The sequence below is a fragment of the Cupressus sempervirens genome, chromosome 5 (genome assembly GCF_028749045.1).
Source record: "Cupressus sempervirens isolate cs-2001-9-10 chromosome 5, ASM2874904v1, whole genome shotgun sequence".
Lineage (NCBI taxonomy): Eukaryota > Viridiplantae > Streptophyta > Pinopsida > Cupressales > Cupressaceae > Cupressus > Cupressus sempervirens.
The window spans coordinates 663,946,705-664,018,793 of record NC_143122.1 but is presented as its reverse complement, the minus strand read 5'-3'; positions in this window follow the sequence as shown (position 1 = coordinate 664,018,793).

Genomic DNA, 72,089 nt, shown 5'->3' with positions numbered 1-72,089 from the left:
CCAAATGACTATGTATAATCACAGATCAATAAAATGAAATATTTATAGGTTATGCATTTGGATTATAATTGAATGTCTTCCATGTTTTGATATGCATTTATTTTGTGTTTGAAACTGATGTATAACCTAATAAGAAGTGGGCCTCGACCAAGTATGGCATGTATCTTATAATTAAAGAGAATAGAATTGAGTCCCTCCCATGTCATTGTTTTTAGTATTGATATTATGTTCCAAGAACCACAAGTAATTTGGTTAGTAAAAGTTTTACTCCACATTCAACATCTTTGACAAGTAGTTTTCTACGTGTCTTCATATACATCCAAATAGTAAAGTTTTCTATTCAAGATAGTAATTTGAGTATCACCCAAAGAAAAATGATTTTTGTTTGAAGAATTTTTGTTGAGATTCTCACTTGGAAGCAATATTTGTTGGTAGGTAGAATTAATTTCTTGATTTAGAATGTTTCTTTGAGAAGAAAGATGCTTTTGTGAGCCTGCCTAAGTTTGATTTACATCATTATTGTTCAAGATGATGAGAGTGATGAAATGAGTTTAGGTGTGTCAAGTCAGAAAAGCAACATGTCACCAGTTCATGCCAACACCCATGATATCTAGAGAAGACCTTAGCTGTAGACAAGAAGCAAGAAGCAAAAGAAATGATAAAGACACCAGTGTAGATATTCCTGCCAATGGTCAAGAAGGACCAAATATGTCAAAACCTCAATTGAGGTAAATGAGGAGGAAATTAAGTCAGTACCAAGTGCCCCTATTGTTGTCTCCATCACTAATGTATAAACACAACTGAGTGGTGATACCCCATCACTATCTCCCAAATTAATGTCAAGCAGTAGCACCTCTACACCTCACACAAGGAAAGAAATAAAGGACCTCTCTCCAGATATTGAATTTTGTTTGGATGAAGTTAATGAGATGTGATAGTTGGATTTAGAAAATCTCACTCTTGAACAAATAATTTTGTTGCAAGAAATTTTGGCTAAGAAGAAAAAGTAGGCATAGCTAAGAAGGGAACACCAACAGAAGCAGGTAATGCATGATGTTAAAGACATTTTTGTTGAAGCATTTCATATACAAAATTTTGATGGGCAAGCCCCAATAATTTCCCAGCTTCTAAATATTATTGAACAAATAAATGTTGAAGATATAGAATCCAATGAAAAATTGACGGATTGGTTAGCAAGAAAATTTGAAAATAATGTTGTGGACAAAGTTTCTACAACGATTGTCGAGAAAAAAGTTCAATTATAGGAACATGTATAGAACACAACAAAAAAAATTCAAAAAGTATAATATTTGTATAATATTTTATGTGATGTACCAAGATTCACTAGAGTGATCTTTAGGAAAACATCCAACATATTCAGGCTGATATGAGGAAAACAAGCATCACTATTTTGCAATTAGCCAAATCTAGCTCCTTGCACTATAATAAGTTATTTAATGCTCAAGGAAAATTGGCTAAGCTTCAGGCAACTGACAATAACATGAGATCATAGTTGATCTCCATTTAATCAAAGTTGATACCTCATTTGGAGGTTATGCAAAGAGAAATCAAATCAGTATAAGATCTTATCAATGAAGATCATAACCTTTTGGTGGCTAAGAGTTTGATTGATTTTGCAACTAGGTTAGTATTGCAAAATCACATTTTGGAATCAACAATAACCACTTGGGATTACGTACTTGATATGATCAACCAAATTCAAAAAACTTTTATTGAACTTTATGGTTTGATTCCACCCATTCAACCCCAACAACAAACATAACTGACAAAAACAAGGGGGAATTGTAATAATGATTACATATTTTGAATGGAGAACAAAAGAGAAATCAAATGAGAATATAATGATGATTAGAAAAGTTCAAAAGCAATTATAATGCATAAGGCAAATAGGGTATGGCATTGAAACAATTTGACTACTTTGATTCATGTGTATATATTGTTCATTATTTTTTTATTGTAATTCTATATGAATTAAGTCATATTCTTAGGGGGATTACTCATTTTTGTAATGATGTAATCATGAAAAAGTGTTTTTACCACTAATGTCAAAGGGGGAGATTATTGGTCTCTCTAATTAGTGTTGTCTATTAGTGTCAAAAACATAGTCATTTACTAGGTAGAGTTAGATGATCATCACTATGACTGAGCTACTCTACATAGGTCGAGTCATGTAAAGAATTATTAATAAACTTGTATATACTGAGCTCTATAAGATTTGAGTAAGTCTATGGTTGTCAAATATTCTCAATGTAAGCCAAGTCTAATGTTAACTAAGAAGGTCGAGTCTATGCAAGCTGATTTACATAGAAGATGTCGAGCATAGTAGACACTAAGTGTCAACAATATATACAATGGGTGTCAAGTGTCAGAAATTGTAAGTGTTAAGCAATGCAAAATTTACATTCAAGTCATTAATGATACAAACTTTGAGATAAGACATTTTAGGCTAACACAAGCAAGATATTTAATATTTTTAGAGTTTGTTACAAAGAGTTTTATGCATTTTATGATGTGGATCATAGATCCCTATGTTTTCTAATGAATGAATCAGATAGAGAGGTAAAACATGGAAGCATTGAGAAAAATCTTTATGGAATATTTAAATAGGGAAGAACTTAACATAGTTTTATATGGTATGGTGATATGAAGGAGCGAACAAGCCATTTATGTGATTCAAGTGTGAATGTGTGAACACTGTAGAGAAGGCAAAGAGTTTTGTTATACCAAAATAAAGAAAGTGACCTAGATGAGAAGTGAAGGATAGAAGAGCCATATCAAATCAAGAGGTTAGATTAGATTGGAAAGAGGAGATCCAACATCAGCTTATCAGAGTAGACCAAGGATCAAATACTCAATCAATTTTAATAGATTGAGTCAAGGTAAATCTTTAACAGAGTGATCTTAACAAATCTTTGTAAAAATCCTAATAAAGTCCTTATTTTATTGTAAGTGTAAAATCCTCTAATAGGGTGAGAGATCTAACAATTTCAAAATCTTTTAATAGAGCATACCCCTTACAGGGTAGATCATTAGATATGGTCAAACATTGTAACCCTAACAGGTTAACTTTATCACTGCAGTAGTGATGATTTGTGGGTGTCATCCCCACCCTAGTTTTACCTTCACCTTGAAGCATTTTTGGGTAACCAAAATCATTGTGTCATGTGATTACTTTTTATGCATGTGATTGATAGATTAGATCTATATGCTATTACAGTTTGATTTTATAAGTTATGTATACATAATCAATTGGATATGAGATGATAAATGTGGTGAATGCATTATAGTATTTTTGAAAAGGTTAAAGTGTTACAGATTTTGATTCCCCCTAACTCTCAATATCTTGGTTTCCAATTTAGACTTCCAATAGGAAATTGGTGCAAGAGCACCCACTAAATCTATCAAAGACAAAATAAAGGTCTCTTAGGACCTTAAATAGAATAATGAATCACATTCATAGACATTTGAGGGTTTTGGTTAGTTGAAAAGTGAAATAAGCCCAAGTTGTAATGTCATTCCCATGTTGGAATGTTCATAATCCAACTTGGACAAATGACCAAATAAGGGAAATTAATGCAATTTTGGTTTAGATTAGGTTTTTTGAGTTAATTTGTGGGTCTTAGTCAAGTGGGAACTTTATCTTCCCTGTCAAGCTCCAAATATTGTCAATTTTGTTGGAAAGATTTAGGCAGAGTATTGAAAGGGGGGTTGATTTGATACCACATAAACTTCAACCTTAATTACTTTGTAAAACATAAATTGCTAGTCTATTAAATAATTTCACTGATATCTCCTATTGCAACCTATAGTACTACCGATAGTTTGTAATCTTATTATTACTAACTAATATTGAAAGTAATAAAATTGAAATAAACATCACACATAAACTCATAACATAATATTTTGGTCATGCAAAAACCATTGGTTAGAGAAAAAATGTGGCAAGGATGATACCCACAACTCATCATTGCAACAATAAGATGCCTTGTTAGGAGCTTATAATAATGCCATCTTCTAAATTACTACACTATGTTAGAAGTGTCGAATACCCTACTAGGAGTATCAACAATCATGTCAAAGACTACTTTGTTAAGATATTTAATCCCACTTATACAATGTTCACCATGTTAAAGGATTTACAATAAGTTCAAAACTAGAACTCCTAAGTCATGTTAAAGACCACCTTGTTAAGGGATTTAACAATCTTGTTCACAAATTGTTCATTATAAAACAATAATAAATTTGACTTGTACTAGCCTTCCTTCAATGCTTGATAGGTCCTTTTTGTTCTTTCACCTTATTCACACTATTCGCTCCTTCCTTTCGATAACTTTTTGTTCATCCACTCTATCTATTTACTATTTTGCTTTTATATATGTAACTCTCATCTTTTTTATCTCTTTTATAATCTTCCTTAACCTAATTTATTTCTGGCCCCATGACCTAATTAGGGTTTCATCAAAATTCTTCATGAAGCTTCAATAATCTATTTCCTTGGCATCAACAATGATATTCTTCGTACTTCGATAGTATATCATTTATTTTGATAACTCTACTAGACTTTTGATAGCATCTCGCTAATTTTGATAACACTATTCCAATAAGGACTTCACCAAGTCCTTAAATTTATTTTGTCAGAAATGAACGCTGACAAAATCATATAGATAGTGTTCTAGGATTTTGTCAAGCAACAATTTTGACAACTTTTATTGCAAATCATTGCAAAAGTTTTATTTTGCAACTTTGCAACTTTTTGCAATTTGTTGCAACATGGAAGTCCAAGACTAAGATTAATTAGAAAGACAATAGAAGTGAAGGGTCATGTGTTTTTAAGGTCTTAGAGGTAATTTGGAGTCATAGGAGAGTCAATATGTGTGATTTGTAATGGTTGTTATAAATTTGGTGAATAAAGAAGTGTAGTTTACATATAATGTTGTTGTTGCAGTGAGTTTCACATGCTTGTACAAACCTGTTAGAGTTTGAAGCCAATAGGAATAGGTAGATACATTTTTTATCTTTCCTTTGAAACAAGTTTGAAGTTTCTATGTGCCACAAGCTATGAGAAAATTGAGTTTCTATACCAACAAGTCTGGTTTTTCTTCCTTATCTAGGGTTTCATAATTTTTTTAAAAAATATTTTGAATTTCCAGCCATGAGCTATGAGAACATTGAGTTTCTATACCAACAGGTCTAGTTTTGCTTCCTTATCTAGGGTTTCATAAAGAATTGTTAAATAATTTGAATTTCCACATTAGTTTTCAAAGGCCCTTTGGGATTCACAAGAAAATTTAGTGTACTTAAAGATTAAGGTCATTTATTTTGTATCTATGTGGAGTTGATAGAAAACTGATGTCCTAGGGGTATTTATCATGTAGTTTCAATGTGCATAGAATTGGAAAGCCCTATAATTTGTAAAAAAAACTAAGTGGGAACCTAAGACTTTGGATTTATAGTATTTATACCATCATATAAGTGTTCTTAGAGTCTATTTTGGTGAATCTAATCTACATCTAGGATTTTCTTTAGAAATATGAGCTAATTAGGCATATCAGGGCTTTGCAACTTATTAGTTTTAGGATAGTTTTATTGTGAGTCAAGAATTGACATTTGGGGTTTGTGTATAAGTCAAAAAAGGGTACATTTAATTCCTATTTTTATTCAAGTTCTTTGGGAAAATTTGGATTTAAGTTGGACAATAGTGTTGACAAGGCTACTAGGAATTAAGGCACCTAAAGAAGCAAGTATGGGCAATTAAATTTGGGGAATTAAATATAATGATTGTAATATGTCAAGTTTGAGGGTTTAACACTATTTACAAGCTTGTAAGACCTCATGTACAATTGAGAGTGTTTGGAGGATTACACCCAAATAGCCTAGTTAAAGGCACCAAAGGAGCAAGGGGTAAGAATTGATTCAAATCCATGTGTGTGTGTGTGTGTGTGTGTGTGTGTGTGTGTGTTTAAGTCTTATGAGAAGGTGAAATTGATCTTATGCAATGCATTCTCAAGCTGATGTATTGAACTTGTGTTGAAATTCTTTAAGTTGAAGGATCTCTTAAGGAAGGTACCATAAGAGTTTCTACATCACTTTTGGTATAAGAGATAAGGAAATACTCTTTGGAAAATAAACTAGTACATGTCAAAGCATGGTTATGTAGATTAAATTGCCAATATGGTGTTCAATGTTGATCTTGCTAAGAAGATGGGAAAAATGGTGGAAAGACAAGTTGGAACAACTAGAAAAGAAGGTGGAAGAGATAGAGGTGCTCCATAAGAGACCTAACAATGAAAGGAGGGAAGATAGGGATGAAAAATAAATTCTTGAATAAGAGAAAGTAAATATGCATGAGGATTAGAGGGATAAATTTAATGTCTTGAAGTCAATAGGGGGAAGAGCAATAGCATGACATGGAAAATTACTAGTTTTAGTGAAAGATGGATGCAAATACAATCATGGAATGACTTGAAGCTTCAAAGAATTATTTTGAATATGAGGAAATCATTGAGGCCCAAAAATTGAAGGTACTTAAGTCTAGTGGATCTTTATATGAGATGAAAGAGTGAAGGAAGAAAAGAGTAGAACTACCACATGGAAGAGAATGATGGAGATGATGAATGAAGCCTATGTACCTGATGATTATGGAATATATTTGCATAGGAGAAGACAAAACCCTAGACAAAAGGAGATGGATGTTAGTGCATGTACAAAGGAGTTCCAAAAACTATGTCTTAGGTCCAAAAACATGGAGAGTGAAAGTATTAAGGTGGTAAGATATCTAAATGGATTGAGAATGAGTATCCAAGAGGAACTTAACCTGCTAGGACCTAATAATGTGAGGAAGTTCTATAAATTATCCCTAAAAGTTGAAGATAATATAAAGAGGAGGAGAGAGTAGAAAAATAGAGGTAGGGGTAGATAGACTTTTAGAGGAAGAGGACAATCAAGAGGTAGAGGATCAAACTTTGGGTCACAAAAAGAAGTAAGTGAAGATTCAATCAAGGATGACAATAGTAGAGGTAACTTTAGGGGAAGAAGGCCCAAATTTAGAGGTAGATATCTAGGAAGAGGTTTAAGACCTATTAAGTGTTTCAAATGTAATCAAGGGGGGCATATGGCCTACAAATGTCTAGGAAGGGCATGACCAAGTTCTTAGGGAGAATGAAGAACTTATTTAATTCAAGAGTCAGACTGTCAAGATAGTAACAATCATAATTCCTATGGATATCTAGATCAAGGGGAAGTACTAATGATGGGAATGACATTGCTTAAGTTGCCAACAAAAATGGAACCACCTCATCAAAAATCAATTTTCAAGACCAATTGCAAAGCAAGAGGAAAGACATATAATATTCTAAATGACATGGGCTCATCTGAAAATTTATTTTCATTAGAGATGGTAGAGAAGATTAAATTAAGAAGGATACCCAACCCTTATCCATGTAAGGTATCATGGCTCAAAAAGGGACACCAAATGTTAGTGGAGAACAATCACTAGTAGAATTTCAAATACTATCCTATAAGGACAAACTATTGATGTCATAAACATGAATGTGTGCCATCTTCTATTTGGAAGACCATGGAAATATGATTTAAAGGAAAATCAAGATGCAGTTAGATAAACATATTCTATAACCAAGGGTAGTAAGTTCATTGAATTGATACCTCTAATAGAAGAAATTATAAAATATAGTCTAATACTAATATATTAACAAAGATATTATAAATATCAAATGATGAGAAGGTAACAATGAAGGCAAAAATATTAGACAATGCGCCTTTAAAGCTAGATCAATGAGTAGCTAATAGACTTAACAAGTAAAAGGGATAGATTATATATGGGATGCCAAGGATTTTACCACCTTTGAGGGAGATTATTCATTGCATCAATCTCATACCAAGAGCTACATTACCCAAAAAGGCATCTTACAAACTCATCCCATAATAGAATGAAGAGATGGCAAGATAGTTATAATAATTGCTTGATTGGTAAAAGTTTAAGTCCATGTGTAATGTCAGTGACCTATAACTATAAAAGGAGGGTACTTGGAGACTTTTTATAGACTCAAGATCCCTCAACAAGATCACCATAAGGTATCAGTTCCCGATGCCAAGAATATATGTCTTACTTGATTGTTTAGGGGGTGCAAAGTATCTTTGAAAGATTGATTTAAAGAGTGGTACCATCAAATAATAATTAGGCCAATAGACAAGTGGAAAATATCTTTCAAAACAAATTATGGGTTATAAGAGTTGAAGGTAATTCCCTTTGGCTTGTCCAATGCCCCGAGTACATTCATTAAGGCTGATGAATGAAGTCCTTAAGGATTACATAGGAAAGTTTGTGATAGTTTATTTGAATGACATCCTAATATTCAATATAAATAAAGAAGAGAATTTAAAGCATTTAGACATGTTGTTAAGGAAAAAACATGAGGATAATTGGTGCTAAACATGGATTAGTGTACCTTCATGTAGGAAGATCTAACATACCTAGGATTGATTAATTCTAAAGTAACTTTGAAGATGATTCAAGACAAGGTAAATGTTATTATCTCTTCGCCTACTACTAGAACCATTACAGATGTCATATTATTTCATGGGTTAGCCACATCATATAGAAATTTTATAAGGGGTTTTAGTCTAATTTGTGTATCAATATTAGACACCATCAAGTGGGGAGAAAAGTGAAGGTTCATTTTGTCTAAGGAAGCCAATAAAGCCTTTGAATTACTCAGATAAAAAGTAGCACAATAGATTTTTTTGAATTCCTTGATTTTAATAAAGTTTTTCAAATTGTGTGTGATTATAGTCATGTAGCCTTAGGAGGGGTCTTAATAAGGAAGACCCATAACATTATTTAGTTAAAACCTTAATGAAACTATATGATATATTCTTCATATGACATAGAGATGTATGCACTAGTTCAATCTCTCAAGAAATGGAGACACTACCTATTGCCAAGAGAATTCATTGTATATAGTGATAATTAGACCTTGAGTTCCATCAATAGTTAAGACAAGCTAAGTCATAGACATATGAAATTTGTAGAATCCCACAAGACTTTACTTTTTCCATCAAACATAAGAAAAGTAATGCCCCATTAGTAAACCCAAAAGATATTAACCTAAAGTTTCACTAAGTTTTCCATATATATATATATATATATATATATATATATATAAGATAATAAACAATAATGGATGTAATATAGCAGAAGAAATAATTACATACATAAACATAATCCATAAAATAGATTACATCTCTTAAGGATCCCATGATGTTGAATCACATTTAAGTTTAATTAATACTAAATCCAATATATAACAAATCCACATCCAAGAATAACTACAAGTATGAATCTATTTAAATAATATACAATTATGTCAAATGCAACTTGGCAATAATCAAAATGTATAATGATCCACTGTACAAGTCATAGGGTATGAAAAGCTCAAAGAATATATGAAATATATAAAATACATCATCCCATAGTATCTCTGGTAAACAAATACAATACTACAAAATGTAACCATACATTAGAAATACAAGATCAAATATAAAGGAAGGAACTGCACAGGTACATCCAACAACATAATCCAACAAACAGATCCCAATGGTATAAGTAAAGAGCACTATCACCTAACCTTGTGGTAATCTAAATTTCCCACTCCCACCACATTGAGGAGATAACCTCAAGTCCCATACAGATATCAATCCCAAAAGTCAAATCCAACATCTAGGTCAAGGAAAACCTGGAAGCAATCTATCTGAAAGGTACCACGACACAAATGACATCTAAGCCCAGAGGCAACAATGACATAAGAAATCTACTATGTAAGTGGACAAGTGTCATTGTATGAGCCAAATCTAAGGTTACCTTGGCAGCCACTCTGGACTCTGGGCCCCTAGTGTCTCTATGCAACACTAGTACCCTTTCGTACAGACAAGGCATACTAATGAAGCAAGGCCACAACCAAGCATCCTCTCTGCTCCCATCCTAGCATGTACTAGCACTCAAGGCATGAGAGAGGAAAAATAATGGCTCTTAGTAATTCATTTTACTCTCATTTAATGAAATGTTATCACTTATTAAAATAACCTACGATGGGTTACCCATGTAGAATCTTTAGGGCTCTGACCTCCATTACAAGCCACTTCCCAGCAAGACATAAAGATAACCTACCCTAAGCTTAGTAAAAGAAAAATATCTCATAAGATTATAAAATACATATCAATTCTTAAAAAAGAAATTGGAAAGCATTGCAATATCACAGATTGAAATTCATAGATTTCACCAATATAGTCATCCTAAAAGAACTGATCAAAAATCAAGTACACATAACACAACCATAACATCACATGATGTCACCAAAATCAATAACTCCCAGCCTTTAGCAGACATCCTAAAATTGGTAAACCCCAAACCCAACACAAAAGAAAACATACATCATGCAATGTAGTTTCATAGATTCTGTTTGGTTTTGAAAACATACAAGTTTGATTTAACAGTAGGGTTCAAGTGTATGTTTTGTTATAAGTTTTCAACTTAACAAAGTTTATAATTTTTTCCTTATACTTGAACCCACTTTCCCTTTTAAATTAGAAAACATAGTTACCACTAACTTCTAAAACTAATGCCTCTATTAAATATTATAAAATAATTTAAATAATAATAATTATCAAATTATTAATACACTAATTCCGATTTACTAATAACCATAATCATTAATTAATATTATAATAAAAATTAATTTAAACTTATTAAATAACATTTAATATTAATTAATTTAATTAATTAATAATAATTAACAACTATATTAATTAAATTAATTAACCAACTATATAAAAAATTATTAAATTATTTTAAAATTTAATAAATTTAAATTAAATAAAAAACATATTAAAAAAACCTTTATAAAGGCTCGTAGGCTTGCCAATAAAGGTTGTTGCAGTAGTTTGTTACCACAACAATAGAGTATTATTGCGCAATACTTGTTGCTGCCACATTAGTACTATTGTGCAACATTCCTTGAGATCGTCGCCAAGGGGAGTAAAGGAGAGGTGGTTGGGGGGTTGGTGGCTGTGCCCACCATTTGATTAAATTTTCTTTTTTAAATATTAAAACAATACAAACAAAAACTAGGCCCCCCCTCAATATATTTCGATTTTCATTTTACTAATGTGTGATAAAATTATCATGTACAATCATTTACTATGGTAATTTTATTAACATATATATATATATATTTTAAAAGGATTTCCCCAATTAAATTGATAGGAGAAATACGAGAAATCAATCAAATCTTTATAAATCATTATTGATTTCTTTTCTACACCCTACTCATATCAAAATATGGTTCTTTAAAATTTTACAAACATGGGTTTCTAATTATCAATTCATATATAGATATTTCTCAATCAAAGAAAAACAAATTCACATACAAGGGTTTCAACCCAATTCAATTCCAAAAAATAATTTTATTTAGACACGAAGATAGAGAATTCAAAGACTGAAAACTACTATGTGAAATCCTACAAGATCCTACCTAGATCTGATGCTAAAACAATGAACGCACAGAGCTAGCAAGCAATTCCCTTTCTTTTGAAAACCTTCTTCTTAGAAATTGGCTCCTCCAAATCTCAGTATGGAGAAATGAACTCTAATTTCCTAATAAAGAGTTTTTTCCCAAATTAGGGCTTCGATTGTGTAATCACACGAAAACCCTTTTTCCTCAATTATTTTATTATATTTGATTTTTCATGTGCAACCTTTTTGTAATTTAAATTTAAATATCTTTATTAATTCAAATTCTTTCTTTATTTTATTAATTCATGAGACATTTTTAATAAGATATTTATTAACTTAACTAATAATATTATTTAGAGTTTATTATAAAAATGAAACCCCTAAATATATTAGTACTAAATCAAATAAATATGCTTACACCAAAATTAGAACTTTAACTAGATCCTTAAATTTCATTCTTTTATTTAATTAATTTCTCAATTAATTAAATATAATTAAATATTAAATTTTCTTTATAAAATTTCCATTAAATTAAATCATATAAAAACTCTTTTAATTTGATTTAATTATAAATAAAAATCACCATAGACCCACAAGATGAACTACGAGAACCCATAATAAAGTACAAAACACTAGATCAAACTCAAGGGTCAAAATCACAAATTCATGTCACTTGACAAATTCAAAAGAGTAAACAACTCAGATACTTGTCTTATTTTCTAGAATAATTGGTTTAAGGTTAGGATTTGGACTCAAGAATTATCTCCCCTCTTTTACCATTGAGATACTATGATAGGATACACTCATCCTAGCAATTTAGGGAAGTCAATACCCGATGCCTGCAATTTGTATAAGATCCATGCATGTATGTATACTCATATACTCTAAACTAAACATGCAATGGCGGGGAGTGGTGCATCATGTAGATCCCAAATAGCAGGTGACTACAACTCCCTCCCTTAACCACATTAGAAACATCATACATAAAGTGAAACATATAGTACACTATACACATGCAAGTATGGGGTAAGTATCCATAGAAAACACATATAACTAATCCATCTAACTATCATCATGAAATAAATGAAATCATGACATACAATCATCATCATCAAAGAATAATCTTGCATACATGAATAACTAGTACCAAAGTAACTCATCATATAATCAACTGAGTATGAAATAATATCCAATAATTTGGAAAACAAATGTCACTAATCATCAAACATAATCGTAAAACTGGCCTAAAAGAGTTCGGTAATGTAATATGAAAAGTAAGCTAGGGGTAGACACTACAAAAAGAGTTGCAAACAAGATGGTATATGCATTAAGTATGAGGACACTAACCGTATCAGATATTTAACTAAAAAGTGTGGGATTGGATTCTTTGAAGGAGATGTATGTAATAAATGAAGACTTCAAAGAGATATACTAGGTATGCATTGATCTAAGTGATAAGTATAATAATGATTTTTCTAATTTGCTAATTTATGATGGACTCTTATTCAAAGGAGGTAAACTATGTATCCTTAAGTGTTGTATGAGAATAAACATCATTAAAGAAAATCATAATGGAGCTATGTTTGGTCATTTTGAATTGGATAAGACCTTAGAATTTTTAAGGAGACACTAATTTTGGCCTATGCTACAAGTGGATGTTAGGAAATTTGTTGAAGCATGCATCATTTTTCAAAAAGGAAAGGGGAGGGCTACTAATCAAGGCCTTTACCAATCCTCATCTATTCCTTTAAGACCTTGGGAAAGTGTAATTATGCATTTTGTGATGGAGTTGCCTAAAACACAAAGGGATTTGATAGTATTTATGTTTATATGGATAGATTCAATAAAATGGCTCATTTCTTGCCATACAAATCCACTGGTGATGTTTCCTATATAATATACTTATTTTCCAATGAAATATCAAGGATTCATGAATTCCCTATGAGCATAGTGTTAGATAAAGATGTAAAATTTGTTGGTCACTTTTGGAGGACTTTATGGAGGAAATTAGGAACCAATCCATAATTTTTATCATTAAATCACCCATAAATAGATAGAAAGATAGAGTTTTTAATGGGTCCTTGGGAAATTTGTTGAGATGCCTTACAAGAGAACATAGAGATAAATGGGATTCCATACTATCTCAAGTAGAGTTTTCATATAATGATATTCTTAATAGAAGCAAGGGAAGTCTCCTTTCCAAAATATTTATGGAATACATTAGAGAAATCTTGGAATTAACAGAGCAACCTCAAATTGATCCAATCAGTGCAGATGGATAAAAGTTTGTAGAAGCCATCAAATAAGTGCATGATTAGATCAAGTTGTAGCTCCAAAAGTCATCACACAAGTATAAATAATTGGTACATTAGAAATGAAGGAAAATTTAGTTTGAAGTAGGAGATTTAGCGTGGGAATAATTCAAGAAGGAGAGGCTACCAAAATCTAAGCATACTAAACGGATGCAAAGGAAAATAGGTTCATGTTAGATCCTAGAAAAATATAGAAATAATGCATATATGATACAACTACTAGGAGACATAGAAATATCACCAATACTCAATATTTTGGTCTCGACACCTTTCAAAGATGAATTACATGATGACATTTCACAAGAACTACAAGAAAGTTATGAAGATTTGACTAATATCCAAAAACTAGGACCACTAAAGCTGGAAAAGATCCTAGACACCAAGGTGAAGAAGACAAGGAAAAAATATTACAAGAAAAATATGGTAAAATGGAAAGATAAACCAGAATCAAAGGAAATTTGGATGGATGAGGATTAAATAAATAAGCATGACATTTAATTGTAGGAGCTCATCTCAAGTGGACTTGAGAACTATTTCATCCAGGAAGTATGGTGTAAGAGCACCACAACAAAGTTATCAAAGATGAAATAGAGATCACTTAGGACTTTAAATAGAATTATGAATCACATTCATAGACATTAAGGGTTTTTTGGTTAGTTGTAAAGTCAAATATGGCCAAGTTGTAATGATATTCCCATATTGCCTTGTTTATAAGCTAACTAGGCCAAATGACCAAATAAGGGAAATTGGTGCAATTTTGGTTTATATTAGCTATTTTGAGTAAATTTGTGGGTCTTAGTCAAGTGGTAAATTTATCTTCCCCATCAAGTTCCAAATGTGTTCATGTTGACAACTTTTCTTGCAATGTTGCAAAATTTGCATTTTGTGACTCAATTGCAATTTTTTGCAACATGAAAGTCCAAGAGCCATATCGATTGGACAACCATTGGAAGTGAAGTGTCAGGTGATTTTAAGGTCTTATAGGTCATTTAGAGTCAAAGGAGAGTCAATATGTGTGATTTGTAATGGTCATTGTAGATTTGGTGAATAAAGAAGTATAATTTACTATAATTCTATTGTTACAATGGCTTTCACATGCCTATACATACATGTTAGACTATGAAACCAATTATAACATGTAGATATGTTTGTTATCTTTCCTTTGAAACACTCACTACTAGGAAAACTTTATCTCTTACGTTGGTTGTTAAACCCTTTTCTACATATGATGCTTATGCTCCCTTTGCCTATGCTACTAGTCAAATTTGACCTGAGGCATTAAGTGACTCAACTTTGGGAGGTTCAAATTTTATATGTGCTAGGAGTGATGAGAAATTTGAGTTTTTGGACCAACATGTCTGGTTTTGCTTCCTTATCTAGGGCTCATAAATAATTGTTAATAATTTGAATTTACACCATTATCTTTCAATGACCATTTGGGTTTTTCAATCCAAGTTAGTGTTCTTTAATACTAAGGAGGTCATATTTGTGTATCTACTAGGAGTTGATAGAAAACTGTTTCCCTAGGGGTATTTATCATGTAGTTTCAACGTGCACATAACTAGAAAGCTCTATAATTTACAAAGCAAATTGAATGAGAACCTAAGACTACATATTTAGAGTATTTATAACATCCTCTAAGTGTTCCAATACTTTATCTTAGTGAATCTAACCTACATCTAGGATTTTGTTCGCAAATCAGGGCTAATTAGGCGTAGTAGGCCTTTGCAATTTATTAGTTTTAGGATAGTTGTATTGTGAGTCAAGAATTGAAATTTTGGGTGTAACGCCCCGCCAAGGGATCCAAAAGAATTAACCTAAAGTTTCACTAAGTTTGCTAAACATTTTTTTTTTTTAAAGTAAGAATGTATAACATACACATCAAACACATAGTAGCGGAAGCAATAACATGTAATCATCGACAACCATACATTGCAAGTTACATTTCTTAAAGATCCCAAGACGTTGAGTCACGTTAAAATTTAATTAAATCTAAGTCTAACAACTATCACATACATATGAAAGAATAATCAGAAAGTCCCATGTCCATAATATACATTTGATCCGAATGCCTCTCGGCAAACTAATTCGGAATGCTCAATTATCCATTGTACAAGTCGCAGGGTATGAAAGGCTTAAAAGAATATACATATGTAATAATAGAAATACATCAACCTCCATGAATCCATGATACAAAGTATAGTAAATATATATACAAAACTATTCACCATACATGATACATCCATACATCCATAATGATAAAACATCTATCATAAAATCTAACCATCCATCATAATAATCCAAGAACATAGTGAAGGTAAATGCCAATCACAAAAACTCCAGCCACGCTGACCACGGAACGGATCTCAATGGTAAGAGTAAAAAGCACTACCACCCAACCGCGTGGAACCTAAATGGTCCACTCCCACCGCGCTGAGGAGATAGTCTCAAGTCCCAAATAGGATAACAAAACCTATAATCATAAATACTCTCTAAGTCCAGGAAATCCTATAAGTATGCTAACTCAAGGGTTCCTAAAAAGATCGACATCTAAATCCCAGAGGCACCACAAAGACACGTAGGAATCTACTATGCAAGCGGGAAAGTGTCATCGCAAAAGTCACGTAGAAGTTACCCGAGCAATCCCTTAGGAATCCCGGGTCCCTACTGATCCCTGCGGCCATTAGTATCCTCTCGTACTGACGAGGCATACTATGGAATGCAAGGTCGTAACCAAGCGTTCTCTCTACCCCATCCTAGTCTGTACTAGCACTCAAGGCATGGGAGAGAACATACAATTATCTTATTAGGTTCATTTTCCCTTATTTAGTGTAAATGTTTTCACTTATTAAAACAACTTACAATGGGTTACTCCAGGCAGCCTCTTAGGGCCCCGATCCCCATTGTAAGCCACTTCCCGACACTACACATAGATAACCTACCCTAGGCTCATGAAATCATAAATGAAAGAATCATAATAAAACCACCTCAGTCCTATACAAGCAACTGAAAAGACATCATAAAAGATAAGCCACAAAACTTACATCAGTTCTTCATGAGCAACAAATAAGCATCAAATAATAATCATATGATCACAACAGTTCTCTATCAGCAACTGAAGGCATCAATGATGAATCACAAAATACAATGGTTCTCCAATGAGCAACCAGAAAGTAACCCAATAGTAAATTACAATACTGATCGAAGACTCCAAAATGGTCAAGTCAAAACATGACATCATCAAGAACATAACAAACACTTCAGTCCTCTCAAGCGACCGAAAAGCAAACCAAGTATAACTGATCGAGACTCAAAAATGGTTAAGTCAAGTATCTCAAATACATACACCTCAGCTTCACACAAAGAAACTGGAAAGCAATAACAAATAGTAAACACAATCATGTCATAGAGCACTTCATCACATTACCATGGTCGGGTTAAGAAAGATCGAGACCAAATCATCATGACATCACATTCACAACCTCGAGCCTCTGGTAACAACCTAAACTGGTCAACGCTAAACCAACCCCAAAACACTCAAAGCACAAGGACAACATCAAAGTCTTAGAGATTGGATTTGAAAGTATATTATTGAGTTAAGGTAAGGTTTATGTTTCAGTTTAACGTCGAATTCAAGTAACTAGGTTTTCATAACTACCCCTTACGATTAACCCAATTCTATAATAACTTCCATTAAGTCAATATTCCAAATCTACCATTTAATCAATTAATATTCATTATTAATTAACTTTAATTAAACTAATTTTAATAATCATTTGTTCTTATCTTAATCTATTCATTACTTGTTAATTTATTAATATTAAACCAAAATTATTAATAAATTAATATTTACAAACTATGTTAAATGCATTATTATTTAATTATTAAATATGAATAAAAATTAAAATATTTATTAATTTAAAAATATATATTAAAAATTTATTAATTAAAAATTTTAAATAATAATACAATTTGTTTTATAAATAATAAAAATTATATTAAAAAAAAAATATATAAAAAAAAAATAAAACTTTAATACATACGTTTAAAGCCTGTCGGCTTTGCCGCAGGCCTGCGGTCGCAGGGCCTGCGGCGGCAGGTACATTGTACCTGCCATCGCAGTACCTGCGATGCAGGTACTATCGGCCGTTGGCAGTTGGGGGTGGGTACGGGTGATCCCCTCCCCCCCCCACTTAAAACAATAATTTTAGATATATATATATATATATTTTTTGTATAAAAACAATTTGTTTTTAAAACGTTTTCTATAAATAAAGTCATGTATTATATATATCAATTTCAAGTAAATTTACTTTATTAAATTTTATCAATCATAAAATTTAAATAAAATAAATCAATCATATTTATTTTCCAACTTAGAGTTTTCTTCATCCAATTTCACAACCCTAACCTTATTAAATTTCTCAAATTCCATTTAATTCAAACTCAAATCTTGATTTAATTCTTATTTATTTCAATTGTTGACTGAGGTTTGTAAACAGTTTTTCAATCTAGATTTACAAATGAAAACGAGTAGCAAAAGATTCAGAACGAAGAAATGACACATTCGAGAAGGCACGTTCTTACAATCACGGAGTAGACAGGAATATCAATTTGCATAATTCAATCAGTGATCAAAACACAAGACCCTACCTGAACCTGATGCTATTATGCAATCTCCAGGAACTGTAAGAGAATTCGCTCCTCTCAATAACCTTCTTCTCGAAAACTTTCTTGGTATCAGCCTTCTAAAATTCGCTTCCAAAAATTGTCTCCCAAAAATTCTCGTCCAAATACGTCTCTCTCAAAAATGAACCCCCAAAGTTGTGATAAGCAATTTCTCCTCAAATCGGGGCACTAATTGTGCGTTTACCCGAGAAGACTCTTTGCACAACTCAGTTAACTCCAAATTAACCTTTATTATCTTTTCTTTTATTTTGCATTCATCTTTCATGAACATTAAGTTGATTTATTAAATAACTTTATTTAACAATCCACTTGACTTCTATTTTTAATCTTTATTACTTTTAATCTCATGTGCACTTCATGAAATTAAAATAACATTATTAATTATTATTATTTAATCTTTTAATAAGTTTCTTTTATTTAATCTTATGCATAAGTCATGCGAACTAGAATCTTTTATTAAATAATTATATTTTCACTTTTTAAATTATTTTAGAAAATAAATTGATAAAAAAATTTACTAACTCAAATAATAATAATATTTAGCATTTATTTAGAAATGAACTCTAAATATATTATTATTAAATTAACTAAATATTATCACGTTCTAAATTTAGACTTAAAGCTTTTATCTCCAAATTTAATTCCTTTCATTTAATTAATTTCCCAATTTAAATAAAAATAATAATTAAATATTAAAATGTCATAATAATCTTCTATTAAATTAAATCATTAATTAATCATTTTAATTAATTTCTTTTATATTTAAACTCATGCTTAGATCATGCGATCTAGAAACCTTTAATAATTTAATATCTTTTCCACTTTTAATTTATTTAAGAAACTTTAATTGATAAAATATTTATTAATTCAATTAATAATCATATTTAACATTTATTTAAAAATGAACTCTAAATATATATTATTATTAAATTAAATAAATATTATCACATTCTAAAATTATACTTAAAACTTTTATTTCCAAATTTAATACTTTTTATTCAATTAATTTCTCAATTAATTAAATATAATTAAATATTAAAATATCATAATAAATTTCTATTAAATTAAATCATTAATTAATCCTTTTAATTAAACTTAATTAATAGAAAATACATCAAGGACTCATAAAGCAACATATGAAAACCCATCATAGAAGAACACATACTAAATCAAACAAAAAGGGTTATAATCACGAAATAACATCATTTGATGCATTCAGAGGGTACTTAACTCAGATACTTGTCCTAATTGGCTAAAGGGTTTAGGATTTGGACTTAAGAGTTTATCTCCCCTCTCTTACCATTGAGATAATGCGATAGGGTACGCTCATCCTGGCAATTCAGGGAAGTCGATACCCGGTACCTGCAACCTGCATAAAATTCACGCATGTATAGACACAATATTCTAAGCTAAATAGACAATGGCAGGAAGTGGTGCATCGTGTAGATCCCGACTAGCAGGTGACTACGACTCCCTTCCTTAACCACATCAGAAACACCATACATAAAGAAAACAAACACGCACACCATACACATGCAATATGGGGTAAGTATCCATAAGAAAGCACGTGTGATAATAAACCATATAACTAATCATCATTGATAATTGAAAACATTGAATAATCATCATACATGCATGAAATATAGAGTACCAAGTCATCTCATCATATAATAAATTGAGTGTAAAACAACATCTAATAATCTGAAAGTAATGCTACTAAACATCAAGTATAAAAATGGCCTAAAAGAGTTTGGCAATGAAGACTAAAATGCGACTTAGGGGCAGGCACTACATTGGGGTTGAGTATAGGCCCCAAAATGATATTCATAATGCCTATTTTTTTTTCCAAATTCTTTGGGAAAATCTTGAGTTAAGTGGGGAAAATATTGTTGATGGGGCTACTAGGAATTAAGACACCTAAAGGATCAAGTATGGTCTATTCAATTGGGGAATCAAATATAATGATTGAAACATTTTAGTTAGATATTTTAGCACAATCTATAAGCTTTCAAGGCCTCATGTACAGTTGAGAGTATTTTGGAGGATTGGATCCAAATAGCCTAGTTAGAGGCACTAAAAGAGCAAGGGGTAAGTTGATGTTTTGGACTTGGTTTTAGGAATTGATTCAAATCTTTTTATGTGTGCATTTAAGGATGGTGGGAATATATACTTGAGCTTGTGCAATAGCACCTTAAGCTAGTGAAATGGCCTTGTGCTAAAATTCTTAAAGTTGAAGGATCCCTTAAGGAAGGTACCACAAGAGTCTTTACATCAAGAATTTTATTAATGTAAAATGATTTATAATTTTAAAAGGTAAGATGTAAGTTTTCATCTAAATAGTCATAAAAATAGATAAATTATAGTTTGCATATGTAGTTGAATTGGGTTGGGTTGCAGGTTTTCCACCATTTGGTCTCAAGTTCACTCTAAGGCTCGAGTTTACTTGATGCATGCAGTTTGTGGGATATTGTATGAATTATTAGAGGATTAGTCTCACTTTAGCTAATACCTTGCTAAACCTTAACTTGGTGATATGTAAAAGAAGACCAAGGTTGGTTCAACACTAGGCTAATATGTGGGGATACCTTGGCTAAACAAAAAATAATTATTTGTAATGTTTCATATCAATTATTGAGCCTTCATGTCATTCAAGATAAATAAATAATTTTAGAACAATAAAATATTCAATTTTTTTTGTACTAATGTATCATATAATTCTTCCTTCAATTTTTAATACTAGCATACAACACAAAGATTAATGTATGTGTGCATGAAGAAATTTCTTGAGCTTTACATGGGAATATGTGTTGTCCTTAATTTTTGCTTGGCAAGATTCAAGGGACAAATGTAATTCAGAAAAAACGGACCCTTAGAACACAGGGAAAATATTCATGAAAATATGTCTTTTAGATCAATATCATGTCATGTGGATTTTAAAAGGTTACAAAGAGACCAAAGCATAAAAATGAAGATCATCACACAATTGTAAGAAGAATTCTTCACACACTCCCAAAGGTTCCATGACAACCCAACACATGCCACAAGAATGGAATACACATATTTCATGTGTTATCCCACACGGGCTTGGACAATATTTGATAAGACACATGAGACAAAGTTGGATGATATCTTATGGCTAACAATGAAGGATACTAGGTCAATCATCAAAATCAATTAAGAAAAGATTCATCTTAAACACTAGTTGAGCATCATTTGTTCCCAAGACTTATGAATATATCAAAATAATCCAATGAAAAGGCATCCACAAATCTAGTCAATATTTAAACATACCCACAACAACATCATTTTATTATAAATACATAGAAAAAGTAACAAATTTGCAAAAGAAGAGAACAAATGCACAAAAAAAGGGATGCATGGGCAAGGGAAATAGATGGATGCATAAAATAACACAAAAAATGGAAATTTGAATAAAAATCAATTTCAATACTAATGTATGCCAAGATATAATAAGATCAACATTAAGGAATGTCACATATTCATGATTAAAAACATACTTACTTGAACCCATTAATATTATCTGTAAATCCCTTAGCCACGAATAACAAGATACCATAAAAGTATAAAGTATTAAAAGGAAATTCATAATGATAGAGAAAATCACAATATGTTTGATATTGTATCATTGAATCTGGTCCACCACATGCATGATGATCCCTAATAGTGACATTCTGTGCCACTTGATCATGTGGACCCTTTGGCCCACCCCATCATGCTCCAAAGTTAGTCACATGACCCAAAAAATATAATGCACACAAGAAAATAAGGCCAACACTCATTCCAAACAAGTTCATATAATTAGATAGTGGCATGACAAGTCCAATGTAATCTTAGATATTAAAGATTACAAGTCATATATAATTACTATGCCACTACTCAAACCTAAACAATGGTTAATGAAAATACTCAAAAGTGAGAGTGTAATCACATGGTGTGGATTGAGAAACCCTTCTCAAATAAGGAGGCTCTACTAATCATTTTATCAATGTCTTTAGATGACTCAACTAAGTTATATCTTCAGTCAATGTCTACAGATAACTAGATATTGTGCCTTTGATCAATGTTCTAAAGATATCTAGATAGTTTCTATTGTATTCTTGTCATACGTTTTAACACGTTCATTTATTTGGCTATAATTTTATCAAGAAATCTCCAAGGTCTACCTCAGTGACCTCTTTGTGTCCTAATCTACATTAGAAGGTCACTCCACTTCCCTGCTCAAACTCCAAATAATATCATCTTGTTACAACAATTAGGCGTATGAAAACCAATGCAATAAAAGACTCAAAAGTACTAGAACCACAATGAAGCATGGTAAGCTTATTTTTTCATAAACAATGAGCACAAGTCACTGTAGAATTCCACCCATGAATAACCATAACTCTATTATGCCAAGGATGTGTTTTAGAACACCATCTATCTAAATACTAAATGTGATATCATATCAAGCACAAAATAATTCCAATAAATAAAGGTTAAATACAAAGGCAATATAAGAACAATGAAATAGAAGGATTTAAAGGTCAAAACATTCATAATTATACAAGGAGCACCCAATTGGTCTCAAACCTAGAGTGTGAGTCTCTTATGGATCTCAAAAAATAGGCATAACTCAATTATGCTAAAGATATGGTCTCAAACATCAAACAACAATAAATTAGGAATGCAATATCAATAAATGTATGAAAATCCATAAAATAAAAGATTTTTTTTTTTCACATAGAGGTACACTCAATGGACCTTGGTGCCAAGAATACAAATCCCCAAGTGAATAGAAATTGAGTACACAAGGAGTGTTATTATTCAATATATAAAGATCTCAATTAAGTAATCCATAATGAGACATCAATAAAATTGCTACTCCATAATTAAAGATTATTAATACTTCAATGTGTCCCAAAACATTATATCAACCATCTCTTAACATAACACACAACAAGGGTAAACATGCATCACACACACATAATCAACACCATGATCAAGAGTTTGGATCCATAAATAATTTCAAGGTCTTTAGTCTAATACATGGTCATAATTTTACTTACAAAGGTATAATATTACTAATATAAGGCTTGTAGATCAATAATAGACAATCATGCAAAGATAGGTTCAAATGACCATAAAACCTAGATGAAAGTCAAATCCTTGTACAAACAAAATTCCAATAAGGTTCATGATTATGCATTATGAAAATCACAAAAACATCCAAATTCATTTTTTTAAATAAATTTATAATTTGGACAAAAAATCAATCCCAAAGCTAGGCCACCAATGGCAGCCATGAGAAGGCTTCAATTCAAAAATTAATCAAGAAAAATAGGGAAAACTAATTGGTCTTCCAATTCCCAATAACACACTCATCAAATAAAATTCCCATTTTGGACACATAAAAAAAAGTGTAGCATAACATTATCCAGACTCACATTTCAAAATGCCAAAAATACATTAAATGCATAGAAGCCCAAATGGGAATGGAATTGAATCAAACAAATGGGGGATAACTAACATCTCATCTCACAAACTAAATGCAATAAGAAAGATCTAAAAAATTAAATAACAAACTGAGATATGAAGTTTCTTATCTCAAAATGAAGAAAATACAACACAAGGGAGGGATTCACAAACTATGTGAAAATAAATATTTTTCTTGACAAAGTGGAGCAATCTTGATCTAAATCAAACAAGTTGCTACCCACAAAATTCTTGCGAATAATTCAAACCCAAAAAGTAGAAATAATTTTGTCTCAAAGTGGGTTTGAGAGAAAAATAATTCCTTTTTCCACAATATAAGCCAAATTTTCTCCCAAGCCAAAAAGGATAAATTAAAACCACTTAAAATCAATAAATTTAAAACCAATTAAATAACCCAAAACCCATCATGTATTAAAATAATCATTTCCAATTAAATGGAATAAATAAAATTGTTGTTAAATAATAAAATAACCAATAACATTAAAATTAACATAGGAGTTCAAATCTCCTAATTGCACCAATTGTGAATGCAAGACTATGCGTAGATACTCATTGGTCTAATATAGTTATACAAAGTCAATCTAAACTTTACTTACACAATAGCTACCGTTCATGTCCTTATTTTGGCTAGGAATCTTGGCATCTCCAAAATTTGTCTTGTAGGTGATTCTAATAACATCGTTAGATGTTTAAAAGGTTTGAATCCTCCATCATGGACTAGCTCCAATATCATTTCCAATGCCAAGGACATTCTAACTCTTTGGATAAAAATATATTTCATGTGACTATGTGATGTCCCAATTTAGGAGTAAGTTTTAGTAAGGAATAAAGAATTAAATCGTCAAAGTTTTAACAATTTACATAAATAAATATTGATAATAAATAAATAAATATATAATAATAATAATAATAATAAAAAATTATTATGATAATACAAATATTAATTATAACAAACAAGATAAATAATATTAATGTGATATACATATATTGGATATATCTAAAATATGTATAATAATATATATTTATTTAATATAATAATCTAATGGTATGTTTAATATAAGATTACATGATATTATCTAAATTAATAATATAATATTATAATAGTCTTGTTTAATATTAATAATAATTTATATAATTAATATATAATTAATATAATAATATAATATATAATCATTACAATAATATATAATTAATAATGACCTTATTAATATATATTTAATACATGCATCAAAAGAGAGGGGGGATTAAGAGAAAAATATGGCAAAAAGACATACCAATTAAAAAATGGGGAAAATAAAGGAATGACCAGAAGGGGTCATTACAAATGGTATCAGAGCATGATCTTGCCATCCTGTAGGGTTATTTAGAAGACTCCAAAGAATATTTATTGTTAAATTTGTTGAGCTCGTACTTTCTTCCATTTGAAAAGAGACAGTTTAAAGAAGAAAATAGATGTGTCCTAATAAATCATGTGCCAAGTACAAAAGCTACATTAGATTTGGAATGACACGATTACTACATGCATAGTGGTCTCTATCACATAATCTCCAGACATTTTATCTGCTATTGAATGATTGAATCAACCTAAGCTCAAAACATAAATAAATGTTCTAAAATGGTAGGAAAACACGATCAATTAAAGAATCAATAGAATGACATGGGCGATGGATATAATAAATTGCAGAAGAACTTTGTGATTTGCAAAAAGATGTGTCATTATTTTGAGAATTAGAAGTGGTTAACAGTTTCTAACATTCGTGTGTTGTCTTTGGATAGAGTTGAACCTCCCAATCATCTATCTATATTCATTACCTGTTCTCACTTGTGATTCACTGATTGCATTCAATGACACTGCTAAGAATTTTTCAAAGTCTTTAAAAAAAAAATTTTACATTCAAGTCATGATTGAAGATATATATCACATTGCAAGGGATGTAAAACATTGAAGTCATTGTTTACACTATTTCACAGAGGATATAAAGTTATTATCACAGAGGATAAAATTCATTTCATTGTATCTATCTATCATAGAGGACATAAGAGATTATCATAGAAGATAATATCTTTAGATTGCAGTATATATTGGAGACAATATTTCATACACAACAAAAGATAATTATCATAGAGGATAGCAATACAATCAGAATGAAGAGGACAATATGAGTGAAGTCAAGTTTGAAGGCCTTTGCTAGTACATTGTAGTCTTTAATAACGCAAAGAAACTATTTTGCATTATGAAAAACTTAACAAAATGATTGTAGCCATGAGTATGATGACTATGAATATTGCAAAAATTAGAGAAACAATCCTAAATATTGATGCAAGAAATTGAACTGATATTGTGGAAGAATCAATGCCTTTCAGTTAGGATTTGATGGGACAAGATCAAGAAACATAGTTTGATCCAATTTGAGGATGAAGTCAAATATGTATACACTGAGCACAATATGGGTTTGGGGATATATACAAAAGGACATGAACAAAAGGAATACTGGTTGGTAGAATAAAATAAATAAATAAATAAAGACATTATAGATGCCATGATTATGGAGAAATATGCATCAATGTCTAAGAGATACACACAAGACAAAATTACATGAGCGTTGAGCATCAAAGATGGAAGAATAGTGAACCAGTTATAACCGAGTTATAAAAATGTGCAGCGATATATATTGATTAACAAATTTTTTATCACTAAGTAGATATACAGAGAGGAATATGAATTGAAGGGGCATACAAGAAAAGTGAGAGAAGATAGATCGGAGATAGCAAATGCATACATTTTGGCAAGAGTTCTCATCAAACAATGAATTAGAAAGAAAACATAGCCATTCGTGGATAGAAATATATATTATAAGGTACATATTTGACTTTGGATTCTACATAAATGTAGGAAAGATAAGTCATAGTGAACCTTACCAAGTAATTGTCTCCATACAACAAGTACATGTAACATATTTAGATACATTATAAGAGAATGAGTAGCTCTCAACCATAATGAATGTAATCTATTGAAGCATTATGAGTCACTGACAAGTAAGAAACTACCACACTTATGGTTACAGACTAAGAAACATGTGAGATAGATTGATAACAGGGAACTCCTCATGAACTGAGCGTGTAGACTATGTGTTTTCCTCCCATGTGGATCTAATGTTAAAATCATACTTGACTTTGGAAATGATATTTTACTTCACCTTACTTGCAAAACATATTCCACGTAGATCTACAAAATGGATACCAACATATATCAACAAAAAAAAAATAATAATATAAGGGAGAATGAAAGGTGTAAAGCCAAAGCTCATACAAGGAGGTCAAATTGGTAGTGGCATAAAAGGAAATGAAAATTCAAACAAAATGCACAAGGCAATATTTAGATAATTTTCCTTGACTGTCCATTTTGACAAAGTTGTCATTGCAAAGTGGTAATAAAATGAAGTGCTATGTCAAATGAAGGAACTACTAAGGAAGGCTACGTTGCAACCTTTGAGTAAAAGTGTTCCATCACTTCATAAGAGAAGTGAAAGAGGAGAGCAGAAGTAAATATATGCAACAAACAATTTAAAAGAATAAACAGTGAATACTTTTCAGTAAGAAAGGTAAGTATGGCTTATTTAATTGAATAAGCATTAAATCAAAAATAATTTTTATAAAGATATGTTAATGCTCATTGTTATTATTACTATTTTGTTATTCGCAATATTATTTTGAGATTCAAATATGATGATTAATATTGTATTTGTGTAAGATTAGAATAATGAAAACACCACTATTATCATGAATAATAGTATTATTATTATTGGATATTTAAAAGGGGAGTTGGATAGGGAGTGTGCACAGGGGGAGGAGTAAATTGGTCGCATTGGGGCAATAGAATCCTAATATGGATTTTAAAATCTAAGGGAGCACCAAGTTGAGCATGTCCAAACTCAAAACCGCAATAAATCTTCCATCCACATCAAAATTAAATATGTTCCTAGTGGGTAGGGAGTGTGCACAGGGGGAAGAGTAAGTCAGTCGCGTTGGGGTAAAATAAATCCCAATATGGACTAAGGTCTGAGGGAGCCCCAATTTGAGTGTGTCCAAACTTAGAGCCATAGTAAATCTACCATCCAGTATGGAATTATACACCCTATTATAGTAGTAGCTATAGAAAATATGCATCTTCAATCTAACTTTTTATTTCAAGATAGGGGGAAAGAACACGAAATTCACGATCAAAGTGGTGAAACATTTCCTTACCCTTTTCTTATTTCAATTTATAAGCTAGATCCTAACATGTATACTATGTGTCTACCTCGAGTCTTCATGCATCAATGTGTTTGCTTCATGTCTTCTTCATGTCTTCATGCATTTGTATCTACCTCATGTTTGCATCACATTAATGTGTCTACTTTGTTTCTTCATTCATATGTTCTTATACATGCTATTATACACTAACATGTTTACTTTGCAAGGGACTAACACTTGCAGGAAAGAGAATGAATCCACACTATGAATTAATGAGGACAAGCAAATTTGAGAGGGGAGGACTGTGATGTCCCAGTTTAGGAGTAAGTTTTAGTAAGGAATAAAGAATTGAATCATCAAAGTTCTAACAATTTACATAAATAAATATTGATAATAAAAAAATAAAAATAAAAAATAAAATAAAAAATATACATATACTATAATAATAATAATTTTTTTTTTATGATAATACAAATATTAATTATAACAAACAAGATAAATAATATTAATGTGATATACATATATTAGATATATCTAAAATATGTATAATAATATATAATTATTTAATATGATAATCTAATGGTATGTTTAGTATAAGATTACATAATATTATTTAAATTAATAATATAATATTATAATAGTCTTATTAATATTAATAATAATTTATATAATTAATATATAATTAATATAATAATATAATATATAATCATTAAAATAATATATAATTAATAATTACCTTATTAATATATATTTAATACGAAAGGACACAACTCTTTGAGTACACTCATATATATATCAACGCATCAAAAGAGGGGGGATTATCAAAGAAAAATATGGCAAAAAGACATACCAATTAAAAAATGGGGAAAATAAAGGAATGACCAGAAGGGGTCATTACAGACTATAGGGATTCATATACTATAGTTGATTTGTTTGCTACCGTGGCAATTGAATCTAATACTTTCTTGACATGACATCATGACGAAGACCTCTTGGATGATGTCAAATCTTATATTAATTATGAGATAGTTCATGGCAAGGAAGGAGCTTTTGGAGATAATTAATTATTGGGTTCAAAGTGAACAATTCATGAGAATTTGGAAAGTTTGCTATCCTTACAACAAACATTTTAATAATTACCCCTTTACTCCACACTCTTGCTAGGTTATTTTTTGTAAGTTTGTTCTTAGAATCATTATTGTTACCAATTTGGGTTACTTTCCCTCTACCATTTTTGTTGATTTCTTTCTTCCTAGTCTTGCAATTGAGAGTGTTTGTCATTCTATTGTGGGTGCGCAAGGGAGGAGTAAACCTGTTTCATGTGATAACTAGATAATGAGAACTGGGGTTTAGGAGATTTCACAATCAGGCAACCTCACCCTTTTTATAGAGCACCTTAATGGAGGTAACCCCTCTATTACTAGACATTTTAAGAAGAATTTGGATGAGGGAGCTTTAATTATTAGAGGTGGGAAATTTATTGTTGGTGAAGACCTTATCTCCCTTGTCACAGGTATCCCAATTGTGGGGTACAAATCTTATAGGCATAGAAAGTTCTCCAATGTTGCAATGGTTATATTTCCCAAGGATGATATAAAGAAGGATGTTTTAGTTAAAATTGATAAATCTTATTACCCTCCCTAACCCATTACAAAAAATTGGATAATGGCACTTAGGGCTATCATGCAATATGCTACCCTTTATGGTGACTTCTTTGAGGTTCGTACCTATCATTTTGTACTTTTAATAATTTTTATCACAATAAAAAGGTTCCAATTCCCTACAACCTCTACACCTCTTTAAATACTATTATCAATGGTATTTAGATGTAGGATGTTACTGACCCTCCCATTCATGATGGTCTAATGGTTCTTATTTATGATCACCTCAAAGTTAATATGGTTGGTCCCTCCATTCAAGAATATTTGTTGTTAGGGATGGATATTGAAGATTCATAATATTTTGATGATGAATATTTCTCAGCAAATTAGGTGAGTAGGTTTTCTAATACAGAGGAAGAGGGTGGAAAAATTAGTTAAAAAAAGCTATGACCAAGAGCTCCTCTTCTAAGGGGAAAAGTGGTTATAATAAGGCTAACAAGAAAGATATGAAGAAGAAAAGGAATATGAAGGGGGATATGTCATATAAAGAAGATTATAATGAAGAGGAGGATGATATGAACACTACTAAAGAGGAGGTTGGAGAGAAAAAGAAGGAGAAGAAATTTTGTATCCATAGGAAGACCTAGAGCTTGGTGGATATTAGTAGAGATGTTTCTCCTCCTCCAATTGTGGAGGATTTTGGTGGTACTGACCCTGACTATGTTGATACCCCTAAGGTGGGTGCTATCCTTATCAAGTAAAATATTGTATGGATGAATATGAATACCAAAAACCTTAAATTTAGAGTTCCCAAGTAGAAGATGGCCTTTTGTGATCAATGCTAAGGAGGACAAGGAAACTGTTAATCTAGAGTAGCTCATTGATCCCTTTATGCTCATCTTGAGTGATGCCAATAAGGAACATGACCTTGATGTTTTGTTTGCTTAATAGAATTGGGGCATTGTATTTCTATAGGGATATTAAGTGGTATATCCATGAAATCAAAGAAATTAACCTAAATATTAGGGACACAAAAATTAAGCTTGATATCCTTGAGTTAAAAACTATGGGTGAAGACTCTATTGATAAGATTACCCTAGGTATTGGTGATAATGAGAAGTAGATCAGGAAGGAGGAGACTATTGGGCTTAAGGAGATGGATGATAGTATCTTTATATTAAGAAATATGCACATCAACATGGAGAATGCTCTAAAGAACATTGTTGATCATAGTTACAATATTCTCAAGGCATTGATTGATCTCTTTAGGATCTTGTTGAGGAATCTAAAAAACTCAACTCATGACAAGGATACTATACACGTAGCTAATGAGAAAGATAGTCTAGGGGACATGTCATCAGGCCCAAGAAAAAGGATCAAATCTAGTACAAGGAAGAAGGACCAACCTACAACTAAGGAGATTTAAGACATTAGGAGGGAAATTGATGCTGTAAAAAAGATGGAGTTAGAAGTGGTTGAGATTCTCAAGTGCCTTGGTTAATCTATTTCTATTTGGTATTTTTGCATGTACTATTGTCTTTTGGAGAGCTTGTTCCTTACATTCTATTTTGGTTAGCTCACTTTTGTTCCTAAGCCATATAAGTCAATCTCAAGCCTACTAGCCCTTTATGATTGAACCGCTCTTTGGGATTGACCTATTTGCTTAACCCCATCGAGCCCTCGACTATGAGTCCTAGGCTATCTTTTTTGTTGTTTTAATGTTTTGGCATGCTCTAATATCTAGAAATATTCTACGTAATTATTTGTAAGGGTTTCAAGGTCCCTTTTAAACCTATTATCACTTAATAAAAAATTAGAGGAATAATACTAAAATTATAGATCTACATTGTCCATATAGGGATGATATTAGCTAAATGTTACAAATAGCTAGTCTAACTATCTATTACACCACTCTTGGGGATAAGATACACTTAGACCTATGGAATTGGGTGCAATCAATTTCTAATACCTATCATCACTAAAAAAAATCACACATCAAGTGTAGTTGCTCATATGGTAAATAGTAGAAATACATATTTAATAATCCAAAAAAGAAAATGAGAATGAAAGAATGTTTTAGTCACATAATCATCCTTATGTATTCACATGTTTTTGATTAAGTAAAAAGGTTTTGAGGGGAAAATGAAACCTTGTACAAATAGATTTTGATAGGGATTTGAAACCCTAAGATGAAATGCTACTTAAGCAAGAGCTATCAAACCAAAGCCAACAAAAAAATAACATCTAAAAATCAATGCATACAAAGGACCAACTACAAGAAAAACCATACATAAAGAGGTTAATACATTGATTCAACAAGAGACTACAAAACATGGAGGTCAAAGGGAATTCGATCCCCAAATCACACTTTTGGGTTTTACCATGGACCCAAAAACCATTATCTAGTTTACTTCCATGAAATGATTTTTGTCAAAGAATTGACTAGAGCTCTAAGAGATATTCCCCACAATAAAGAGAATTTTAATCAATCCATAGTCAAGGCCTTTAAAACAATGAGAAACCACAAAAGTACCTCAAATACCACAATCCATAAATCCAGTTTCACCTCAGTAGGAATGGTAAAAAAAGGTTCAAGGAGACCTATAACCCATAACAAAAGAGTAAAAGATCCAAGAATAGCCACCTCAATAGGGGTAAGATCTCCTTCTATGGGATCTAAGGATGGTTGAGACCAACCAAAACAAAAAATCTACCTAGGACAAAACCCAAGGTAAATCAAGGTAATTGCAAAACCATTACTCAACCAAAACCCAAAACAAGCTAGGACAAAACCTTCAAAACTGCTAACATCCACCTTGTCCATTAGCATGAGAAATTTACCACAAGAGTCAATAAAAAAAAAAAAAAAGTATCTACCTAAGAAAACTGTCCAAAACAAAATCTTTATTCCTAGAAGAATAATAGAGACAACAAAAAGGAAATTTGTCTAAAAAATACTAGCAATGGTAAGACCCTAAGTAAAGATGGGCTTCCAAATATATATAGCATCAATAGTAAAAATTGCAAAAACAAAAGTCTCTCCCCTAATTAAAAAAGGAGCACCTAGATAAGCTAAGAGCTAAGAGCACCACCAACAAGAAACCCCAATTCATAAAAGTCCCAAACCACAAAGAGGAAACCAAGAGGAGACCACTAAGGAAGACCCCCTATTTCCATAGGAGCATACTATCAATGCCAAAAAGGGTATTACCATCCATTAACCACAATTAGGTGAGACAATCACCCCATGACCAAATGATGTTGTAGAAAAGTGACCTCCTTCTTACTTTGGATATATTAGAATGCCCCAACAGACTCCCACGGTGCATGAATGGGAACCAGGGAAAGGTGGACCTTGGCTAGAGGAGCATGGATCACTATCCATCTGGATGATCCTCACTTGAGTCCCTACTATCATTGTAGGGTAATTCTTCATAGAAAACTATAGCTGCACTATGCCTATTGCTTACCGCCATTATGAGAATCTTATGTATTCAAATGTCACAAAACCATTCCTTTAATATTTAATGTTCACTTAAAATTAATAATAATAATTTTATTTAATCAAAGCATCTTATAGCATGTGAGACCATTTATCAATCAAATCCATGAATTAAATAATAAGTAAGCATGGTAATGCACAAATAACTCAATGACAATTAGCATATACATCAATGAGTCAATCATGACATCTCAATAATTATTTATACAAATATATGTGGATCTCATAAAATCACATCAATTTAAACATGATCAAAATATCCTCAAACATAAAATTAACCAAATATCACCATATAACATTGTGCAAATATGATCATCACTAGAAGCATAAGTATAGTCTATTGTATACATGAGATGAGATATCAATATGAATAAAACAATCTAATGAACCGAATGCATTACAGAATACCAATACAAAATCATAACAATATCTTCAAAATGTCTAACAACCCAAATTAAGTGTGCAACAAGAAACTATATAAAGGCTCTCAGAACCAAGCATAAGGAAATAAGTAACTTACCATTGTAACTACATAATCCATATCATCAAGAAGGTATTAATGTCACTTAGGTCCAACATGATCATAGAATATAAATATATCCTTTCTCAAGTGTATGGTAAGCACAACCAGTTACAAAAAGCCACAATGAGTCATTGGGAGCTAAACCAAGGCAACATAAAAGAGTTCTCGTCCAACTACATTGGGACACCACCACATACATAATGTCAACGCTATATCCATAAGGATTTCATTTAGGAAGAAAATGGGAGAGGAACTATGTCCTCCCTGCAAGGACTAAGCTTACTTTGAGGAGCCTACAATAAAGAAAAGGGCACACAAAATGTGAGATCCACAACCAAATCCAACATAGAAATAACCATTCAAATCCACAATTTTGTTCACACTACACCATCTACTTTCTAACTAGTCTCACAACTATTGGAATTACTAACACACACTAAAAAAGTGCATTTTTTAATTCTCAATGTTTGATAAAGGATTCATAATACCTTCTAGAAAAATTCATTCAACCATGATCTCTAATAGGAGAGGCATAAAATTAGCCACTCCACCTCCTCATGAGCCATCTAGTTGTAGAAAAATTCCCTCTAGGGTCTCCGATATGAGTAAAGTGCCAAAAATATCAATTCAACAACTCAAGGATGACACAAGGGAATCTTGGGTTCTTAGAAATCTTTCATCAACTAAAAACATTTTTATTTTAGTTTTTTCTTAGTCTTCCAGTTTGTATAGTCACATGACTCATTAGTTGGTTTAGTTACATCTTACACAATTGAGGACTAGTTTAGAACCTAGTTGTTGATTATTTTCTAGGTTAACAAATCACTTGGTTAACTCTTTCTTGAGTTATGGTGGATTCTCATTAGGTTACCAAGTTCTTGCTAGTTTTTTGACCTTTTCATGGAATTTGATATTGAAATAGAAAATTATGATATGCGATGATCATTAGCATAAATTTCTATGCTTGTGGACCTAAATCTTGGACTTCCATCTTACATATGTTATAACATGAAATATATATGATTAGGATAAGACCTATTTATGGAAATATATTTCCTATTCTTGGGGAATGTAATTCAGTTACTAGACGATCAGTGTGTCATATGGCTTGTATATTGCATTATAATTGACATCTTAAGGCATTTTTAGATAGTAGTATTATTTTTGAGGATAATTAGAAGATTCAAGGTCTTTGACTAAAGATCTCCTAAGAAATCACACATTTTTTTCTCAACACACATGAAGGCATGTTGCTAACTTAATGTATTTAATTTTCTAGTTTGATAAAGACTAAGTATGTTTGTTCTTTCATCTTCACTATTTTCTTAATTGTGTTTACCCTTGGTATGAACTTGAACATATCTCTTTGATATACCTCTATCTGTGATTGCACCAAATGGTATCAAAGTGAAGGTTTTGTTCCTTATAGAGGTGAATTATTTATTTGTGTTTTAAAGCCCTAGTTCATTTTTTTTTGGGGGTAGAAGAGCTATTATTTGACCCATAATTGTAGAAGACTTGAAAATATGGGGTTTTGAAGGAGAAAGTAAGATCTAGATATGATGGATTTGTTGAGACAAATAGTATCCAAACTTGAAGTTGTGGAAACTTTGCAAAGAATAGGTAGACATAGTGAAGATGCATGTGGAGATGAAATTGAAGAAGTTGAAGTTAAAGGTGATACACTTGTACTTGAGAAAGGATATTAAATATTTCTTAAATATCTAATAAGAGAGATTTCCAAACCTCATTTTAATTGTTCTAATTATGATGAAAATTTAGATTCTGATAAATTATTGGATTGGATCATTGATATGGAGAAGTATTTTGAATATGAAAGTGATCAATGTAGATGAGAAGTTGAAGGTGAATTATGCTAGTACCAAGTTGAAAGGACATGCATATTTATGGTGGGAACACTTCTTATTAGATAGAAAAAAGACACAAAAATGATAAAATCAAGTCATGGGATAAGGTGGTGAAAATGATACCAAGTTAATTTGATGTGGAATATGCAAAACTTAAGGAAAAAGTATTCTACTATGGCAATGTATACCAAGGAACTCTATAGGTTAGCTATAAGATCTGGTCATACCGATGATGAGGTTAGAAGGATTGCAATATGTTTGAATGGTTTAAGGACATTAATTCAAGATGTTATTAGTTTGGTCAAAATGCATAAGTATTGAGGAGGATAATCAATTTTCTCTAAAGATAGAAGATAATTTGAATAAAAGGCATGAATGTAGATAGACAGGAAGAGATTGAAGATTGTAAATAAGTAAATAATTTGTGGGAGGAGGTAGATATTACATTGATAAAAGTAAGTTAGACTAGAAATTAGAAAGTTCATTTAGAGGAGGTGGAAGAAGTTACCCAAGAGGTAATAAATCTAATAAATATAGGAGAGAGGACAAAATCATTTTTAAAGGAGCTTGTTTCAAATGCAGGGAAGAAGGACATTGAGATTTTAACACAAGAAAATAAGATTGGTGGTGGTAGTAGAAATGAATTTGTGGAAGAAGAACTAATCAAATCTATGAACCAACCTATATATGGATAAACCCTAATGGTCAAAAGATCCCTAACATTAGGAACTATATAGTGAACTAGTGATGAGAATTTTTTTTGTTAAAGACAAGATGTAAAATCAAAGGAAAATTTTGTAAGGTCATCATTGGTAGTGGAAGTTGAGGAAATATAACATGAAAAGAGTTAGTTACCAAGTTGCAATTTACAATGTTGAAGAACCCAAAACACTATCAAATTGCATGATCAAGGATGATCATAAGGTTCTAGTAAGTGATCAATGTCAAGTAAAATTAAAGATTAGATCTTATCATGATGAAATTTTTTATGATATTATGATTATGGATGTTTCTTATATGTTGTTGGGTAGACCATGGTAGCATTATAAACACACATTGAATGATGACAGAAAGAATAGGTATATTATAGTGGCTAATGGGATGAGACAAGTGTTATTACTATTATAATACTTTAGAGTAACTGGGGGGGGGGGGGGGGGGGAGGAGGGTGAATCAGTTACTCAAGGTCCAATAAAACTTTTCAGTTGTCCTAGTGAGCCCATTAAATATTCATGCATCTAAGCTTATCATTCTAAACTTGCAGGTTATTGATAAATCAACATGTAGCAATAAAACATGAAAAATCAACACATAACACAATGATTTACGTGGAGACCCAATTTGGGAAACACCGCCAGTAACATGCTACCTTGTTTCTCACTCTTTTGAAGTGATGCCCTATGAAAGGCCTACCTTGTTAAAGGCTACAAAACACACTGTCAAATGTGACCTGGTTAAGGGATTTCAATCACCCTATTAGAAGTGAGCTTGGTTAAAGGACTTTAAGAAATTCACTTGAAATGCCACCTTGTTAAAGGATTTTCAAATGGCTATTAAACCAACCTTAGTCCAAAGGATTTTTCCCTAATTGATACAATTGCTAGAGAGTAATAATAAGGGCTTTTGACCTAATAAGACTTACAACTTAACTTGTTGATATTAGATCACAATTCAATTCACAAATCTACTTGGCATTCGGTCTCTGTAGCTCTGATAGCTTGTTCACTCTTCAAGCTTCTGTCTCCTTAAGCTTCTTGCTTGTTGTACCAATGCAGTCACTCCAGTGGTCCTTTGACAAAGTAGAGCATCTACACTCTATTCTCCTAGGTCTTCTCTAACCTTCTCAATGCCTTCTCTTTGGCACCACTCTCCAATCTACTTGACCACCTTACTTTGCCTTATGACCTAACATTCTTTAAATATGAATTTACAATAATTTTCCTGCTCTAATTTCCATTGTCTAAATTAGGGTTTATATGGATTAGGTAAGATACAATGTATTTTTTCCTTATCTTGTTTCTTCTAGAAACTTCAAGTAGAATCCACTTGCAATCGCCTAAAATGGTTAACCTCAAAATTTGTACCACTAGCTCATCATCCTTATCTTCCACCTAGTTCATAAAATTTAAGATAACAAACTTATCGACTTAGATTTGGCGAATCTTTGACTTTCAAATAATGCATCAGCTTGACACTATTGAGTTTCTGATGCTTAGTAGATACTATGTTACTTAGCACCTATTACATTTTTTCTCAACATCAACTACAATTTACTGATGCTCGACACCTATTCCATTTTGCTCAACACTAACTACATTACTTGGCACACACTAGATTTTGTATTTACTTGGCACTAACTGATAATGTGCTCGGCATGAACTAACTTTTCTCGGCACCCACTATAGATTTTGTTCAGGCTTTGCAGACAGTCCAAGTATTACAAGTTCTTCTAAAGTTTCTAAGTGTAGCCAGCCTTTGAATCTTCAAGTATATTATCAATACATTATTTCACCATTGTCTTAATAGATCCTTGCACTTCATTACAAAATCATAACTCAACCTTTCCTCTAGGTGTTGTTGTTACATCTTATTGATTAAATCCTCTTTATTAATCAACTAAGTGATAGTACTTGGATCTTATAAGCAATTGTCTTACCAGAAAATAGTAGGTTTGACATCAATGACAAAACAATGATTAAAAAACACTTGTTCAATAGTCTCTCTAACTCATCAATGATCTTTTCAATCAGATTCCAACAGTTGCCTTTGATATAACCTTAAGAATGTGACTTGTACTGTAGTTAAAATTTTCTTTATTGAAGGTAGGAAATTATAGGATGATTTGAAGATTAAAAGTATATGTTATGCTTTGATCTCTAGGAAAATTGAATTGGGAATAAATGAAGGACAACCTAAGGAGATTAAGAAGTCACTAAAAAAATATGAAGAAATCATTTTGAATAGATAATGTGCCTGATGGATCACTACCTATTAGGAGCATTAGTCATTACATGGATTTAATTTCTAGAGAAAGTTTACCTAACATAGAACCTCATTGAATGACACCAATAGATAATTAAGAATCAAATAGGCAAGTGGAAAAAATATTAATGGAAGGTTTGATCAGAGAGAGTTTGAGTTCTTGTGCAATAAATTTAGTATTTTTAGATTATGATAAAAATAGGTTTTGAAGGGACCCTGAAACCCTTTAACAAAAGCAGAAAAGATAAAGCATTAAAGTCCACCAAGTTTTACAAGGACCTGGAACCTACTGAGAAACAACATCAAAATCAAGTTTTACAAGGACCTAAAACCACATAAAATAACCAATATAAGTACCTAGGTTTTACAAGGACCTGGAACCTAGTTTAAAGACAAGACAAAAACTAGAAAATAGGACCAAAAACAAAAACCATAAATTACAACCAGCAAAAAGGACCAAAAGTTGGGACAAAAACCAGAGATCAAAACCCAGTGAGAGTTGCTACTATAGCTCTTTGACCATTTTGACAACCTCTTTTCCAATCTCTGCAGTGTCTTGAATGGAATCAGCAATAGTAGCCTCTTGAGCCTGCTTCCTAGAGCTCTGCCTAGTTCTCTTGCTTCAACCCCTAGTGATATGATCTCTTCATTTGTGCATTTTCTAAGACTGGCAGTAGCAGTGTAGATACTAGAAGTCACCTGTTCCATTTTACTACGACTTTCCTTTATAAGAATTCAGAGGTTTTGTTCAGAATCCTTGAGTTTTTTTGGAATGTTTCCCACCTGCACTTCTAGCTGGCTAATTTTGGCACAGTCTATATCCTGGTTTTGTTGCACAAGATCCATTTTCTTTTTCAGACCCATAATTTAATTATATATCCATGAATCAACTTGGAGAATGGAATTGGCTTTTTTCTTAGCAGAGTGCAAAAAGGAAAGCATAGTTTCCCTCTATGGAGAATCATTCTTGTCCTCTTCCACAACCTCTCTAGTAGGAGAAGCAATCTTATCTGTCTATTCCTCCTCCCTTATAGTAGCAAGGTCCTCATTTTTGTCCAGTTCCACAACCTCTTTGGTGGGTGAAGCAATCTTAATAAACTAATCCTCCTCCCTCATAGTAATAGGGTCCTCTTTATCCTTTTCCATCTCTTCTTCACTAGTATCAGTATTAGTCTGATTACCCTCATCACCATTGTTCCCCTATTCTATATTATCTTCATTATTTTCTTCCTCATCCTCTTTCCCACTTTTTCCTTTGCTCTTTAAGTAACCTTCTAGACTAGAGCTAAAATCTCCAACATCCATGTTATCTGCTTCCTCTAGAGTATCATCCTCAGGAGTATCACCCTCTTTCCTTTTAGAGTTCTCAGACTTAGTGTTCAATTCCACCTTGTCTTTTTGAGAATGCAAGGGTTTTTGTTTGAGATTCCTCTTCTTATCCTTAACATTCTCTTCATTCTTTTTCTTTTTAGAATGAGAAATAGTAACAAAACCCTTATTTTTATCTAATGAGGGAGTGGAAACAATGGACTTGCTTTTATAGTAACCCTCAATTAGAAGAATTAAACCTTCATGTAAAATAGGACACAACTCCTTGTTCCTATGAGCATGTAGACTTTGAAGCAAAGAAAACCACAAATAGAAAGGAAAAGAAAGCCTATCCCTATGTCTAAAATGATTGAGAAAGACAAAATGAAATTTATGAACTTGTTTATTTCTACCATCCAGAATGAAACACTCATAGGTGTAGGAGAGCACATCCCACCAAATTTCCTTTATCTACTCCACATCGTAGAAAGCTCCACTTTTTTCCAGAGTTTTCTCCTCACCATCCATTTTAGGGAATTTTTTGAAAGCAATATTTGAAATGCTAGTTTTTTTAGTGAACTTAATGCCTTCCATGGGTAAACCCATGATCTCAGCTATGAAGTCCTCCATCGATTTCACAGTAACACCATGTAAAGAGACCCTATCTTCAGTCCTGTTTTTGAAAAAGGCCATGGTGACATGTGGTTTGAACCCATGAAGGAATTCCAAATAACTGGTCACCTTCCTCTTCTCCAAAATCTTCCAAACATCCTTCTTAGCCTTCCATTCATCACAATTTTGGGTTCTTGTTTTCGTGGCTCACCTCCCATTTTCAGAGAATAACAGAGAATAGTAGAAACCAGAAGCAAGAAAAAGCCGAAACCATACAAGTAAAATAGGTACCAAATATTCATCACATCACATAAAACCTATTTTAGAGGTGATACATGCAAATCCCATCTTGTAATCACATAAATGTACCTCCTCGGGGAAGAAATTTTGACAATCGTAGGCCCACTACCAAAAATCATTAAATTTCTAATCTTGGCATATCTTTCCCACCTTTTCATTAGTAACATCATAAGTAATAAGGGTTTTAAGATCAACATGCTTGTATAGCTTACCAATCCATTTCATTTTATAACCCATCTAGACTGCATGATTGGCAACCTAGTCAACAACCCCATTAGCCTCATGATAAGTATGGGATATAATGAATTTTTGAAATTTATTAATTTATCAATTGACCAAGTAATTGAATTTTTATTATTAAGTATGTTAATAATATTTAATGAGTCACCTTTCAAGCATAGTTTAGGGTAACTCGAATTAGCTGCTAACTTCATAGTGTATAGAGTAGCAGTAGCTTTAGTAATGTGGCTATTAGAATTACCTATAGGAATTGTAATGGAATCAATAATATTTCCAGCATGATCTCTTAAGACCCCTCCGCATCCTTCTCTTCCTAGATTGCCCTTTGTAGCACCATCAAAGTTTCCTTTAATCCATCCATTAGGGGGAGTTTTCCATCTAGAAGTTAGTCTTGGGTTATCAATTTTTAAATTAGGACCTTGTGATCGTAAATGGTTATGAATTTGAAAAGTTTGAACAACTTTTCTCTAAGATTTGGAATTTTCCTTTATTGCTATAACAATATTTTGTCCAAGCACCCATCCTGGCAGATCTTTATTTCTAAAGATTCTATTATTTCTTTCTTTCTAGATACCCCACCAGAGATGGGGAAGAGTTATTTTCCATAGCAGTTGAACATTAGGATCCCTAGAAGGACACTTCCAACTTTTAAAAAAAAGTTCAACATTGTTTTGATGGACCCAAGTTGTATTCCAGTAGTTGAGAATCTCAACCCAAACTTGTTGACTATAGGAACAGTTCAAGAATAAATGGTCTCTGTCTTCAAATCCATTTTTATGTAAGGTACATCTATTTACCACATTAATACCTCTTTTTTGCATATTATTCTGGGTGAGGATTTTATTTTGAAGCATAATCTAGTAAAACATGTCTATTTTAGGTATGAGACCCTTGATCCAAGCTTGAGACCAAAAAGGATGATTACCTTTCTCCCTAGAAGTAAAGAGAGTAGAAGCTTTGAATTGACCAGTAGGATCAACATTCCATATCATCTCATCCTCATAAGTAGGATATAGAGAAAAAGCATTCAAACTTAATTGTATGTTATTGAAGCCTTGATATATATCAGTCAAATTCACCCAAGAATTGTTATGCCAGTAATGACTCATTAAAATGCCATACCTTTGCTTACATATGTCAACTTGAGTAGTATCTTGAAAGTCTTCCAGTAGAGGATGATCCATTAACCAAACATCTTCCCAAAATCTCACCTTTTTCCCATTTCCAATTTTCCAGGAGCAACCCTTTCCAAGAGTATTATTTGTCCCCTGAATAGCACCCCATATGGTAGATGGATGAAGGGCATCAAGAGAAGAAAGGAAATCAGCTAGAGAATTAATATTGAAAAATTACTTATGTTTCCATATGGTACTCCATTCATTGTCATCATGATAAGTTCTCTAACCTTGTTTAGCCAACAGAGCTCTATTCATACTTCTTATTGTCCTGATCCCTAGACCACCTTCTCTGATAGGCTTACATACTTGGTCCCAAGCAATCAAAGACGGTCTCTCTTTTTCCTCAGTCCTAGTCCATAAAAAATTCCTCTGAATTTTTTCAATAGTATCTAAAAATCTCATTAGAATTCTAAAAAGGCTCAAAACATAAGTTTGTATACTTTGAAGAAAAGCTTTGAGAAGAGTAAATTTACCTGCATGGCCTAAAAGATTTCCTTTCCAACCTGCCAACTTCTTATTGAATTTATTAATGAGATCTTCCTAGAAGGAATCAGGGACTTTCAAACCTAAAGGAAGACCCAAATAGATTGAAGGGAAAGATCCAATAGAACACCCAAGGATATTAGCAATTTTATTGTCTGGGAATAGGGGTGTTAATAAAAAACACAACACTTTTATTCCAATTAATCAATTGACTCGAGGCTGAAGAATACAAATTTAGAGCTTGCTTTAGGTTTTTGGCTTCATTGACTTTAGATTTACCCATAAAGATTGTATCATCAACAAATTGACCATGAGGCAAATAAGACGTTGGGAAGAAGGCTGTAAACCTTTAATAACACCTTTATAAACCAAATCCCCTATGTATCTCCCTAGACAATCAGCTATAATAACAAAAAGAATGGGAGATAAAGGGTCTCCTTGTCTCAGACCACGAGAAGGATTGGAAAAGTGAGAAGAACTACCATTGACCAAGACAACTATAGAAGAGGTTGAAATCAATTGATAAATAGCTCCAACAATCTTATGGTCAAAACCAAAAGCATATAGGATTTTAGATAGTCCAATGCCCATTCAACTCTATCATAGGCCTTAGCAATGTCTACTTTCATAATAAAACCTTGATTATTGGAACATGACAAAGAATGAATATTCTCATGGGCTGAGATAATAGAATTAAGAATTTGTCTACCTAGGATAAAGTGATTTTGCTGATCAACAATGATTGAAGGAATCACCAGAAGTAGTCTAGAAGTAAGGACTTTGGAAATAATCTTATAGAAAGAATTACAAAGGTTAATTAGTCTAAATTGATTTGGAGAATCAGCTCCAATCTTCTTGGGAATTAGATAGAGGAACGTCGAATTGATTTCCTTTAGCATTTGTTTTCCTCCATAAAATTCCTTCACAGCATCACAAACATCTTTCCCAACAAGTTTCCATAAATTCTAAAAGAAAAACATGGGAAAACCATCTGGACCAAGTGCTTTGTCTCCTCCTAGAGAATAGATGGCTTTCAAAATTTCTTCATCTTTGGGAATAGAGCTTAACAATTTATTTTGTTCCTTTGAGACCAAAGGTGGAATCACTCTGAGAAAATTAGCCTGGTGGTCTAGATTAATATTAGCATCAGCAGTCATTAAAGAAGAAAAAAAGCAACCATTTCTTCCATAATGTCTTTATCCTTAGTAATCTTTAGATACCCTTTTTTCAGGTGTGAAATGTGAGTTTTAGCTCTATGCTTGAGGGTAGAGAGATGAAAGAATTAGGTATTTTTGTCATCTTCACTCAACCATATCAATCTTGATCTTTGTCTCCAACAGATTTCTTCTTTAGTAATGATGTCATGATATTGGACCAACTTATCATTTTCTTCTAAAATAAGGTCAGGAGTGTATCCATCCTTCTGAATTTTATCTTGAATTTTTTGGATATCTTCCTTGATAGTAGATTTATTTTGAAAAATATTACCAAAATAGTTTTTGTTCGATATTTTAACTTCTTTTTTAACATTTTTGAGCTTGGAAGCTATTCTATAGAGAGTAGTACCTTCAATGTCTATATTCCACCATTCAGCCAATTTTCTTTCAAATTGAGGATGTTGCAACCACATCTTTTCAAATCTAAAAGCAAAGTTTTTCTTGAAATTTATCTTTATAGTAGTAAAGATTAGAGGAAAGTGATCTGACCCAATCTTTTGATAGGCTTACAACTTATACATAAAAGCTTTTGTCTAGTCAGGAGAGATAAGAGCATGGTCAAGCCAAGTCTAAATACATTCATCATCAATTCTTCTATTACTCCAAGTAAACTGGATTCCATGGAGGTCCATATCCATTAAACCCTCCTTGTTGATGAAATCCATAAGGTACAGTCTACCTTCCAGTTGAATCATATTTCCTCCCTTTTTCTCATGGTCATAGAGAGGAACATTAAAATCACCCATAATGATCCATTGACCAAGATAGTCCTTACCTTTTATATTGGAGAGAGTTTCTGAAATCTTTTTCCTAAGGTTCTTGTTGTTGGGAGCATATATATTGACAATATACCAGTCTTCCTTACGATCAATGCTAGTAATTTTGGCTAGCATTAGATATTTACTAGCATTCAAAAGTGTTCTCGAATAACAGTTTTTCTTCCATAACATCAGAGTTCCCCCTGAAGCACCTTCTAAACTACTAGCATTAATTGAGTAATTTTTAAAGGATTTAATCTTTTCAACTTTCTCTTTATCCATCTTTGTTTCTTGCAATAAAAGAAAATATGGGTTTTGTTCTCTAACAAAATTCCTAACAAAATCAAGCTTATGGATGCTATTCAACCGCCTAATATTCCAAGTTATACTTTTCATTAATGTTTTTTAGGGGTAAACTCTAGAATAGTTGCTTATCTTCCATCAGCAATATTCTGCATACTCTCTAATTCTTTGGCTTTCCTAGAGGATCTTCTTCCAGGTTTATTTGAGATACTAACATATGGTTTCACCTTAGTTTTTTGATCCATTCTACTTCTATATTTTTCTGGGGTACGATCAATAGGTTTCACCTTAACTTGCTAATCCACTTTACTGCTTCTAGTCTCTAACCCCTTAGAAAAAATATTGGTCTTTTTTCCAGCCTTTTTCCTTTAATTTGGTTTATGCTTTGAGTCTTTTCCTTGCTCCTTTGAAACTTCTAGGATAAGATCATTCCTAAAAGGAGCAATATCTTTACACTCAATAATATCTATCTCCTCTAACAGATCTCCAGAGTTAGCCATGATTTCCCCTTCCTCAAGAATCTCCTTCTCATCTAAATCTCCCCATCAATCTTCCATCCTTTGATAAATAAATTTTTTTCTCGATAAATCTGCCAAGTCATCTATAATTTGTTCTGGCCTTATAGATTGAAACATGGATCTATTATCACCTTTTCCAGAGTTCTCTTTCTCAGGTTGTAGCACTGGTTTATTCCCCACAGATCTATTCCTTTCCTTTTGACTATTCTCAAGATCTTTATCAGTGGCTTGATCTTGAGCTTTTGAAACCATGATCTCCTCCTTCTCTTTTAGGTGAGAAACTTTAGGTTTCCACACTTTCCTCTGAACTTTAGCCTTCTTCACTTCCTTTTCGATTCTTGAATGATTTATACTTTTATTGGGACAATTTTTGACCAGATGACCCTATTTTTTATAGGAATATCAGGGATTTGGAAGATCTTAAAAAATAATTTCATGTGTTCTCTTTGCAAGCTTGGAAATTAATTCCACCTTTTCTAGAAGATGATTCAAGTCTACCACCTTAACATAAAGTCTAGCACTATGAAGTTTGGTTCTGGCAACCGTAGCATTATCCAAAGCCACTAGTTTTCCAAATGAGCTAGCAATACCTTTAAAAATATCTTCATGCCAAAATTCTAAAGGGAGGCCAGGGAGTCTAGCCCAAATTGGGGTGGTTAAGAAAAAAGAGTCTGATAAATCCATATTAGGCTCCCATTTTTAATAGTGAGAGAACTTTTCCCAGATGACCATGGGCCTCCATAAAGAACCAGATTCATATCTTCCTTATAGTTGAAAATAAATGAGAAAAAGCCATTTGACATGGAAGCTATATTGACATCCCCTTTAATATTAGTACGTAACAAGAATTGAGAATGGGGAACATGTATTGATTCTAGAACAATTAACAAGATTATAGTGAAGTATAGATTTTATTTACCAAGGATTGATGACATAATGGATAGATTTCATTTACTAAGGATGGATTATATAATAAAATATTTGAGAGGATCTAAGTACTTTACCAAGATTGATTTGAAGAGTGGTTATCAGTAGATCTAAATCAAAGAAGGTGATGAATGAAATACAATAGTTGAGTCAAATGAATCATTGTAGATAAGTGGTTAGTTATAAATTTTGGTCTAACAAGTGCACCTAGTACTTTGATAAGCTAATGAATAAGGCATTAAAGAAATTATTAGGTAAGTTTATGATTGTGTATTTGGACGATATTTTTATTTTTAGTAAGGTAAAAGAACATTTTTCATTAAGGAAAATGTTACAAAGATTAAAGGAGGAAAAGTTGTTTGTCAATATCAAGAAGTGTATTTTCATGAAGGAAGAGGTGGTGTATCTTGGACTTTTAAAAATTTATATGATTTTTTGAAGACAAATCCTAAAAAAGTGAAAGAAATTATTGATTGGCCTACACTAGTAAGTGTTGGGGAAGTTAGAATATTTCATGGATTAGCTAGTTTCTACAAGAAGTTCATTAATAATTTCAATTTGGTTTCTAGCCCTATGACTAAAACTATGAGATAATATAAAAAGAAATTCAAATGGACACATGGAGCATGAAAATGTTTTGAGTTGTTGAAGAAAAAAGTTACTAGACAACTAGATTAGTATTACATGATTTTGGTAAGGTATTTCAAGTAGACTGTGATGCAAGTGGGAACAAAATAGGAATTATGTTAAATCAAGAAGGAAAACTTGTTGATTATTTAAGTGAGAAGTTGAATGATGCCAAGAAAAGGCATTCAATTTATGACCAACAATTCTATGCAATGGTTCAAGCTTTGAAGAAATGGAGACTTTACTTGTTCCCTAAGGAGTTTATCTTGGACATTGATCATAAATTATTAAAAATATTTGAATAGTCAAGTTAAGTTAAACCAAAGAAATATGAAATGGCTTGAATTTTTATAAACTCATGCTTTTGTGTTGAAACATAGGAGTGGATAGTCAAACTAGGATGAGAGTCAAAGTGCATGGATTTGATGAATTTAATATTTTATATGAAGTTGTCCCTGATTTAGCAAAACCATGTAAAGCTTGTAAGGAACCTATTCATACAAGATGAAATGTTATTAAAGGAATTCAGTTGTACATATCTAGAAGATTAATGAGGGAGACTATAATTAAGGAAAAGCATAGTGGAGGACTATCTTGACACTTTTGTATTAACAAAATAGTGAGTTTGGTAAGTGAAATGTACTACTAGCCTCAAATTTATAAGGATGTTCAAAAAATTGTTCAAGGTGTAGATTTTTTCAAGTAATTAAAGGTAGTAGTCAAAATTTGGGATTGTATACAACTTTACATGTACCTAGTAGAACTTGAGAGGACATTAGTATGAATTTTTTGGGGGATTAACTATGACAAAAAGAGGTAATGATTATAGATTTGTGGTAGTGGATAGATTTTCTAAAATGTCACATTTCACATCTTGTAAAAAGACTTTAGATGCAATGCATGTAGTTGAATTATTTTTTGAGGAGATTGTGAGATTGTAGCCCATCTTTATTTTGTAAGGTAGTGATCCTTCCACATTGTAATCCAAGCAATGAGCTCTAGGATATGTATATGTATGCTTGTTCATACCCCCTATTATAAATTTCTCTAACAAGGTATTACTTTTAATAGAGTAATTATTTGTAGGTTCTACCCCCACCATGGTGTTTTTGCTAAGAGAGTTTCCATGATAAAGTCATGGTGTCATAATGTTGTGGATGCATGTTTTAGGTTTAACTTATTTGCTATTTAATGCATTTGGATTATGGTTAAGAAACTAGCTAGTTAAAGTAAAAAAGTTTAAAACATTGATTCCAACCCCCCTCTATGTTTCTTGATTCTAATATTTGTAACAAGGGAAAATTTTATTTCAAATTTAGGAAGTGGTCATTTGTAGGCATAGGGATTCATGAGGATTTATGAGGTCATAGAGGGAAAAAAGAAATTCATATAATTGGACGAAGTACCCCAATTTATTTAGGTTCTTTATTTTTTGATATCAGAGAAACTTTGGACCTTTTTCATTACCATAAAATTATTATTTTTCATAGTGATGCCATGGAAGGGGACATAATTATGGTTGAACCAATTTTTATTGAAGAATTAAAATATAATGGCATAACATGACATATTGATAAAGATGGTGGTATGGCTTAGTATATTGAAAATATGACTAGCCATGTTAAAAATTTGTCGACCTAGTTCATGACTTCTTGGATGGATTGTAGGGTTTTGATGGGGGAAATATTATTTAACATTAATGAAGTTGTCATTAAAAAGATGAAATCAATTTCTACTAATAGGAGAAGATAAAAAAATATGAATCTTATTAATTGAAATGGTGCGCCTAAATTAGTTCTTCTATAAAAATGAAGCATCAATCAAACACCATGGAAGCTATGAATGTGAGGAATTACCTAAGTTGTGGGACCATATACATGTTTAATGATAATGAAGTAATTTACACTTGAATGTAGGTTTAGAGTATACTAATTTTACCCTTTTTTTGTTGAGCCACTTGTGTAACCATGACATAATCCCATTCTTGTTCTTCTTATTGCATTCCTTGTAAAATTCTATCAATAACATTATCAAATCTACCCAAAATACTGGTAAAAATATAATTCCCTAGAACTAAGGTCTCATCCTCAGGTTTTGTCACTTTCATATATCCATGTGCCCTCTTTTTGGAAGTCTTATTGGGAAGCAAGATACTGGGGGGGGGGGGGGGGGGGGAGGGGGTGTGAATTAGGATCTATAAAACTTTTCACTCCTTGAACAAAATAACAAGTTAACTAAATTCACTCCTAATCCATCTCATATCTTAGATCATTTACAATATAATCATGAACTATACAACTTAAATAAATCTAAATATGCATCCATCAACATAAAATGTAAACATATAACACAAAGAGTTTGGTTACCCAGAAACCCTCCAAGGTGAAGGTAAAATTGGGGTGGGGATGACACCCACAAATCTCCACTACTATATTAATAAAGTTTTCCTATTAGGGCTACAATTTTGATCACTTCTAATGATCTACCTTGTGAGGTGTCTACTCATTTAAAAACATTACAAAACTATTAGGTCCACCTTGATTAAAGGATTCAAACTTACAATGAAGTAATCACTATGTTAGGAGATTTAACTAGGTCTGTTAAAACCACTCTGTTAAGAGATTTTCCATGATACATTGGTTATAATGTATTGGTAGCGTATCCTTCAATTTTCTCTTATGAATCTAATTATAGATCTTCTCTGTACCTTGTCTTTATCTGATCTCCTTATCTAATTTAATCTATTCTTCTCTTCACTGCTAGGTTTCTCTATTTGATCACTTTATCAAACTTATCCTTCCTCATTCTATTCTTGGCCCTTTTGTGAATTCACAATCTTCCTTCACTCACATAGATTTAGGGTTTGATCCCTTCTTAACTAGAAAATAATAGAAGGTTCTAGATCATAATCAATGATCCTAAATTCACCCTTTTGCCTCTTAGTCCTTCTAATTTTTTGATTGGTTACTTTACCTTCCTAGGGATTTACATCCTCTAAAAAAAACACATAATTATCTCTTTAGTTGTTTGAATAATCTATGAATATCTCATAGAATTTGGCCAAAATTGTTTGCATAAGTGTTTGTCCCATTAAAAACACATGCCAAAAATGGTTTACTTGAAAATTGAATATTCTAATGTTTGATCATAACTAACATTCATGTTGTCCCTCAACTTCTATATACCTAATAGATACCGAATTTATTGACATAAACTAACTTTACATTGCTCAACTTTCTTATCTTTTACTCGACATGTATTGTGACTTGGTCTACACTAGGGTGCTAAAAAACCTCTGACTTTCTTGCCATATGTAGTGAAAATATAAACAAGTCCATATAGCTCAACCTTCATTGGATGGCTTGATCATAGTGATAATGAACCAATGTTGCCTAGAAAATGACTAAGTGTTGGACACTAATAGGCAACAAGGCTTAGAGATCAACAATCTCCCCCTTTGACATTAGTGGAAAAAACACTTTGTCATGACTTATCAATCCATTCAGAATTGCAAACTAAGAAAATAGCACTCCCCCTTAGACTATGATTCAGTTGACAAAAACTTGATTCTGCTATACACAATATATGTACATGTTACTACACACCTATGATCTTTGATGCCGATTCATCTGATTTTTCCTTTGTGATTTTTGATTCTAATTTGATTTCCCCTATGCCATGAGTCATAACCCTTTTGTTTTGTCATGTTTGATTTCCCCCTTGTTTTTGACACTTATGGCTTGGAGTTGGTAAGGGTCAAGTGATACTTATCCAAAAAAAACTATGGTTTGATAAAATCACCTCTAATCCATTATTCCATCTTAAGTTGGCTAATTCCAATACCTAAATATGGATTTCTAACAAACTAACTAGATTAATTAAACTATCTATAGTTGAGAGATGTAGATGTCTCTTAACTAAGTCTCGTGCAAGTGATAGTTCCCTCTGCATCACCTCCATATGAGGTAGCAACATGGTTTGTATTGAAATAAATTTTGTCTTGATGTTTCTATCTTTAGCCATCTATTCAACTAATCTCCCTTGACCAAATGCCAATTTTTTGAATGAATGGGAGCTTGAACTTGTGTTCTTGCTCAAAGAATGAGAACAAGCCTTCAAATCTTCTTGCAATTGATCAATGTAGAATTGATTCTCCATGGTGAATAAATCAACATCACAAAGCTTTATATACAATGAATGAATAGTTTGCAAAATTTCTTCCAAACTAGTTGCAAGGTTAGAAAGCTCAAACTATCTTATTGCAAGTTTTGTTGAGAATTTCTCCAAAACTTTGTCTCAAAATTTTTCTCAGACCATCTCATCATTTTCTCATTATTTACTTTATCAAATATATAAACTAATTGTTCCGAAATTGGTTTATGCTCATTTAAATCATGAGTATTGAATGCATCTACAAAAATATCTTTAATGTCATGGAATACTTGCTTCTACTTGAACTCCCTCTTTTGTTGTTATTCCTTTGTCTTGTGACTTAAAAAAACTTGTAGATTCCACATTTGTTCCTAAGTCATATTATTAGTGTCATACTTAGGTAATGTAATGAGCTCATCTAGAATCATTGGATTCTCTAGTGTTTTAAACTTCTACTCCATTATTCATGACCATGGGATGTTATCACTCAATAGTGATATTTGTAATTGTTTCCCCTTAGCACTCAGTCTAGGTGTATGTTATTTACTAGAGGTATTCTCTTGTTGGGTTGAAGTGGCCTATTGAACATGAGTGACATTTAATGTATCAATGTAAAAAATCCTCGATAGTTGAATAAAGGATTGAATAACCTCTTGTACCTTAGGCTTCTTGGTCTTTACTAACTTAGATGGTTTTTCCTCCTTGGCCCCCTTTGAGGAATCTTGAGAAGATTGATCTGCTTCACCTTTCTCTTCTTGTTGCCCATCAATTTCATGTGTAGACTTGGGTAGTATAGTGATGAACTTTCCTTGCTGCTCAACACTCATGTCTAGAATAATTATGATTGATGTAACTTGTATATCATCAATTGATGTACTATAAATCCATGGATAATCTTGTATTTGTAACAAAAATGGATTGGTGCATGGTAGAGAGGTGTCTGAGGTGTTTGTTTATGAATTTTTCAAAACTTCCTTAGTTAATATATTTTGATTCTGTTGTGATGAATCAAGAACATCCTCTATAATGAAACCACCTTTTTTTTCACTCCTCTATACTAACTTCCTCACTTGTTCTTCTAATCTCTCAAGCTCAAAAGCATCTTTGTCCTCTTCCTCCGTTTCTTCTTCTACCAATGGAAGGAGCAATCCAAATGCTTTCTTACATATCAAAATGATTTCTTTTTCAACCTCGTCTGCCTTATTTTTCAAAATTTTATATGCCCTTTCTTTTGGCATGAATTGGTTGGTGATATATCTTAGGGAAATAGATACATGTTTCTTCCCTAAGTCAAGCATTATTTGGGCCAATGTGGTCCCCCTCATTTTCCTTTTAGTGGATAATGCCTACTTCCATTTTGCATCTAATTTAATATAAAAATCTTCAGGAATGCCCTTTCCTAATTCTGTAGGTGTATACTTAAATTTTTACATCATATCTAGCATGGCCTCCTTAATATTTTTCTTATCTTCCTTATTTAAAGAATTATATTTAATTTGTTTGAAACCTGCTATGCTAGTTGAGTTCCTAATATTTTCACATACTTGATCTATCATCATAGGAGGTCATCTAGGTACAATTTGAAGATTTCTTAAATCATCAGACTCAATTTCTTCTTCTTCATCATCCTCCTCATTAGGTGTGATAATAAGTTTTCTTCTTGGCCTTTTTGATGGACTCTACTTGGTCCCTTTTGTTTGTTTCCTCTTTGTTGTGTTTTTTTTTGTATGAGTAGCTAGAGGCTAAGATACCTTGGATCTAGTTATTATTCTCCTCTTAGGATCAAGTTCAAGAGTGTAACTACCTTCTTCACATTGTTCTTTAGATCTTTCTTCACATTAGGATCAACAATTACACTTTTATTTTTTTTGGTTCCCTTGGGCTTAGCAACAACTAGCTCTTTACCCTTTGATTCTTCATCATCTTCTTATTCATTATTAGATTCTTCATCTTCACCTTTTCTCTATGTTATCTTAAGAGGTCCTTCACCAAGTTTACCCTCAAAATTTTCTATCATCTTCTTCCATTTCCTATCCATGTTGGATACTTTGGTTTGCATTATCATTTTGATCTTGGCTGACTCATAGTTGTTGAAGGGCTTGACATTCTTGTCTATTTCTTCATATAAAAATGCAATGACTTCTGTAGTGATTTCATCCACATTTACTTCATATAGCATTGGTCTTAACCATTCAACCCTAGATAAAACTACTTGTGCATATGTGAAGTATGTGTCTACCATGTGTAGATGTTCAAAAATGTTTCATGCCTACTCTTTCATCACTTTTCCATCCTAACTTGTCCCATTTTCTCATTTCACTAACTTTGATCTTTTGGCCAACTAGATCATCATTCAATCAAAATATAAATCATCTTAGAATAAATTCAAAACCATTTCAATGTCATCTTATCGTCATCAATCTTTTAGGAATTGTTATGTCCTTTAGTGCCTTATCAACATTCATTAATATAGGTCATGCCATCATTTTCTCAATTCAATCCTTGGCATTGTGATGCAAGAAAAAAAAGCCAAAAAGAAAAAAGAAAAAAAATTAGAGGGGAGAGAAAGTGACAAAAATTACAGGAAAAATAATTAAAAAATAAAAAAGGGAAAAAGAGGAGAGAAAGAGGAATTCCTATTCTCAAGGTGCATAGGTGGTGTAAATGGAAAAATAAGAAAAATAGTTGTCATTCCATTTATCGAGGTGTGTAGGTGGCATCTTAGAAGTTTGTGGAAAGTTCCTTAAATCATGCATTTAATATTTGTTGTGATCCACAAAAGAAATGTAATTTTCTAACTAGGCCACATGGTGGTGCTTAGTTGTATTTGGGTGGGAATTTAATATTTTTTTTAAAGTAGTTGTATTTACCTTTTATCCCACATTGGTTGTGTTTATAATATCTTGGATGGTAAGCGCCTATTTAAGCAAGGCATATGAACATTTGTAATCAAGCTCTTCAAGAGTAAGCTCTTCAAGTATAAGCTTTTGCTGTGAAGCTCTCAAGGTGTGATTTCTTCTTGTATAGAAGATTTGAAGGTGAAGGATCTTAATGTGTAAGATCTTAAGTGGAAGTTCTTCTTGGTGAATCCTATTGGGTTCAAGCTCTTTAGTTGTAAGCTCTTCTTGTAGAAGCTCTTGGTGCACAAGCTAGTTGGAAGCTCTTTTCTTTGAAGCTTTCTTTTTGGAAGGTCTCTCATAGTGTAAGAATTTTGAGTTCTCTCATTTGGAGAATATTGTAATGAATTTCAAGTATTAATAAAGCATGCTTTGAAGCATTTTGTCATCTCTTTGTCTCCATATTGTTGCATTCTTGGTTATGATTTGGTAAGGGTGGTGTGATCCTTCATCACATTGCCACATCCTTCAATGCCTTATCAATATTCATTAATACATGTCATGTGTCCTTGGTGTTGTCACATCCTTCACTACCTTATAAGAATTCATTAATACATGTCACATGTACTTGGCATATTATCATTTCATGTCATTCATCTAGCATCATTTATTTCATTTTATCATTTATTTGGTCCAATCCAATATCATCACATTTGATTTATATTTTCATCGTGATCCTTTAATAAGGTTATCTTGCATTTATTTCATCATTTTGGCCAATCGATTTGTTGATTTCTTGTATAGGATTAGATAACCCATAGTCTATTCTTATGTCTTAATCATTTAATTTCATCACCCCCTTACTAATTATTCTCTTTACTAACCTTCCTCAATTAATTAAGCTTTATTAATTAATTGATTCTATTTTCATGAATTGTGGGAATTCCTAATTTCCTAAATTCTAATTATAATTTCCCATCTTCCTAAATTATAATTATAATTTCCCATTTTCTATTTTCCTAATTTTCATATTTCCTAATTCCTACTTCCTAATTACTAATTTCCATTTAAGAGGGAATTATGAGTTTTAAAATTCATAATTTCCCACTCTTACACATTCCTAAGTTTTAGCTTACACCTCTTACATCTTTCTATGAATTTTTCTTACACTTCCATTTTTCTTACACATTTCTATGCACAATTCTTACAATTTGTCATAATTTTTCATAGTTTTCCAAATTAAATTTCTTTTTTCATAGAAAATTTCTAAGTTTCACACATTATTATGATATATTTCTCTTTTTCCCTCTTTCTTTCCATTTCTTGCATTTAGCTTCAAAATCCTATAAGTTGATCAATTGTGGACTTATTTTGGCTAACCACAATCTAACTATTCTCGCTATCATATCATCTTGCTATCACATCATCATCTTTCTTTCAATTATTGGTACATCTTGTCAAGATCAAAGCTACAACCTATTGGTATCTCTAACTATTGTTGTCTATAAGTGTCAAACACTTAGTCATATACTAGGCAGAGTTAGAAGGTCATCACTGCAATTGAGCTACTCTATATAGGTGAAGTCATATAAAGACTTATAAAAATAAATATGTGTATGTCAAGCTCTATAGGACATATCAATTCTTTGGTCACCGAGTATTTTTAGTATATTTTGAGCCTAATGATTGTTAAGCAATTTGAACACATTGAATCCAAGTTACACAAAAGGTGCTAAACACAATAGAGACAGAGCATCAACAATGTATACAATAAATGCCAAGTAATATAGACAATAAGTGCTAAGTAATGCAAAATTGACCTTTAAGTCAAGAATGATGCAAACTTTGAGGTACACCATTTCAGCTTGACATTGACACAATACTTAATATTTGTAGAGGTTCTTACAAAGGTTATTATGCATTTTATGACAAGGATCATATATCCCTATGAGCTGTGATCAATCAATTAGATGAAAAGGCAAAATAAGAAAGCATCTAGAAAACTCTTTAAGAAATATTTAAATAAAGAAGATCAAAATCCTATTTGATATGATGATGAGAGCAAGAAGAAGTGAGAAAGTTATTTGTGAAATCAAAGAGCATATCAAGTGTGATAGTCTAAACATTGTAGAGGAGGAAAAAGAGTTTTGTTATTGCAGAATAGAGGAAGAAACATTGTCAAGTAGTGAAGGAAAATAAAGATATATCAAATCAGAGATCAGATCAGAATGAAGAGAGGAGATCCAAGACCATCTTTTCAAAGTAGACCAAGGATTAGGTACTGAATCAATTTTAATAGATTGAGTCAGGGATAATCTCTTAATAGATATTTGTAAATCTCTTAACCGAGTCTTTACTTTGTTCTAAGCGTAAAATACTCTCATAGTGTAAGACCTAACTATCTTAACAACCTTTAATAGGGTAGACCCCTCATAGGGTAGATCATCAGAAGTGATCAACATTGTAACCCTAACAAGTTAACTTTATTATTGCAATAGTGAATATTTGTGGGTGTCATCCCCACCCTAGTTACCTTGGAGGATTTCTAGGTAACCAAATATTTATCTTATTTGTTTACATTTCATGCATGTGATTGATAGTTTATATCTATATATTACTATAGTTTGAATTTACAAGTTATATTATACATGCATTGGATGTGAAATGATAAATATGGTGGATGCACTAAAGTTGTGTTACAAGATGAAAAAGGTTTAAGGTATTACAAATCTTGATTCACCCCACTTTTAGTATCTTTTTTTATCCAATTAAGACTTCAAAAAATTGGTATCAGAGTGAAGGTTCTCTTGGAAAAGCCTAATAGCTTGGGAGTTCAGATCATGGAAATAGAGGCTTACAAATTGAGAAAATTTATTGACAATTAGGTGATTGGCATCCAACTCATATTGCAACAACTTGAGATAGCAAGACAGGAACTGAGGAAATCCCTTAAAAGGATAAAGGAGTTATCTATATAGATAAATGAGTTGAATTATAAAGAAGTTGATGCTCAAGGACTATTTGGAACCGTAAATTCAAGTGAGAGAGATGTATCTATTACAAATCTACTAGAAAAGAATAGTATCTTGAATGAAGAAGTTAGAGGACTAAAAAATGAAACATGGGATCCAATTAGTGAGGCTATGTGAAGTGACTAAACAACAGAAGAAAGATGAGGAAGACAAGGTTGTTGCTAAGGAAGACAAGAGGAAAATGACAATTAGACTTTAAGAAAGGTCATCTAATGTGCAAAAGCTTACAAATACCCAAATAGACATGATGAATTAACTAATGCTTTCAAATTAGGAGTTGAATGTCAGAAAGGATGTGGACATAAAATCTGAGATCACATAATGATCTATTCATGAATGAACTAAAGACTAAGAATTAACTTGTGGAAAAATTGAACAAGCCTAATGAAGTAATGAAATACTTGGAAGAATTAATGAGATCGTCTAACAAAACTTTTGGATCAGGACATACAAAGTGACAATCATCTACTGAGCAAGGAGAATCATCCAAGAGTGCAGAACTGGGAAATGTAGAGTCCAAAGGCAAGCCAACATGTTATCATTATGGAAAAATTGGTCACACTAGAAACATATGCAAAAGGAAAAATGGAATGCAAAACCCTAAACCTAAGTTTGTTGGTTATTATTTTTACTGCAAGAAGCAAGGACATCAAATACATGAATATAGATCAAGGATGAACAACATACTTGTTAGACCCGTATTTGAAGGTTATTGCTATAATTATCAAAAGTTTAGACATAGAGCATATGAATGTAGATCATAGATAAGGCCGTATTGGACTATCAAAAGGCAAAATTATGCACCTAATAATGTATGTTCCAAATTTCACAAATTTGGAAATTCAAGCAAAAAATGCAGGACCCACGTACTTATTGAAATTAAGGCCAATTTGTCTATTAGTGACTTAACACTTAGTTAGTTGGTTATATTGCTACTGAGCTCTATAGTTACTACCAAGCTTATCATTCATCCAATAGTGTTAACCAAGTGTTTCAATTGCTATTGAGATAAGTAGCCAGAATGCAGTACATGCAAGCTTCACAGTGTCTACTAAGCATCTCAAACAATTTATAATATAGCACAATAGTAGTAGAGTCTACTAATCTATCCAGTAGAACTGATGAAGATCTTAGTGTTAATTGAGCTCTGCAGTGTTATCCAAGTTCTACAGTGTCTATTGAGCTTGCAATGTTAATAAAGTGAATCCAGTGTTGATTGAGTCATACATTGTCAGCCGAGTGATTCAACATCTACCAAGCTTCTTAGTGTTCACAAAGTCATACAATGCTAACCAAGTTCATGCTACTCAAAGTGATCAGTATGGATCAAGATTCAACTTCAACTGAGTGCCAGAGTTTGCCAAGTGTTGACAGTGTTTTTTGAGTCTTAGAACATCACTGAGATTGTCTTTTGAATCCAAGTTACAAAAATGGACTGACTTTGTGAATTATGATGAATTTGGTATTGTAGCTGACTAAAGTAAGTAGTTAATTAGATTGATAAATGTAATATATTGTATCATATCCAAATAAGTAATTCAATGAGTATGTAAAGGATTAAGAGAAGATGTGTGTGAATTGAAGAATGCTATAAGCAATATATGGTACAACAAAGACTTATGTATCATAGTTAGGTGATCATTGCAATTCAAGGAATCTCATTTAGCAAATCATAGTTGTAGATAAGATATTAGCCACTAATTCATTATAACAAGTGCATTAGTCAAATCCTTTAACTAGGTGGATTGAATAGTCTTTTGCTAAATCTCCTAACAGAGTGCATACATTACTGTATTTTTATAAATCCTTTAACAAGGTGGACCTAACAATCCTTATTGCTCCTAACAGGGAAGATCACCAGAAGTGGTCAATTGTAAGCCTTAATAGGCCAACTTTATACTATAGTACTAAAGTTTGTCAATATCATGCCCACCCTAGTTTTAATTTCTATTTGGAAGGTTTTTGGGTCACTATATCTTGTGTCAAAGTGTTATGAATGTTTTATTTCTTTCATTCTTTCATGCATACAATTAGATCAAAATAATATATGAAGGATTAATTTGTGAACTGAGTTAAAGTTCTATTGGTTCTTGATTCACCCCTACCCTCTTAATAACCTAGCCTACCTTATATTTCCAACAATTGGTATTAGAGTTCATGGTTGTCACATCAAAAGTTTAAAAACTTGAGAATAGATTAGAGGAAATGGAGGTATACATGCTAGAAAAGGCTATTGAGAATGAAAAGATGGATCTTGAATTAGCTATTGGTCAACTCAAGAAAGCAATTGAGTAACTCTCTCAATTATTACAAAGAAGGAAAGATCTTGCAACACAAATGGATGACAATCTCTATAATGAAGAAAGAATTGAAGATTTATGCCCAAAAAGAAATTTAGATGAAGCTGATGTAATAATCAAAGACCTACTTGAGAAGAATTCCAATCTTCAAGAAAAAGTCAAAAAGCTAAAAAGATAACAACAAATCCAATCAATCAGATTATGTGAAATCATGGAAGAAAAAGACAAAGCCAAAAAAGAGTTAGAAGAAAAGGACAATGAAATTCAACAACTATCCCTTCAACAAGTAGACTTTATTCATCAAATCAATGATAAAAATCAAGAGCTTATCAATCTAAGGATAGAAAATGATAGACTGCAAAATGATCTCAGTATTAAAAAGAAAACCAATGAGAGAATGATGAAATCTCAAGAAAGCATGAATTAGTTGAATGTGAAAACTAAATATAGACACAAAGGAAAAGTTAGATTAGGATATGTAGAAGAAGGTGAATCATCTCAACAAGGAGCTCAAAAGAACAAAAGACCTACTTGCAATCACTATGGTAAGATAGGACATACATCAAATAAGTGTTGGAGAAATGGTAAATAAAAATTCAATGGAAAATGCTACAATTGCAATAAGCATGGTCATAGAGAAAGTCAATGCACAAAGAAACCTAAGTTTGATTGAAAGTGTCACAATTGCAACAAACAAGGACACAAATCTTCAGAGTGTAAAACCAATAAGTGTGTTGGTACCCATATAGACCTCGAAAATAAACTTTCAAGTTTAGGGTCTCGAACCTCTTTGAACTTAGTTCAAAGAGGCTTGAAGTGGTTTAGTTTGTATAAGTAGATTCACAGGTTCAAAGTTTCAAAGATTTGGAATTTAGTTTGAAGGCTTGACAAGTTCATTATTATAGGTGACCTTGGTGATTTTAAAGCCTACATTCATATTGTAAGTTTTGTTCAGTAATTTTGTTTCAATTAATACAAAGAGTTTCATGGGTTCAGATGTTCAATTCAAGTTTGGATTCAACAAAACTAGTAAAGGCTCAAAAGTTTGAAGATTCATAATGCATTGTCTCAAGTTTAGATTTAAACTTTTAAGTTTGAGTTACCATTTTAGAAGTTTGTCAGTTCCAAGGTTTGTAGTTCAAGGTTCAAAATTCTCTAAACTCAAAGTGGCAGCTCAAGTTCAAAGACACATTTTTAGGAATTCAAAGTGCAAGCCCTCTAGTTACAAGGTTTAAATTCACTTGATGGGATTTACAATCCCACAAGTTGAGTGCCTTGGTGTATCAATTGCAAAATTTTGTTTATGAAAGTATGCATAGAAACAAGTACAAAATGGAAAAATAGTACTAATCAAAATGTAATGGAATTTTGGTTATCCCAAAGAGAAAGAGTTTGGAACTTGGATCTAAGTCTTCCTCAATGCATTTTAGACACTATAGACATGCACCAGATTGGAACCCAATATATGGTTAATTCACTGATAAGGTCTATGATGAAATCATTAGTTGTCTTGTTCATTCCTGATAACAACATTGACCTCATTTTGGTCTTCTACTCATAACTTTTTGAGGTTGACAATTGAAGATTTCAAAAGAGCTAACTCATTACCTCATGCATGCTATCATTAGTGAAAGTTCCACACTTGGTCTCAATGTGATAACAATTTCAATTAATTAAACCATCATTTTATAGATGGATAACCTAGGTATGAACAAATATAATAATAAGATAAATGAAACACTTGGCAATTGTCAGTGATATGTTTGTGCATAGCCTAATTGGGCAGAAGCTATTGAAGATCTATATTCATATCTTTGGAATCATATTGAACATCATCCTAAAGCCATAGGTTGAACTTAGAGCATGTAGATCAATTCTATGGGTAGTTCAAGTTCTTGCTTACACTAGATTTCAAAGTTTCAGTATGAAGAAGTTCAAAATTCAAGGCTGAGGGTTCAGTTCAATAGTTTTGATGTTATAGACAATTTGATGATTTTAAAGTTCAAAAGACTCATATTTTAAATTAGAGTTCTCATATTCAAAGATTAAGTCAAATTCAAGGCATATTCTTTGGTCCAGACTATATGATTAAGATTAGTTTAACAAGGTGCCTCTAAGTACATGCAAGTACAAATTACTTCATAAATATTCAAATTCCACAAACATGAGGTTTTATTATCAAGTTCAAGAACCTAGTTCAAAGGGATCCAAGATGATTGAATATGTACAAGCTTGACCTTATGATCATCCAAATTCAAGTGAAGATAATGTTTTCATTAAGATGTGCACTTAAAATAGGGAAGCATGATATAAGTGTTAGGTAGAATGCTCGAGACCAGTTGATTCTCCAAATTAAAGGCAAAGCTTGAATAGGCCACACAACTTAACATCATGAATCCCGATGGAGGGTGATTATGATGGGATTCATGGATAAAAGCATAGATAATACAAGTGAGCTATCATGGTAATCTTTCAAAAAGTAAAGTTTGGAACATTATCAAATCATCAAAGTCATATGTTTGGGTTTTTTGATATAGAAGTTGATAGTTTTGAGCTCATATATAGTAGGTATACATAATGTGTTTGACAAAATGCCCAAGTTTGATGAGCACATTGTGGGAGATATAAGAGTGGATTAGAAGAGATTTTTGTAGTGGATGCATAATGACCAAAAGGATCCAAGGCGACTAGTACAAGCTCCATTGGCTTTGGAGAATGAAGCAAAAGGTCGATGTGATGGGTACGTCCATGGTTGGAGTATATAAACTATGATGTTCGATTTCACACCAAACCCAAGAAATCATGGACATAGCTCTTAGAGAAATGAGCTTGTAGAATTGGGGGACCATGACATCGACTCATATGAATTCATGCAGGCTATTTGGTAGAATGCTTAAAATTTAAATGAATATGCATGGAAACAAAAGGTTGGGTGCAATGACATGGTCACTTGAGTTGCCATGGGTGTCAAAAATAGTATGATTTTTATGTTGATTATTTTCTCAACCAAATGCCTAAACTTGAAAGATACATGAAGAGGTAAAGTATATGGTGGATCATTAAGAAAATTGTGCTCCCAAGATTACACCAGATTGATTTGTACTTGTTCATAGTGGATGCTCTCATCGACCATCAACACAAGAATCTTAATCATCATGTCAAGGAAAATGGGAGCTACATCATTCATGGAGAGATCATTATAGTCATTTATCTTTGCAAGGATTAGACTAATTGTTAATAAGGTGACATTGGCTACAAGTGTCATCAAATACTCAATCTATTGTGGCTTAATCCTACAAGATCAAAAACATGCCCAAGGTTACCATTGGATGAAGTAGATATATCAAATACTGCTAATTCAAAAAATATTTATCTTTTCTATGGAACATGATGAATGGAGACAACCAAGGGACCGAGGTATTTTGTTCACAAAATCAAAGAATCCCAAAGATATCAAAACAAAATATTGTTACAAAGATAATAAGGCCCTCAATGTTGAACCTGATGGAGATAATTATGAATTAAAGGAGTTATTTTCAAGAAATGATTATTAAAATTGAGTCCAAATTAGAGATTTTATTTAATGTGAATTCTTCTATGCATAAGAGGTTCCACTTTTCTAAATTGGAGACTATGTGCTATAACAGGGAAAGGGATTTTGTTTTAAAGGGGGAAAGCTATAAGGAAGAGGAGGATTTTGTGATCTTATATGTCATTTAGGACTTTGAGCTAGATGGTAAAAATTTGTATACATGAATGCATTAGATGGTTTAAAACTGTGTGCTTAAAACTTGGTTTAATGTTTATTTTGTGGAATGTTACATCAATTACTCCATGATATTGGTTATCATTTATCTTAGATTATAATTATTCCTCCATATTTATCTTATTTTCCTCTATTTTATTTCTATTTCAAGTTTGAAGAATTTGGAAAACTTTGTGTTCCATGATTCACCTTATTTTCTTTTATAATCTTTGAAAGTATTCCTCCATACCTAAGAGTATATTGAGAGAACCTTAAGCACTTTCTAGTAAAAGTATGCATATATGTATATTCTATTTAAATGAAAATTCATTATGAATCACACATAAGGAACTCTACCAAGATAAATCTAGAGGCTACCTATGTTTTTCAATAGCAAAGTGACCCAACTATTACTGCTAATGGAGTTTTCTTGTCTGGGTGTTTTAGGGTCAATTTGTATGTATTTCTTGGAAGATAATATGTTCACTAACAAAGTGGAACCCAAAAAAGAAAATTATAGAAGAAATATTTGGTTGGGATTGCAACACATGGTGTAGATGTCATTATGATGGTGAGTTTGTGCACATTGGAGCAAATTGTGTAAAACATCACTTGAGAAAAAGAGACACTACAAAGAGATGTTTTGTTTTTATAGAAATTTGACATCTTGCCAAGAACTGTATGAACATAGGTAGAATAGAAGATGAAAAGAAATCCAAAGATGATAATATCAGAAAATAAATGAGACAACAATGGGTGCATATATTTCCAGAGAATGCAAGCCAAAGTCCTACAATCATTGACACCCAAGTCAATGAGTTGGGTGGCTCAATGATTTTAACTTAGTTCCCTATGGAGATCACCAAAACTGTGATTTAGAAGAAGCCATCAAACATTAGTTCTAGCTAGCCAGTAGAAGGATCCATATCAAGATTCAAGATGCATAAGGATCACCAAGTGATGATGGAAGTTCAAGACCTTACTAAGCAAGGTTGGGTTGTAAGACCTTACCAAGTAAGTTCAGGTTGCATATATATTTTAGGATGTAAATGTCAAGTTGGTAGTTCCTACCGAGTCAAGAGACCTTACGAAGTTGAAGGTGTCTTCTAAGCATTAAAGACCAAACTGAGCAGAGGACAACCTGACACCAAGTGGATATGTGTACAAAGAATTAATGGTGGTTGTAAACACTAAAATTTGTTAAATGAAGGAAATCAAATGTATTGTTTCACCATGAATTTTAAGAGCATAGAGAATAGAGTGAATTTAGAGCCTTTGAGTGATTTTAGCAAGTTTATATTGAATATTTCTCCCATGTTTGAAACCCTACTAAGTGATGGCATCTTCTAGCAACAAGGTTATGAAAGGTTATGAAATGTTGGTTCCTGGAGTTGATTGCAAGGCTCTCACATTCAAATTGAGTCTAGAAATTGCAAAAGCACTTGACCTTGCTGGAGTGTAATCCAAAATTCCACCTAAGGTACTTCTTGTCCATGACATCTAATCATTTTATCACTATTCTATTTAGGAGCTTGGAACCCAAGAGATGAATGAAGTTTTCAACGAACTATGTGTGGATGGTAGTCTAAAACCTGAGCATAGACATTTGGAGACGAAGGGTTTGACACATATTTTACATATGCTGAGGGATTTTCAAGTGAAATGGATCATAATAATATTGATCCATGTTCATAACATGAAGTTATGGTTAGATCATCCTATTTTGATAACCAAGAAGATGATACATAGGATTACTGTATTGCTCATGTTGAATAAAGTGAAGACCACTAAAACCCTAGTTCAGGTTCAATTGGCAAAGGGGACTCTTGCCAAATGGGATGGGAGAGGCATGAAACTAAGTGGTGTGATTGACATGGAATTGAAGTTTGGCATCCATGTGATAGCTCACAAAATCTAAAACTCAAGTTAGTTGAACAACATGTCACGTGAAGCAGTTGACTTGGCATACAAGGTGGTAAAGAAAAAAATGTCCTTTGATCATACCGAGCTATTGCTAAATAAATTGAGAAAGAACATGGACATCATCTGAGTATCAAAGAATAATTCGTGTAAGTTTGGTTCTCCCTTGACATTTTTATTTTTCTATGTTTAGAAGTTTTTCCCTTTTAAAGGAACTGGAGTATGGAAGAAAGATACTCTAGTATTGTATCAAATAAATGAATTTATAGCAAAGATGGGAGAAAAATTTGAAAATATTATGGAATATTAATTTGATACATTCAAGGAGAAGATGCAAAGTAAATTTGGGATACCCAAGAAACTATTAGAAGTTCATGAGTAGGATATCTATTTCATGGTTGACTATGACAAGGTTTATATTCAAGTAGTTAGGCCTAGAGTGGCATGGGTTAAGCCTTTGGAATATGAGGTTAACATTGATGACACTAAAGATATTTTTGAGGCTCTACTAAATGAGTCTATAGATCCTAAGACAACATATTTTGGCACTTACAGAGAGGCTAAGCCTAGAATTGAGCTTGAAATCAAGTTACCTCAACCGATGAGTAGAGGGAGGAAAATGATTGAGAAAATAATGAAGAACACTAAGCAATTCGGGTCTCCTCTCATGCTTACCAAGGTAAAAGGAGATGATATAGCAAATGAAGATGAAGAGGAGGATGTAGAGGAACTACAACTTGAGGAAGAGGAGCCACAAATAAGAAAGGGAAGGGACCACCTAGAAAAAAAAAAGGGCATATTTGAGGGGGGAGTAAAGGGGGTGGGAAGGGATTTTAGTGGTGGGGGGGAGGGTCCCTAGGGGAAGTAAGATTCCCTTGTGCATTCACATGAAGGGGCACCCTACTGTTGGATACAATTGTTAATTGTGTATTGTCTTTGATGTTACACAAATGTCATATCAGTTATCAAACAAAGTCTACCGAGCTCAGATGATCTGCAAAGCAATTTATAGTGTCTACTGAACATTCCTAAACTTAACAAAGAAAAGTTAATGTTTATCGAGCTCACTCGGGCATCAAAGGATTTTGTAGCAAAAGTTAGTATTAACCAAGCTCCCAAGATTAACAAAGAAAAGTTAATGTTTACCGAGCTCACTCGGGCATCAAAGGATTTTGTAGCAAAAGTTAGTATTTACCGAGCTCTCAAGGTTAACAAAGTTAAGTTAATGTCTACTGAGCTCCCAAGGTTAACGAAGGAAAGTTAATGTCTACCGAGCTCCCAAGGACAACGAAGGAAAGTTAATGTCTACCGAGCTCCCAAGGCTAACAAAGGAAAGTTAATGTCTACCAAGCTCCCAAGGTTAACAAAGGAAAATCAATGTCTACCGAGCTCACATGGTCAGCAAAGGAAGGTCAGTGCTAACCGAGCTCACTCGATCTCCAAAGGATTTTTGCAGGGTTGCAGTGTTTACCGAGCTTCACTTGGTTAACACTAGAAAACCATTCTGGAGTAGTGGTTACCGAGCTTGGTTGGCCAACAAAGGATTTTACTATTTTGGTATTAAGTTTAAATTACTTCATGTAGTCGACTGATGTAATGATTTTTTTTTGTTATTGGAACCTATATTTAAGCCAACTTGATAATCTGAAAGGTATATATATAGATGTTCAAGTTGTGAATTAGTGGGTGAGTGAGAAAATGAGCATATGGATAAGGATGGAATAAGCGAATTGAGTGAACTCAGATGAAGGATTAGATATCTTGGAGGAAATGCAAAGTTGTATTCAATCAGCTAGGATCCACTAAAAGTAGAATAGAGATCTGTAATCAGCAAAAGATAAGTTGCATATCATTCAGGTCACCTCATTGTTGCTTTCTAATCATTGTAATAGTGAATCTAGAATCTTTTAACAGAGTTGGTTTAACAACCATTTTATAAATCCTCTAACAAGGTCACACCTAATAGTGTATTTTGTAACCTTTAACAGGGTTGGCTCCTAACAGGGCTCACTTCAGAAGAGTGAAAATTGGTGACTAGTTACTTGGTGGTTTTTCCCATATTAGGTTTCCACGTTAAATCTGGTGTCTCTTGTGTTCATCTTTGCGAGCATATTAATGACTATGAATGCTAGATAAATAGTAATTAATTAATATACCGAGTTACAATTTTCCTGCACTGTTTACTGAGTATCAACAGTATGTAAAGACATCTAAGGGCTTTTGGAATTGATTTTTGTGGTAACTAATTCACCCCTCCCCTCTCAGTTACTTCATCTATATTTCCAACACCTACTCCTACCCTAGCCTAAAATTATATTTACAAGAAGATCTGCCAAATCCAAAAGGAAGATAAAGTTGGGTGAAGAGGATGAAGTTGAATAGATTATCTTTTAGAGGTTTGCTTCTACCCTTCAAGAAAGATTGAAGAAAATGGAACAAGGTACAAGTATGACATGTTTTAAGTCTCTTAATTATGAGACTACGAGTAAAGAGGAGAAAAAGAAAATTGAGGATACCCATGTGACAAAATTGGGTGAGTGGAAGCATTCACCCAATGAGCTAACACGTCAAGTTCTTGATGTACTTCTAAAAGGAATCAAACCTCAATGGGATAGTGTAATGAAATTTTCTAAAGACATCAATGAAAAAAACTTGAGACAACTTATGATGAGTCTCATAAGAAAGAGGTGAAGAAATATTTGAAAGAAAACAAGAAGAAGCTCACATCCAAATTCAATACATGTCTAATATTGCTAAAGGACATTGAATCTATGGTGAAGTCTAGCACTACCAAATGGAAAACATCTATGAGTTGCACAAGCCTAGTGACTTTGTTGTGCATATTGATGACAAATATGGTGAAGATGATGATGTTGAAGAAGAAGTAGAAGTTAGAGATGATGAGATAGATTTTATCAATCTTGATGATGAGGAGGAAGGACAAGAAGCCACTGGAGGAAGTCTTTGAGAAATACAAAGTATTGAAGAATATGATGTAGAAAATATTGTAGAAAAAGTTACAACTTCCTTTCCTCACTCTACAAGATAAGTCTTAGTAGAATTAGGCTTAGAGAAGGCTTCTACAAAGTTTATTGGGGTCAAATATGCAACACCAAGCATACAACCAATCTCTAGAATTATGCTACCAAGTATTTCACTGACTAAAGTGCCTAACACTTCATCTTCTAAGTATCAAGTCTTACTAGCGTTAGGCTTGATCAAGCAAAAAAAAGGTATTCCTACTATTAATATTATTTCTATTGTTAGTACATTTGGTGGTATTCCTACTTTTTCAACTATTGTTTCCACCATGGCCAGTGAAATGATAGTTGAGAATCAGTCTCAACTAAGTGCTAGAGTTTTGAATAAGGGAAAAGAAATTGTTCATTCATCTATTCCTTTAGAAAATGGTAAAGAAGAGGAAATTGATTTGAATGAGGACATTGTTATTCCAAATTGGGATACCTCTAACCTCACTCTAGAAGAGATGGATACCATTGCAGAACTTTGGAAGAAAAGGGCTAAGAAAAAGAACCTTAGAGAAGAGAAGAAAAAGATTAATCAAGTTCTTGAGGATGTCAAGAGCATATTTGTTGATGCTCTAAATATTGAGGTTGATGAGAAACAACCTATTCTGGATCAATTAGTTGAAATTGCCCATGAGTATAATAAAGAATTGAATGGACAAGAAAAATATTACAGAGAGCTAAGAAAAAATTTGAAAATAAATTTTTGGAGAAGGTAGCACAAAATATTTCTATTGATTAAGTAGATCTATCTACTATTCTTATTTCACTGGAAACATTTGTCAATAATGTTGTTTCATTATTTGTCAAGTTGAGTGACACATCTATATTTATAAGGGAAATCAAGGATACATTATCACACACTTTACAAAGATCATATATCAGACAAATCTTCAAGCATAATTATTGAGGGAAGAAGTTAGAATTAGGAACATAATTGCTACAATTCAGGGCATGATTCTTCCAAACATGGATGGATTGTAAAAGCACATTGCACATGCAAAGACACTCATCCATGACAAAAAATTATCCATAGCTAGCCACATGATGAAATTGTTAGTAGAAGTATAGATACCCTTACATGCAAGTAAGATATTGCAAGAAAATTGGGACAAGACTATGACAATCATTTTGAAGGTACACACTAATTTCTTGTCATATTTTGGTATAAAATTATAGATATTATACGCCTTTGGCATTAATGTCAAAAAGGGGGAGAAGAAGATTATCTGTATAGAGTATGGGAGAAGATATTCATATTAATAATAAGGAGGAAAATATTATTGATAAAGGAAGATAAAAAGATTATGTAGATTATCATACTCCAAATATATGTATAGAGGAGTGTATATGTATGGGGGAGTAGTAATAAGCATATATATGTACAAATAAGTAGAAAAATGTTAACAAAATTAATTTTGAAAAATAAAAAAAATAGAGTAATTTACCAAGCTATAATAATAGTAAGTGAGATCAGATAGGGAAGAGGATGGGGAAGTGTGCCTTTTCAAAATTTGAAACCTATCTTTGGTGGGATTCCATAGGGAGTAGGGAATCAGAAGCTAGGAATGAAGGAGGGGCTTACAGAGTGTTAGGGGATAATAGAAATCAAAGATGTGATAAAGAATGGTGATGGGGACCCATGTGACAAGAGTAGAGGTTTGAACAAGCCTGTTCTACCACCCAAGGTGGATCAGTTTGGGGTTCTTCTAGTGAAATGGTTGTCTCTTTTTGGTGTTAAACCCTTTGGTAAGTCTTCCTTTCCTTCAATTAAGATTCTTTCTAGCTTGGAGAAGGGTTCATGTGTGATTGCTATTCCAGATGAGCTAGTAGATCATAGTATTGCTTCAATGGCTTCCACTCTACTGGGAAATTTTGCTGGGTAAAGGCTGAACATAGACATAGTGAGATCTTTCAATCAAAAGAAATGGAACCTTAAAGGATAGGTCAATGTTACGGATATGGCAAAAGGCTTCCTATCTTTTGATTTTACATGCAAAAAGGACTTATTAAACATGCTACGTGAAGGACCTTGGAGGATAGGTCAATCAACCCTAGTGCTTCAAAAGTGGTCATCAAAGCTAGATTTGAATGAATCTTTCTTTTTGCAAGCACCATTTTGGGTAAGACTTCCAGGGCTGCCTTTGGAATTCTAGAATGAGGATGTGTTTATGGGAGTGGAAAATTCCTTTGGGGAACTTTTGTTAATAGACACAATAAAAAATTCTAGAAGTAGATTAACTTATGCAAGGATATGTATTGGAGTTAGAGAAGGGGATAATATGCTAGAAGTTATGAGCTTTCACTCTAAGTTGGGAGCACATACTCAACAGTTGGATTATGAAAGTATTCCTTTTGCTTGTTTTCACTACCTAAAATATAGGCATAAGGTGAAGCAATGTCCAAAGGTTAAAGTTGAAAAGAAAAGGATTCCATCTTCTCCTTTGGGAAAGGAGAAAAAGATATGGAAAAAAGGATATCAAGGGTGGCTAGAAGACCCAGGTAGTAGAGGTCTTGAATGCCCCTATCAAAGGAGGGAATAAATTGACCCAAAATGATCCTAAAGTAGACAAGATAGTGGATGTTTTCTTGTTTGGACCAAAGATTATTGAGGTGCTAGAACTAGTAAAGATAGTGGAAGGCCCTGTTGAAGGAGGGAAAGAGCCAAACCTTAGAGACTCAAAGGAAAATGAGACATTTGAAAAGGTTTTGTCTAAAAGAGAGGAGGAAGAACTAATAAAGAATCCTGGATTCTCAAAAGTCAAGGAGGCTAATGGAGCAATATTGGTTCCTACTCAAGTAATGAGGAAGGAGATCAAGATAGAGAATGATAGATAGTCTCAGGAAATTATTGTGTCAGATACCCAAATGTAGAGAGTGGGGGAGCAAGCCTTGAATATTGAAGGGGAGTTAGTGAGGGGAAAACAAAAGGATGTCTTGGGTCTCCCCATGTCTCCCAGGAAGGACCAAAATGTTTCATGTAATCTAGAAAAGAGATTAGAAAGGGATCACTCCTTATCTCCAAAGCCTAAAAAGAAAAGTAGTCAAGAGCCCTCCCCGATTTCACCAGCTAAGACCAGGAGTCATAGGAGATTGGATGTGGGAGCATGGTCAAGGTCAAGAGGAAGGAGATCTACTAGTCAAGTCAGACAAGATGAGACCAAAAGAAGTGTGGCAGATGGGAGCCAAAGAACTCTTTTGGAGTGTACCTCTAGTTTTAAATGAAGATAATTTCTTGGAATATTAGGGGCCTTAATGGAGCCCATAAGCAGGAAATCATTAGGAATATGATTAGAGATTAGAGACCTGATAATTTGATGATACAATAAACAAAAATGAAGAAAGAGAGCTTGGGTAAGATTTCTCTCAATAATAATATGAGTGGGGAGGCCTCAAATTTTGAAAGAGCATCAGGAGGTTTGCTTATGCTTTTCAATAACAAGTAGTTCAGATTTACTACTTTTTACAATGATGTCAATATCCTTTTTTGTAAAGTGTTTCATATGTACTCCAATGATATCTAGTTCCTTTTGAATGTCTATGCCCCAAATTCCAAGAGGGAGAGGAAGTATTATTGGTCTAAAATTTGTGATATGGTTCATACTAGTAACATAAATAAAGGTATTATTATGAGGGACATCAATTCTTCATTAATGGATGAGGAGAAGTTGGGAGGTTTGGCTCTAGACTAGGAAAGAAAAATGGATCTCTCCAATTTTATAAATAGGTTGGCTTTTTTGGATTGTGGATCTATTGGGTGGCACTTTTACCTGGTCCAATAAAAGAATTGGTAGGGATTATATTCTAGTTTAGTTGGATAGAGCTCTTATCTCTCTAGACTAGCTACAATATTTC